Source organism: Sturnus vulgaris, chromosome 8 (genome assembly GCF_052056855.1).
Source record: "Sturnus vulgaris isolate bStuVul1 chromosome 8, bStuVul1.hap1, whole genome shotgun sequence".
Lineage (NCBI taxonomy): Eukaryota > Metazoa > Chordata > Aves > Passeriformes > Sturnidae > Sturnus > Sturnus vulgaris.
Genome location: NC_142250.1, coordinates 34,221,909 through 34,279,291, shown reverse-complemented (window position 1 = coordinate 34,279,291; position 57,383 = coordinate 34,221,909). Strand labels below are relative to the sequence as shown.

Genomic DNA, 57,383 nt, shown 5'->3' with positions numbered 1-57,383 from the left:
TCAGCAAACAATGCTGCACGTGGCTATTGGGCTGCAAGGCAACGCGTGCGTGGCCATCGAGGACCAAAGGGCTAATCAAGGATCAATAACCACAGTGATTGAGGTAACTGCTTTGGAATATTTAATCAGGGGCAACAATTAAGGCTCTTTTAGGTGTTGCCAATTCAGAGCCTTGAATCCAAGTCAAGTGTTTCCCCTTAAGGATTGCACAAGTTTCCCCAAATGATGCCTCCTCCTGTTCCTCAGCAGCCTGCAGAGCCAGCACAGAAACAAAGATCACATGAAATTGCAATGAACTTTTCTCCTCTGCCAGTTCCTCATCGCTTCTAAGTAATGCCCAGCTAAGGATAAAATTTATAATTTAACTGGCATGATAGCCAGGCATTAAGTGCTTCCCAAGGAAATGTTGGATTTTATAAAGCATAAAGATCTGCCAGAATTCCTCAGCTGAAGTGCTATTGAGCCTTTTGGCTTTATTTCTTTAAATGATATTCAGAGTTTGGAAGTGAAGAAGAGTATTTGCTTCCTGGTAGCCTGAATTCCACCAAGATACAAATCTCTGTCTCTTTGAGAATGATAAAAGAAGTCAGGCAGGGTATTGTATACCATCCTGCATTAAGAAAAACTCGGAGGTTTAAGGCCATCTGTATTTAGATCCAAGGACAGATGAGACATTTAAATTTTAGTAGCACTCAGTTATACACCTGACATAGAGAAATGGCTGCAATCCTTTTTATCAGGCTGGAGAATAGGCATTAAATGACAAAATATTAGTCAGGCCATAGATCCCCGAAATGTATAAGTTCTTCAGCAGCTTCATTAAATCTGTTTTTTATCAGAGAGGAGGGAAAGGTCTGGTACAGCATTGCCAGCATTTGAGGCATTGGGCTTTTAGAGAATCCCCACCAGATACTTCATCCATCTGTCTATTTTCATATTTATTGTTTTACCAATCACTTTATTCATCCATCTGTTCATCTGTGTAAACCCATTTTTTTAAATTTTAATTTTTATTTATGGACTGACCTTAATAAACTCCCCTCAAGTACCGCGTGTTTATCACTGTCACGGATGAAAACGTTATTAATGGCAGGAGGGCCGTGCAGGGAGGACGAGCGCCCTTTAAATTCCTTCCCAGCCGCCCGGGCTGCAGCCACTCAGCTGGGCGGGGGTGGCTGGATCGATAAGGTCGGAGTTCAGGCACGGCTCCCATCTCCTCCATCATCCCCATCCCTGCCAGCTGACCACGCCTGCAGGTGGAGCAGGGGCACCTCAGCAGCACAAGGCTTTCCCGCTGATGCTTTAAGTTTTTTCTCTTCTGCTTGGGGGTGCTTTTCTGTTGTGCTTGGGTGGTGAAGACAAAACGGTTTTATTCCAGCTGGGGACTCAAGGACAATTTCTTCAAACTTCAGGCCCTAAGCATAAACAACATGAAAAGAGGAGGGTGGGCAAGCAAGCAGTCAAGGAGGATAAAACTTCATGGTTTGAGGCTATTAATTGGACAGTTGACTCCTGCATGCAAATGGACCAAAACCTATAAAAATGTGAGATCTCATGACCAAGCCATCTTTTGTTTCCATCTTGGAGCCATCCAGGCACTGTGGCACTGGCACTGCCAGGGTGTGGCCTTTGAAGGCCTCTCAATAAATATCCATTTTATTCCTCTTAACTCTGTGTAGCCTCTGTTTCAGCTCCTCTAGGCATCCTCACCCCATAGGAAAAGCTGGGATGATTATTTTGGAATGTGTGCAAGGGAACATGTGGATGTCAACACAAAGGAGCAGCCCAGGGGTTCAGACCTTCCAGGGAAATTCTGGTTGAGCATAAATTAGGGATGCACTGGTGCTTAAATGCTCTCCACACCTCACTCAGGAAGGGGAGGTGAGTCGGTTTGCAGCACCAGGGCTGTACTTTTAATCCAACCACTCAAACTGCTTTAATTTTCTCAGACTCAGGGCTGGTCACCACAACACAGGCACCTGCAGCAGCCAGGGCTCCTGCAGCACACCTGGTCTGGGCAGCAAGCCATGTGCTGCTCTTCACAGGTGCACAGCTCACAGCACTGCTCAGAAAACGCTGTTTGTCACCACTAATCATGCCCATCCCTAATTTCCCCCAGCAAACATGGGAAATAATTACATGGAAGGTGGTGAGAGTGCCCGGAGTGCCTCGAAATTACGCACCTATGGATTAAGAGTGTCTCAAATTTATGACAAGCAATAGTCACGAGGTGGCCATAAATGCTTTACGGGTTCGCTTAGTTGACATAAAGCCTAACCTTGCCACAAAAATACATTTTTATTCCGCTGGCTTAAAGCAGGTTTGACAAATACTCTCCAGGATAACTCAACCCTCGCGTTTTATCTTTGCTTGGCCCAGGCGCCGGCTGCGACAGAGTTTTGTCATGAAAGATGGAGCTCTGAGGCTGGGGACATTCCCCTCATGGCTTCATCTCACCTCCCAGCTCATTAGAAACCTTGGGCTCCTGCCTAGCATTTTATTTTGACATCAGAGGTGTAAATCAAGTCATAAACATATTTAAACTAATGTTGTTGAAAATCCGTAATTCTGACAGCGAAATGAGCGGCAAAAAAAGTGCATATAATATTTGGTGACATGTAATTTTAACTTCATCCCGTCCCTTTGCTTTTGAGACATTGTTACCTGCAGGATAAGGCAATAAAATAAGGATGTACAAGAATGTGTCAAATGTAGGGCTTCCCTAAATTACACTCCCAGGCACAGATTAATACATTTAATACATTCCAGTCATGAGTGAAGTACTTATAGCAGAACAACTGCTCCTTCAGTGATATCATTCACTGGAATGAACTACAGCTAACAGTGACAAGCTGGAAAAATGCCCCCACTTTTCAAACTGTACAAATGGCATTTGGACACAGTAACTCAAAACTGGACACTTCATTTCAAGTTTAAAGCTAGTGGTCCAGTCAAAAGCTATTACTCCATCTTCTTTATTTGTAGTCCATGCTTTTGTGCTCTTTAAGAATCAAATAAATACTGGTGTAATGGTTAGCAACTGCCAGTTCAACGAAAAATACTGCTAAATTCGCCAATAAGTCTTTTTTCTACACACACAAATTTATGACATAAGAACTGAACCCATTCCTGTTACAATGTCTGGATAGTTTTTTAATGTAGAGGGAGACTCACTTTAGTGATAAGAGTTTAAACCTCAACTCCTTTTTCCTTCTCTCTGGATCATACATCTGGATAGAGAAGAGCCTGAGACAAACAGCCCCCGTGTGCCAGCCTGGGTGCACTGAGCTGGTCCATGCTCAGCTCCAGCACAGCTGAGGAAAGAGATTCCTGTGGCTCTGCACTGACTCTTTCCCTTTTGCATCCCTACTGGGATTATTTAAAAGCAAAGAGATTATTTGCGCTGGGATTATTTAAATGCAGACACAAGATCAGCCCCCTGCTCTGCATTATTTTAAGAACTGGATGGAGAAGGGAAGGAGACTGAGGTGGGTAAAACTTCAAACCTCACTCAAGCCTTCTCCTTTTCAGTTCTCTATCGTCCTCTTTGGTCCTATTTACTCCTCCCACTCTGCCCCACCACTGGCTAATAATAATTAGATCCCAGTTTGTGATCAGCACAAGGGTCCTGTTACTGTGCAAAGGGAGGGAGCAGGACCTCCCTCTGACCTCCCTACAGAAACCAGAGCTTGCCCAGGGACTGGGGCTGGAGCCTTTCCATTCACTGTAGCACCATGTGCAGGCTTCAGGGCCAGCGTTTTTAGTTTCTGGTTGATCTACTGATGCAAAATAAGCAACCCTCCACAGTAATCAGGTGCATCACACCCCCAGAGAAATCTCTGCTGCATCCCCACACAGCCCCTGCACGAGGGGCCACGGGGGTTTTGTGAATTAATGTTTATTCCAGACAATGGCTGTGTTTAAAAAATGCATTATTGCATGCTACATCACACCTAGAAAAACGCCTATGGGTTGCACCAGGAACTGTGCTAAACTTCTGCATTTGGCTGATGTGAGACCCAAGTGGGGACAGTGTGATGAAGGGATAGATATTCCAAGTGCCACTGGAATATTGCCAAGCTCCCCAGCCAGCTTTTTACAGTGTGCTGCAGCAAATGCTACATTAAAACAAGAGATGAACAATGGATTTGTCTCTGAAAGGAGAAAAATTCACACCCTGACAGAAAAATAAACAGAGGTGCTGCCCCAGACTTATGAGATTACTTTCAACTTATTTGAGGGGGACAAGGAACTAAACCACAGGTTATTCTGGATTTTGTGAATATATTGGTTTTGTTCTTCAGCTTCCCCAGGTAGTAATTATAGGCCTGCTCTGTTTTGTCACAGATATTTGCAGCCAGAAGCCTCAAAAACATGGGGCTGTTCTCATGGGGTTTTTTTCTTCAGTGCAGGCTCTGTGATGTCCCATCATCAGAAGACCCACAGCATCTGGAACACTCAAGAAAAACTGTCTGGAAACAGAATTTTTTTCATTTCTAAGAAATGTCTTACATTTTCTTTTATTCAGTTTTTCTTAAAGATAGTAAAGAAGGATTATATATTCCAAGTAATTTTATTTGGTGTCATAATTGCATCTTGATTAATTCTAGACACATTTAAAATTAGGAGGGGTTTTGTTTCTTCTATTTTTCTGATCTGCAGGGTAGATTTTAAAGATTTTTAATGACTACATACAAGTAATGTGAACTGGGAAGAACTGTGATAACCTGCACACAAAGCACCTTTTGGGACTGAGAGGGGTAAATGACAGGTGTGACAGGGGCAGGATTGTCCCTGGGATCTCTGCAGTGACATTTTGAAGACACAAAGGCTCTGGCAGAGAAAAGCAGGCTGCTATTTCACACACCTCTGCCACCTCCCTTTGCCACTGCTAGCACCAAAACCACCATGCCTACTATTATTTCCTTCTAGGAGAGAAGCTCACCAATTCTCCTTAAAAAAATAATCTAGACCCTAGTTTGTATTAGTTCACACCCAGCCCTAACCCAGCTTGTAAACACCTTGGAGCAGAATTCTTTATTTTTTTGGCTTTTACCCACCTGACTGTGGTTTATTTGCATCCTGTACCACAGCTAGGGATCCTGGATCAATATAAGTAGGGATGAAAAATAACACTGGTGTTCTAAACTGCTGTGACTAATTCCTTGAATTAGAAATACCAAAAAACAATTCAATCCATATTGCAGGATTTTATCCTAGGCCAAGTACTAATTCAAAATTTTACCTGCTTTCCATGGAATAATAACAAAATATATTTCCAAATCTGGTTTTGGCTCATTAAACCCTGTTGACAAAATGATTTGTTTTGAGAAATAAATGAAAGCCTTTTCAGAAGAACTCTCCTCAAATGGGAACAAGGAAATCAGCCCTCAAATGTGTCATCCTTGGAAAATCCAACAGGACATTGGGAGACCTGGTTCTTGTGCTGCAGCAGAGAGCACAGAGTAAACTGACAAAATAATTGGATTACACATGCACAATTCAGACTTTCAGTTACTGGGTGCTTTCTTGCTCCTGGTTTCCACAGAAAAGTCAGGTTTTTGTTCCTTAAGTCCTTGTACTGCTTATTTACATATGAAAAGGTAAGTTTATAAAAGAGCTTTCCTATTTTACTACACCTAATAGTTAATAATTTAAATCTGTAGCCATTATCATCATATAGATTGACACAAATGGCATATGGATCATTCTGGGGATGAGGGTTAGTTTCTTTTAAGAGAGAATTGTTTTAGTTTTTGCAGGAAATTAATCAGGGGAATGGGCTTTGTGGAGCATGGAGCAAATCTAATCTGTTCTTTGTTCAAATTTGCCTTGCTCCAATTCCTAGCAATTGTAGACAACATGCTCTTTTGTTCAGGAGCCACTTGTTACATGCATAATTAGAGACTGCAGTAGCTGTGTTTAAAGAAAAACTGTTTTCCAATGTAATGTGTGATCTTGATAATAGTATTTTCATCAAAGGTAGCAATTACATTCATTAAGCTGGGACTGGCAAGGCAGCAAGGAAATTAAGTGGAAGGTGAATAAAAAGCTCCCCATTTCTTTTTAAAATCTCTGCCTCTTTATAAGTTGAAATGCACCACGTTGAGCTGCAAACTGGAAAATACATACTGAATATAAGGGGGAAAAAAAGAAAGAAAGAAAGAAAGGAAAAAATAAAGTCCTCCTTAACCTTTCTGAATAATGATCCAGGAGATATCCTAGGGACACCTACTATAGATGCACTTTTCAAATTAAAGGGCTTTATTCTACATTAATTTCTTATGCAAGTTTTAAACGAGCTCAACATATGATTCAGGTCTTTAAAGGCTCCAGGGCTCTCTAGGATTAATTCACTGTTCTTTTCACACATGAATTAATTGTTTTGTGTTCTCAAAAACAGCAAACAGCACATAAATCAACCAGTTTGGAAAAGGCACAAGGCTGGTGCCTTTTGCAAATCACTGAAGTTTACTCTTTACACTCCTTTATTGTAAGATGCAACTTTTAAAGGAGAAGCTGGAAAAGTAGGACATATGTTCTTAATTCTAAGTGGATTTCTTGAATGCATAATTCATTTCAGCAGTCTGATTCTTTGAAAGATAAAAGTTGTGGAGCACTGAAAAGCCGTTCTTCCAGCACGTTAATTGTATTTTTCCCAATTAATAAATCAATTACACATCACTAATATATTTGCAAACATTCCCACATAAGAAGAGCTGGTTGTGAGGTTTTTTTTTACCCTCGTTTTGCCTTAAGCTTTGGAAGAGTGATGGAAAAATGCAAAAATCTAAAGATGTGAGCACAGAGCCCTGCAAGGGCTATGCCCAGCCCCTGGGCTTCCCCAGGCACTCCTGCTGAGCACACACAGAGAAAACTCATTTTTAAGAGTTTAGATCCTCCAACATCCAATCCTGATTTTATTCCAGGCACTGTATCCCAGGCTAAGTGGGGGAATTGTCTGTCCCCTCACAGCTTTGCCCTGTGCTGACAGCGAGGGCAGGACAGCACTGCTGACAAGTCACTGCTTGTTGGAACCCAGAAACTTTGGAATTTTGAACTTTCTGAGCTTTCTGACACTGATCCCCAAGAGAAGGGTCAGTGACTTTTGTAGAAGGCTTCCAAATTTGAGTGCTAAAGTCACGGGTGTTTAGTTAGGAGTGTGTGATTTCACATGGTGAAGGGTTTGGAATTTGGGGTTTTAGAATATAGTAATAGGTATGGGACAAGATGGAGGTTTTTGGGAGTTGTCTCTCTCCTTTTTGTTCCTTCTTCTTCCTTATTCTTCCTAGTTTCAGGTAGTAGTTTTTGGTTGTTGTATAGAAAATCCTGCAGTGTGGGTCACAAGTGTTTGGTTATTGGGTTAAAAGTATAAATAATATAGATGTTAGCTCTTTATTAGACTGTTTAGCTTTAAAAAACCGTGTAGCTAGCTAGATTCACTCTCCATTTTGCTCACTTTTAGCTGGTAGCTGAAAGTGCTTCAGAACTCTCTGTACTATAGACAAGATTTAATAAACAACCAAGTCCAAATGAGAAATTAGTCTCCTTCATGTTTTAATCCTGACTCTGAGTGAAGGCAGAAGAAAATGAAGACAAGCCACTAATTAAGTGGTGCAGTTAACCCGTTACAAGATCAGGGCTGAGGCACGATTTTGCAGGAAAATGCCCCAATTCAGGGTCTCAGCCAGCACCAAGCAAAGCAGGTGACACCTGCGGCAAGGGGGACAGGGTTAATTTGGCAGCACTCACAGCAGGACAGGTACTGAGGAGGGTGGTGGCAGGACCTGTGCTCCCTCCTCAGCAGGGATGTCCCCTCCCAACTCCCAGCTCAAGGGAAGAGAGAAAACTGCAGCCAGAACCCAGCTGCCCATGACTCCAAAAATAACTGTTTCTCCCTCTGCCCTTCCCAGAAATAGAATCTGAAACCACAGCATCTTGGCCAAATTGGAATTTGCATAGTTCTGCGAAGCATTTCCTTCAGTTAGGAATGATTTAATTATTCTTCACTTCCTCTTCTAGAAATCATTCCTGGATAATGAGGTTAGCATAGAGCAGATATGTTTCAGTCAAGGAATAGATGTAATTTAGTGCCAGAAGGCTTTTACAGTTGGAAAAAAAAAAGAAAAGAAAAAAAGATTTTTGGACACTTCTAAATAGAAGCAGCAGGATAGAGAAGGTTTGCTATTAAATTAGAACAGTCTGAGACACCAGACCATCGGGTGCTTGAACCCAGTGCTGTGTCAGCCCTGAAGAATCAGAGCACAACCAGCACTCCCCTGCAGCCCAGATTCTTACACGAAGGTAACAAGGCACATTTTGAATAATTATTAAATAATGGCAAGCTGCATTACTGCCAGAGAATTGTTTATCTCTGCAAATTGGATCACTGAAGTCAAAGTACAGTAGAGCTAAAATTCTTCCAGCATTAAATGGAAGATCTGTTGCTGCACCTTCCTTGGTCCTTGGAAACTGTGAATCCTTCATGGCACTCAAATTTATTTAATGACAAATATTCTGATGAATCCAGCTTTTATTATTCAAGCAACAGTCCAAATAACCTGCCTTATCAAATGTAGGCACTGCTGCAATTAAACCCAGAAAATTATTTTCCTTCTAAAGCTTGGTAGGACAGAAACTGAGAGGACCAACTCTATCTTCAGCAGCTCCATTGACCAAACAAGCTCTTTGGAGCTTTTCACTATTTAACTATGCTTCCAGAAGCATTAACTTTTATTTTTTTAACTATTCCTGGATTATTTTTGCCTCAGTTTAGCAAATTTCTTCTACAGAGAACCAAAAAAGAGTCCAGAGAAGTTAATGTAACACATGTAATTATCACATCTTTGGTTGTGATCTAAACAAAAGCAGAAAACCTCAGCAACACAGTTTTAAATTAAACCTGCTCTGCTTATACTGAAAAAATTGCATTTAATTTGCATATTTAAGATGCAAATTAGGGAACAGAAGAATTTTACAGGGTGTCCTTGAAAACAATTCAGCCCAAAAACATCCAAGACACTTGTGGCAAACTTAATGTGATAAGAAGGATGATCAGAAAATGATTCTGTTCTGAGGGCTGGGTCATTGCTTGAGACTTGGCTGAATGTTCCTGACTGAAGGCAGCAAACTTCAGCCTCACTAAAAAAGAATCACTAAAAATTAGTATTTTTTTAGTTTGTCTAAGTCCTGCAGTGTTAGCAGCTCTACAGTTATTGAGAGAGAGAATAGCTTCAGAAAGATGTAAATCCAAATGATCTTGAAAGACAAAATATATAAAAATGCTATTACTGTCTAGTGAGACTGCACATATTTTTGATTTATATTTCTAAATATTTCACCAGAAAAAAGTGTTATAGTGTACACTGCATGTTCCTTTGAACATTAACAAGCTATTAGGGAACACACTGGTTATTTCTAGTTACCCTGAATACATTCTGGGGCTGAGGAAAAGCATTTATTCAGCTTTTGTGTATCCAGTACCAGCTCAGGGAAGTCAGACAGCTGCTTTCAAAGCAGACTGGGCTTCCAATCAAGCTTTGCCTGGTAGAAGAACTTGAAATGTGCCTCTCACCTAAAGATTTTCAAGTGAAAATGCAATAACATGTTAATTATAAAGGTCTTTACATAGCAAAAGGCTCCCAAAGAACAATAACTCTGTTCATGTAAGCCTTTTCTAACACAATCTTTACACGGGGAAAAGAAAATATGAGAGAAAGAACAACAGCATAGAAAAGATGATATAAAATGTTGTATTTGAGAATTTTCCAAGCAGTGATTAAACCTGTGGAAATCTGCCTTGATCACCAACCAGAAGAGAACTAGAGAAACCTGACAAGACACAGTCATTTTCTCCTGGTACAAAACCTGCAAGACCTGGTAACAATCTTAAATGACACATTATTAGAGAACCATGAACTGATACACAAGGTTAGCATTGTATCAAATCAAAACCAAAATCCAGGCACTTTTTAATACATTCTCAATACAGGTCTTCTAACCAGTGAAGCTCACATGCAACATTTGATACTGAAGCTGCTGTTCCAGGACAACAAACTGGATGGACTAAGGGTATAAAAAGGGGAAAGCCACTAATAAAATGCACATTGAGTATATAAAGCAGCTTAAAAGCTCAGAAAGCCTCCCAGCATTGCCCACCCACTCTGCAGCCTGTGCCCACAGTGCCAAATGCAGAACTGCCATTTATTGTCACCCAAAGATGCCCATCCCAAACCAGAACAAGGGCTGGGGAGCACAGGCAGCTCTGAACAGCTCCTGGACAACAGCACAGCACTTCTCATTCCTAACCAAATACCCGAGTTCAGAGCAGCAATGGAATCAGGCTTGAGGGGAGGAAATAACACCAGGCTGGACAGGGCTTGGAGCAAGCTGGGATAGTGGAAGGTGGCCCTGGCATGGCAGGGGTGGGATCTAAGCTCCTTCCAACCCAAACCATTCTGTCACTCTCTAAGTTAACTCTCCCCAGAACCAGTGACCAGAGTAGCCAATGCCCTCCACACATGTACCTGTCCTCTTAAAACAAGGAAAGTTACTCAGGGGTTGTAATTGATTTGTGCACATATTCCTCCACAGAATTTTGTATACAAATACAATACATTATTTATTTCTTTCAAAACTGTGTACAAAATACAACATACATAACAAAGACATGAAATATTTACAGCTGTAACATTAGTTAAAGGCTTGACCTTGCTTTATTGAGAAAAAAAGCTCATCAGCTACTGTTGAATAGCTGAGGATGCTCAGGTTGTTTCCTAGACTCAGGCATCCCATATCAGACTGTGAGGAATCACATTCATCTCATTTTTTTTCCTGGTTATTTTTTCACATGGATGCCTGACACAGTTCTACACAGTTCTTTTTACATAATCCTGGATATCCAGCCCTTAACAGTCCTTCAAAGAGCTCTGCACTTCCCTCCACAAAGGGTTTGCTTCTGGCACTGTATTGTATCAGTTAAGTATTGCCAGTCCTCATTCTCACACAAAACTGCAGATGCCAAGCTGAGAGTGTCTCAAACCAGGAAATCACAGCAAAAACCAAACCTTGTTTTCTGTGGACACTCACATGAGCAAAGCAGATTAAACCTCAGCAGCCAAGAGCTGCCTCACCTTGGCACTCAGCACGGTAATTAACATTAACTCAAGCATTTTGCAGTGAGGTTATGATTATTTTAGATTCACAGATAGACTGTGTTGAGTAGAATAACTGCAGTAAAATGTTGTGGTGTCTATAGTCTTAATTCTAATCTAAATTCCCCCAGCTGTTTCAACTGAACTGAAAGAAAGCCTGCAAGCAAATCTGAAATGTATTAATAATGATAATGATTAATAATAATATTGCTAGAAGAAAACTTCAGAAACCATCTAGTCTACCTTCCTACTCTTGTATTTTTGAAAATCTCTAAGCTCTTGATCAAACTGATATGGGAGGGGCTTTTTTATTGGCATAAGGATAATCACCACAATAATTCTTCACCCATTAACAGGCAAAGCGTGTATATAGAGGGATTAATTCACTAAAGCAGTTACTTCCCTTTGAAGTCAGAGAACTTTTTAATAGTGCTTTTCATCCTTGCTTGTTTCTTTGTCTAAGGCACTGCTTGTTTTACAAATCCCACTTGTTAAGTGTCACTTGCCCTGGTTTTACTAGGAAATCCTCTGGGAGTCTCAGCCTATAACGTTCTAAGCTCCACTCAGAGTGAATCATCAGTGAAAGGCAAGCTTTAAAAATGAGATTCTTCTAAGTCAGCCAAAACCAGAAAACCAATCCTTCCCTCCCCAAAACACTTGAAACAGATTGCCAATTACAGCAATTAGGATGATTTTTCATATATTAAGCTTCCTGTCTCTTGATTATTAGTTAATTAGCTCTCCAGCTCTGAAGAGGTTTCTGTTGTAAATAAAATGTCTAATTTTAGAGTAAACAGAGACAAATAAAAAAAGCGAATACTTCCCAACCCCCTGCCCTCTTTTCTCTCTTAAAAGAGGGAAAAACTGTGCTAGAGAATCACTAAATTCCAGGAGCAAGGAATTCTAGGCTGCAAATTAACAGTGCCTCCCTTTAAAGTTTGTAAAATGCATTGAATGTGGAAAGGCCACTGTGAGGTAGTATCACAGCACTCCCATTACCCAGCTTGTATCTGTCCTTTTGCAGAACTACTAGAGCTTTTTTAACCCCATTTCAGAAAGATTTCAACTCAACCTTTTATGAAAGGAGAACTATAAATAGGCTCTTAGATTAAAACCCTTAACAGCTGAGAAGGCTGGAAAGGGAGGTGGATATTATCCACCTTTCAGGAGTACAAATTGGGGCTGCAAGGGCTTAATTACGAAGATATCCTTAAAAACACACTGAGGGCTGCTGTAAAAATGACTCCAATTACAGCAGCTCCACGGACATCACTCCACCTGGGAGAGAGGAAACCACCACTTCCCTCTCTTTGCACCCCATGCTAATGCAGGCAGCACATCCCAACTGCAGCTCCACTCCACACACCAGCTCTGCTGCATGTGGAGAGTCCCTTCTCCCAGGTGGATTCACAGAAATGCCAGGGATTTGGATTCCTTTGTTTTCACTTTGAAATCTCCAAGTGGAGATGAACTGCTGGCATGACCTAAGGGAGCTAAATCCAGTGCTTGGAAGTCTCTCAGGCAGAAAGAAGTTTGGATTTGAATGTGGAATTCATGATTGCACATGAATTACTCACTCTCCTGAAATGGGGAATTCATGGTTTTCCCTATGATTTCACTGTGATGATGTATTCTTATTTATAGTGTCGCCAATGCCTTCTGTAATTACAAATAAATGGGTAATTCACAATTAGTGTTCAGGGAAATAATTTCTTATAGTATCAAGAAAGTCCTTATGGTTTCAGTACTCCTGTGCTAGGAATTTTGCAATTGTACTCAGCTGGATATTTGAAGTTCCTTCATATATGGTACCTGAAATCAGAAGAAAACAAATTACTAGACTCTAAATTCACAGTGAATCTATGAAGAGACCAAAATATCATCCAAAAGTCCAGTTAGAATCTTTACAATTATGAAATGAAGCTTTACTGTGCAAATACTAACACAGAATTACAATTATTTATATAATACTATAAACGTTAATATTTTATTATCTGTAACAATTAAAACACTTTTCTGGCTAGCACCACATAATGTAAAGACATTTTCCTGAAAAGCAATTCTTAAATAGCCAACAAAAATGAAAGAAGTTCCAGATGCTATTGTAATAAAAGTCAAAGGATAACGTTGTTAAAAATATCAAACTCTTGTGTCCAAGGATTATCCTGATAAGCAAGAAAGCCTTGAAAAGAAAACTCTACATGGATTCAGATCTTAAAGCCAATGAAGGTATTTTCAATTTTTTTTTTTACAGAGATTTTCTTATAGAATAGGACACAGTGTTTGTGTCTGTATTTTGTTGGTATCTAATGAAATGTTTTAACTAGCCTTGCATGTACATACATTTATACATAAAAGTTTTAAATCTGAGCCTTTGAATTAGTGTTGATACAGTCTCAAGGAAAAAATATCCTGAGGAAAAAAGCCATCCCTTCTTCCTCAGACTTTTAACAGCACTAAAGCCACAAGAGATACTTGGTAAGAAAGTGTCACTCACCTATCTTGCAGTCCCTGTAGTACTTTTCTATTGGGTAATTCCTGGTGAATCCAACACCTCCCATCCACTCAATGCATTTACTGGTTGTCAGTGTTGCAACCTATGAAGAGAATTTCAGAGTTACAGGATTCAACTTCACCACAGTGGTAGTAAAACTTATACTTTGTACCTAATTAATACCAAAGCAGGGAACAGGAGGGAAGAAGGATGGGTATTTTGGTATTCATCCCCAGCAAGACATTTTAGGATAAAAATGACATAAATCAGAGGACATCAGGAGTTCACTAATTGTTACAGCAATAGTTTCTATGCTGCTCAGTGCTAAAGACCAGCAGTGGTATGCAAGACAGCAATTGCAAAGAGAGAGAAGTCATCCAGTTTTGAGTCATTTTAAGAGTCACAGATGTGACCAGCAGAGCTGAAATGGTTACAAATGAACCCTTTACAGTGTCATTTCTCATGCCACAATAAGATTTCTGAGAAAATTAAATCTTTCTAGATAAGTGAAAGTATTAATTCACTTTCCTCTTTTAGTGTTGTTGGCTGGTTTTAAAAATTTTATTTAGGGGCATGAGCAGCTTATTCTTTGGTGACTTACTTCAGATTCTGTGCATGGACTGAGAAACACAGAATAGCTTGGGTTGGAAGGGATCTTAAAACTCATGTCATTCCAACCACCCTGCCATGGGCAGGGACACCTTCCACTAGCCCAGGCTGCTCCAAGCCCCATTTGACTTGGCCTTGGACACCTCCAGGGACGTGGCATCCGAGATAAAAGCACATCCAGAGATCTCACAGCAAAGATGAAACAGCAGTTACACACTGGGTAACAGAAGGAGTGGAATGAAGTTTAGCAGCAGTGGGATGAAGGCCTGGATGGAGTGAGGGAGCTGCAGGTACCTCAGCAGTGAAGAACTTGGCCATGCTGGCCTCCTTGATGGCCGGCCTGCCCGCCTCCGCCAGCCGCGCCGCGTTGTAGGTCAGCAGCCTGGCTGCCTCCAGCTGCGTGGCCACCTGGGCAATCTGGTGCTGCATCCCCTGCAACAGCACCACAGCACTCACACGGAGCCACAGCCCTGCTGCAGCTCCCAGCAACAACCATTCTGTTCATCATGGAATGTAGCTGCACTCTAAAATAAAAACATCAAATCCAGGTGGGAACTAGTTCCATGTTCCTTCTGTGTTTATAGATAGAGGGTGGGAAAACTCTTGGGCCACTGAAGTGCTTTCAGAACTGCAATTCTATTTTCCCCTTTCCTGTTCTTGGATTCAGAAGCACTGGGGTTCTTTTTGCCTGACTGGCTGGACAGAGGATTACCTATTTAAACCCAGGAATATAAAGGAAAATTTTATCCCAATCTTAACATCCTCTTCCAGATTACAAAGGCATGAGGAAGTCAGAGCTGCATTTTCATCCTGCAGCTGCTCATTGAGACCAAAACAGGTCTGGTTCCCTAGTGAGTATAGCCAAGGAAGACTTACAAACAAGTATTTCTTGAAAAAAGTGGAGAACTAGCAAGGTGACAACTTCTTTCCTTGTCCCAGAGGAACAAGAGAAGATTTAGAAGCAGCTTAAAAGTCCAGAGGACACGACTGAGGAATGGATTCAAGGGGAAGGAAAGAGGTGATGGAGCTCACATCTGAATGGTATTACAGGAGAATGGGTTTACTTAAGAACACCCAAATATTATGATCATTGAAAATGAACATTTAGTAGTCTAAAACACAATGAAATCTTTCATCTTATTAGAACATTAACACCGTTCCCTCAGATTTGCAGAAATATATAGGCAGGTCAAAATACCAAAATGATTTGGCAATTATAAATTCCATTTCCCATTCAAAAGACGCAGTTCCAATCATTTCCTAGGTATCTATGAGTGCTTCCTAAAATTTGCATAAATTATGAGTAGTGCTAATGTTCCTTCTCTTCAGCTGAGATGTAGGTTTCTTTTAACAAGAAAATTACTATAGTAATTACAATTATGTATCTTCCTTATTAAACTATACATCATTTTTGCAACAAAGGGTCTTTTTCGCTGTAAGAAATAGATATTATAATGAAAACTAAATGTCTTTGTACAACACAGGAAATCTAATAATTCAATCAGTTTTCCTCATCTTTTTATCATTTCTAGTGTCTCCAGAAAAAGCCCTTCCCCTACACCTCATGAAAGGGTATAAAAACTGGAGCACATTCAGTATAGTGTGATATTAAAATCAGAAGGGAGTTCTATGTGCATTGTTTTCAAAGAATGTCAATAACTTATCAAGCAAAAGGAACATGTGAATAATATTTTTAATTTTTAAATTATTTGTGTGGCACTTGCAAAGGCTGAACTGATGAATTTTAGGTGGCAGATGAACATTCATCCAGAATTTTTTTTGAAAAGTTCTTCTCAAATATTGAGGAGGAGGAGAGACAAGACGTGAAGTGGAACATGAATTATGCAAATCAGAATACTAATTTTACTGTTTTACTGTTTATTGTGATCACTATTCTTTCTTGGAGGAAACAACCCATGTGTCCATCAAGAAGTACCTGGAAATCAAAGATGCTTTTCCCAAACTGGACTCTCTCCTTTGTGTAGGGAACTGTACGGTCAAAACACCCCTGGGCCAGTCCTAACATCTGTAAGAAAAAATAAGGATATGGTCAGAAAAAATTGATTAATTGAATGCACCCAATGGAAATTATAATAATTGGTCATCTTCTGGCCAGGCAGGTTGATATCCAGTGGAAAAGTTGTTTTCTTCCTACCTAGATATTGCTAAAACTTCTACAGAGAATCCTAGGAGCCAGAATTTTACAATTATCAGAAAAACTAAGGTGAGTTATAATAAAAAAAAGTTTAAGGAACAAATCTATTACATGCCCATTTCTTACCACAGGCAAGTATTTGTGAAAACACTACCACTCATTTTTTGAACAAAACTTATGGGCCAACTGTAATTGCAAAAATATTAGGTGTTTTTTTGGAAAATTCATAATTGCATAAGAAAATGACTATAAACTGAAGATCTATAGATTTACATTACCCTATTAAAGGAAAATAATCTGAATGATTAATCAAAACTATTTTCATAAGCAAAATAATTTCTCATTTTCTAGAGGACACCAGACTGCCAGGATCAGCAATTTGTTTCAGAAGTTAGAAACTTAGTGGAGTGGAAGGAGAGAGAACATTTCTTGCACTATCTTCCAGCTCTGCAGAACAATTGTAGAAGAATTTAGATCAATTTTGTCTTTCCACAAAGGCAGAAGCAGTAAAGTGTCACATCAGGCAGCTTAGAAAAACTGCCTTTAATGATGTACAACAGAAAAAAAATGGTACATAGGAAAACAATAAAAGAAAATATTGCAGTCTGCTGCTAATTAGCCCCATTATCAGATTTGTCATCTCCTTATATAAATTATAAGAACCAAGTACATCATCTTCAGCACCTCTAATAATATTGCTGCTGCCTTGCACTAAAACCATCTGAAACTGTTTTCAAAGCCACAATTACATTTTATAAGATCTTCATTATCTTTTAAACCTACTACTACTGCAAAAATAAACTCAATACCACAGGGCTTTAGAGCTGCTGTTCTTGTCAAGTCCATTTCTCTTAATTTGAAGGTGCCAAGAAAGCAGTAACTAAGATATAACAACTACCTGACCTTAACTTTTAATTAAGGTGTAACTTAGAGTAATTAAGAGTAAAATCCAGGCCATGTATTTTACTGCCAGAGCCTTTATATTATTTATATCTCTGGGAACAATGGGGCCCACAGCCCTTTTTAAATGCCATATCAGACAAAGTTTAATCACAGGTAATCTTTAGAAATTATGGAAAAGCCAGCCCAATTATCAACATAGTGTATTGCCATGTGGAAAAATCTCAGTTTCATAAAGATGATTTCTTCTGGTCTGTCTGCAAACCAGGGAAAGATAAAGGAGATTGGTAGTACAGAAATACTGCACAACAAAGTATAAACAAAGAAAAGATTACTTTCAAAAGTAAATTAAAATATAAAAACTTATCACAATTAATTTTATTCTGGGGCTGAAGCTGATTTCCACTGAGATCAGCAGCACTCTGAAGTCCAAGTTGACTTTACAGCAAAATACAACATTTTGAAATAACTCCAAGGTCAGTACATATTTTCCCCTAAGATGCCATACAGCACAAATTTCAAACACAACAATGAACTGGAGCAGTTCTGCTAGAGAAAATCACATTTATTTTTTAAAAAAATTAACTTTTAAAAATAAGTTGTTGGGAAAACATCAGTTAGCACTAGGTTACATTTGCCAGTCCCATACAATCCCAGCTGGGAGCTGGAATAATATTATACATTTCAGTGTTTTCCAGTTAGTTCTCTTTGCAAAATGAATTTTCATAGTGCAAGACAAGAATGTGGACATAATTCAGTGGCAGTAAGTTAACGACCAAACACAAGCTAATTGGAATTTAATGTTTTTTAAGTCTATTTCTTATGCCACCACAGGAGAATTTTCCTATTGGCAGCTGTTCCCATCTTTGCTGTAACTTTGCTACGGGAACAGTGACATCTAGTGGCAACTGAGCTTTTAATGAAGTATTTTCTAAACGGCTTTAAAGATTCCACAAATTTCAGTCCAAACTCAAATGATATCCTGGCTGTGCTCAGTAATAAATTAAATCACCCACCTGTGCAGCAATCCCTATCCTGCCAGTATTGAGCATTCCAATGGCATACTTATAGCCTTGTCCAACTTGTCCCAGGATACTGCTCTCAGGAACCTAAAAAATAAAACCACCCAATTATTCCTGTTCTATTCTGCTTTGCAACTACTAAAAGGGTTCACAAGTTTCATCAATTGTCCCTCATAAGTGAAGGCATAAAACATAAAGCACAATTTGATTCCTTGGATACCTGATTAGAGCATTCCCAGATTCACATGGCTATAAATTGATGACTAAGAAAAACTACATCAGAATTTAAGAAATTCAACCTCTCTCTAGACTTCTGTGGGAGGAAAATGCTATAATATGCCCAACAATCAGCGTGTCTAAGGGAAAAAAACAGGGAATTTAGTTAATATTCTTTCCTTATGTGTGGTCGGGGTCCAGTTGGACACAAATTATGCCTCAACAGCTGAACTTACAATACCTTCACGTTGTCAAATGTGACTGGGCAGGTGGAACATGCTCTGATTCCCAGCTTGTCCTCCTTTTTCCCCACGTGAAGCCCCTCTGTGTTACGATCCACTATGAAGCATGTAATTCCTCTGTATCCCTGGGGGGAATTCAAGATAATCAACAACTGTTTTTCATACTAATATCCCTCAAAATCTACTACCTACATCCAGACTGGGGACAAACCTGATACTTGCATACTCAGCTATGTAATTTTTATTGTACATACTTTACTACAGAATACTTTTTAGCTTTCCATTTTCCCTTTTAACAACGGGAACTTGCCAACTAAGTCAAAAAGGTTGGAAAAGCATAAGACTGTGAGTCCTGTTATTCAGAACACCATCAGGGTTGGGCTCTTCATCTAAGCAACCATGATTCTGACATTTTTATTTTCCCTGGTTGGAGGAATTTATTAAATTGCTCACCAAGTTCTCAAATTTTGTTGGGAAATATTTTTAAAGGTTTGCAATCAGCTAGGGAAAGATGCACAGAGTATTAACCTTGAACATCAGATTATTAATATAAAATCCACAGTTTCATATACCAGCAGCTGTCACTGAAATGCAAGAATTCTGTAACAACTTACTAAGGATGGGTCAGTATTTGCCATGACAAAGAAAACTCCAGCATCTTCTGCTAAGCTTATCCACATTTTTGAACCATTGATAATGTAGTAATCTCCTTTCTTTTCAGCTCGAGTCTTCAAGGAAAAAGCATCACTGCCAGACCCAGCCTCCGAAAGACAGAAACTCCCCAACTGGAAAGGGAAAGGTAAAAGCCAATTTAATTTTCACAGATATAAATAAATCCTACAAGAAAAATACTTACAAGCCAGCCAGTCTCTTAAATTCAAACATTTTAACCTATTGCATTAAAGTAACTGAGTTTCAGCTATGGAGATTAAGAATAGAAACACTGTGTAATTACACATCTCTCAAAGTCAACTGCTTTACAGTTCTTTTCCACAGTAAATTAAATTTTAATGAAACTAATAAGTGCCTTTCCACTTTTACCTCTCAGCTACTGATGACAGGATGTATCTATATCATCACAGCTCTCAGCTCTAACCGGTGTTTCAAAGTTCACACATATTTTCCAGAGCTGCAGACACACATTAGTCACTGAAAAAAAAATCCTACTAACACTACTTACCAATAATATAATTTTAATAGTTAAGTAAAGTAAGACTTTGACTCACTGTATCTTTAGACACCCTGGGCAGGTAAGTTCTCTTTTGTTCTTCTGTTCCATAGGTGGTAAACAATTTATTTGTTAGAGTGTTTTGGAGTTCACACACAAGAGACACAGCTGGATCAACTTTGGCCAATTCTTCCACTGCCAATATGATTGAAAAAAATGAAGCTCCAGTTCCTCCATACTCCTCCCCAAGCTCAATACTCATCAGCTGAAATGGAAAAGGTGCAAATATATAAATTTGTTGGTCCTGATAGCTGGAAAAATTGAATCCAGGAATGAACACCAGGATTTTGGCAATGTCAGTCCTCATGGCTGCCCAGTAAGGCCCAGAGGACTCCTGATTTTCTTCTCCATCAACACTTGGAGTCATGGCCTTTCCAGCATCCAATTATGCTTTTCCTGCTAAAAAAAAGTGAAGGAGGGAAGACAAGGAACTAAAAGATAAGGTGAAGTATGTGGTATGGAGGAGATGGAAAAAAAATTACAATAAAAGATGGAGACTGATAATGCTATAAAGAAAGTTGTCATGTGATTGACAACTCCAAAATTTTTAATGATTCATTAGCTCATTTGAATTATACCCTTCAATTCTTTCATCTTAAAATCTGACCGAGGCATAGTTAGAGATTCATAAAATGATGTTACTTTCCAAATAAAAGATTAGGTAAAAGTGTGCAGACCCCTTGTTCAAACAATCCCTGGACAATGGAATCTTCCATTTTCGCATTCTCGTCCATTTTTTGCACGAAGGGTGCGACTCGTTCCTGGGCAAATTTGGTCACTGTAATGAAGAGAAGAAAGAAAACGTGTAAATATTCCAACAGTCTCCTTGGGGACCAATATAACAGGAATGTGGTGCTTCTGACAGGTTATGCACGTGTTCTGCCTCTCCCAGAAAAGCAAGTAGCCCAAGCAACACATGGCATAAAGCACCCCCAAAAAAATCTCAACATTTGACTAGAAATAAATAATGAAAGCAAAATTTTAAGCTAAAATATTCCTTCTACTTAAAACATTTCTGAACATTAACTACAGAGATAATAGCTACCCATGTCTTTCAGCATGGCCTCCTCTTCAGTGAACATTTGAAGTGGAGCACAGACAAGTCCATCACTGGCTAGATTTGGCTTGAGTTCTGATTTGGAGGATCTAAAAACACGGGGACAAACCCTCCAAGGAGCCAAGTGTGCTGGCATGTGTCTTCTCAGCTGTTGGCAACAAATACAGAACATGCAAACAGTTAGATTTGTATGCAGACACCAATATATAACTTTACCCAGTGCTTTTATTCGGTGAATGATTAGGAAATATAACTTACATCTAATGTTCTGTTTGAAAGCTTTTGAGAAAATACAACCTCCCCCTCCCCTGTGCCCTAAAAGAAAATATCCTTTAATTACTTTTCTTTTAATATGACACATTTTTCTTTCTAGAAATTTACTAACACAAAGTTATTTTACAAAGTATGCACAAACATTTTTTCAGTCAATTTTAGTGTTTACAGCAAATAAACCCTGCTGATAGTATTTATTTTTATAGATGATTTTGCAAGTCTTCTGCAATATTCAGAGTAGTAAGTATATATTTCAATAGAATACTTTCATTAACAAATATGATGAGTAAATATAAAGCAAACGTACAATGACTTTTACAGGCCTGCCAACTTTAATGACTGCCTTTAGCTTTCTCCCTGCTTTTCTAGGGAACAGCAACTCTTGTTTCTAAAGCAATTAGACAGCCACTCATGGATTATTGGTATTTAGCTGTGAAAAGGCCTAACTTTTAACTGCACTGTGGATTTCTGTATTCACACTGAATTCTTATCCACCACTTAATGATTTTCAGAAAGAGCACACATTTTGTAGACAAAGCCCTGGCATTTGAATGCTTCTGTCCAGGTAATTTCTATACAGTCAAAATCCCACAGTTAGTATGTGGAGAGTGTAACTAATAATTAATATGTCTTATTTGGTTGATTTATTTTAAAAGCATGGGAAGGAACTAAACCAAAATGATTTATGCTTATGCTCCCCATTTGTCCACAATATACAACAATGATTTCAAGAGGCATCAGTTATCCAACCAAAAGAGCAGAGGCTAAGCATTTACTGTGGGGAATAGTACTATTTTGTGGCAAAAGTCACAAAAATGAACATTTACTGTGGGGAATAGTATTAATATGTGGCAAAAGTCACAAAAATGAACAGAGCAGTAGCTTTTGGAGGAAGCTACACACGGTGATTGTCAGGACATAGATAATGTGCCAGCTTTGTCCCTCAGAGACCTAAAACCTTTTGTGTTCAAAGACTTAATTAGAAAGTTTTAGGCTTTAGAAAGGTAAGTTTGGTATGAAGGCCAACATACTTTCCAAACACAGAATAATTTCTTAGAATTTTAAAGGAAGTTGGCATAAAGGATCTGGCTCAAGAAGTAATGGGCCAGCAGTAACTAAAATGTATTCCTGCAAAGCAGCACAGTTTGTGTCTCCAAATGCTCTGCTCTCACAGCTACCCAGTCTGGGGCTGATGTCCACAGATCTGATCTTTGCTGCAGGTTTCTGTCACTTTTGCTATGTCAATCTAAAGTGTGGAGACACAAACAACTGCAGACAGAAATCCCCAGGAGAGACACAGCTGTATATGAAAACACACGTCTGCCAACACACATTTTTGGCTGCACTCATTCTTAACCCCAGAGTGAGGAACAGACTGGCTGTGCCCTAAGCAGGCGCCTGTTTAACTCACAGAACACAGGGCAATTCCACAATGCACATTGTGCTAGCAGCATTCCTCAAAATACAGCAGAAACTTTGGGGTCAGGAAGTAAAAATTCCTTTGATCCTTTTAATAATTCCCCCTCTTTCATGTTGGCTTTCAACACTTGTCATCTCTCTGGCTGAAGAACTGATGTAAAACACATTGATGAACTTTTTTGGAGACAAGAAGCAAAAGTCTACTGTGATAAGGAAACTCTGATTTTGGTGCAAACAGCTGTGCATAAAATAAAACCCAACAACAATAAACAGTCAGAAGTGGTATAGAGAAAATAAATATTGCTGTGAACATTCAGTGTTTATTCACATTCAAACCCTCATGTTTTGGACATAAAACAACTACTGGTGAGCAGGGATAAATTATGAATATATTTGGATGGTCAGCAATAGCTGCAACACTTTCAAATTATGTTACTGGAATCATTGTGGGTGTTCACAAAAATAAAGAAAACATTGTTTTAATAGAGATTAAACCCCAGGCAACCATGTTCTGGAAGCAGTCAGCCAGGAATGGATTATTTGCAGAACATGCAGCTATGCTGGGGTCACCTGACACCCAGGTGTGCCAACCCCCACCTGTACAAGCTTGTCCTTGGCAAGGTCTGAGAAGGAAAAACCTGAGTACACACATGCACATTTCTATTTAACACCGTGCTGCTTCCTGAGCACTGACAGGGCTACAAACCACACACACTTCCTGCTCCTTCCACTACTTCATTTCCAAGCACAAAGAAAAGAGTGTTTTCCTCCATGGCAGCATACATAAGGTGAATCACTGGGAATATAAAGCATAAAACCATGGAGTAGTTTGGGCTGGATGGGACATTAAATCTCTGCCATGGGCAGACACACCTTCCACTGTCCCAGGTTGTTCCAAGCCATGCCCAAGCTGGTCTTGGACACTTCCAGGGATGGGGTGGCCAGAGATTGATTCTCTGGGCAAGCTGTGCCAGGGCCTCCCCACCCTCACAGCAATCTGGGATTACCTCTCCTGAAACCACCCCAGGCTTTCCCTCCTTCCTGAGAGTGGCAGGGAAAAGTGTCCTACCACAGCAGGGGGAGAAACAAAGGTTCAGACATTTATCAACCATGCTTTGGTAAGTACTTGTTTGAGACAGGAATGAAATGGTGCTGCAGGAGCAAAGGAATATTACTAAAAAGGTCACCTGAAAAAGTTTTAGAACCAGTGGGATGCATCCAAGGGACAGGATTAATGCTGGTAACAGCCACACAAAGAGCAGCAACACACAGCTGTACCAAAGGAATAACAGCCCAGTGTGGAAATGTTTTAGTTCAACATTTGGATTTAAAAACTAACTAAATAATCAAGTCACTACATTATTGTGTACCTTTCTTTTCTTAGAGGCCATGTAGCATCACTAATTTCAGGCAGTTATTTAAAGAGCATGTGCATTACTTAAATCCTTGGTTGCTGCTTCCCTGCCTTTTTTTCCTGCTCTTCTTCTGTAGGTAGTGATTTATGCTGCTCCAGGATTCAGGCTGCTTGCCCTACTAAACACATGCTTTTGCTGATAACATTGATTTTTCTATTTATCTCAATTCTTACCTCCACCTCAGCTCTTTAAAAGATCAGTTCTCCTGGTTTCCTTCTGTTTGTTTTACAATCTAAAACAAGATTTTAATGCTGGACCTGGCAGCAGCATTAAGATATAAAGAGAAAAAAACCCAAAGCAATGTTTTCCTCAGCTCACTTTGCTTGCTTGGTGACTTCCACTCCTGTATCCATCCCAGCTGGTTTCCACACAATTGATATTTCCCAGCAGAGAAGCTTGCATTCATTTCTGGGGTTGGTTTGCTTTATTTCAATTTATTTCCAGAACCACAACACACTCATGAGCTGCATGAGAAGATCCCAGGCAAGCACATCTCACTGTGCACAGCCAAGGCATGCGTGGCAAAAACACGGAGTCTCTGCAGGTCTCGATCACACCTCCAGTGCCACAAGTGGGTTTAGAAAAACAAAGAATATTCTGAATTGAAAGAGACCCACAGGGATCATCCAGTGCAGCTCCTGTTCCTGCACAGAACCCCAACAACCCCACCTGGGCATCCCTGGCAGTGCTGTCCAAACTCCTGGAGCTCTGGGGCTGTGCCCATTTCCTTGGGAGCCTGGGCAGTGCCAGCACCCTCTGGGGATGAACCTTTCCCTAAAATCCAACCAAAGGAGACCTCAAAGCGCCTCCGCTGCTGGACGGTGCTGGGCACAACCTCACAACCATTTCAAGACTTATAAGAACTTTCCTCAGCACGAAGTTACCCAACACCGTCCCCTCACACCCCCACACCCAAATCCACGGGGCAGAAGGAAAAAAGGACTTTCTCTCACCGCCCCCCAAGCCTCGCAGAGCTGTCCCTGTATCCCCTGCACCCGACAGCTCCCGGCCCCGCGGCCAGAGACCCCCACTCAACACCAGCAGGCTCGGGAGCTGCAACAGCCCAGCAGGACGCGGTTGTAGCTTTCCGTTGTAGCTTTCCCTTGTCCCCTTTCCCTTGTCCCGCCCTGAGGCGTCACCTTCGCACAGCCCCTCAGCCAAGCTCCCGCCGCCGCCGCCATGTTGGCGCCTGCCCCGTGACGTCAGAGCCACCGCCCCCGTGACGTCAGAGCCACCGCCCCCGTGACGTCAGAGCCAACACCCCCCTCCGCTCCCGCCGGCGCGTGCGGGTCTCGCGAGACTGCAGTGGGCGGGGCCGCGCCGGGCCGGGCCGGGCTGGGCCGGGGGGAGGCACAACAAACATGGCGGCGGCGGGAGGTGGGAGCGGCGCGGGGCGGCGGCGGTGAGTGAAGCCTGTTCTCCCTTTCCCTCTTCTTTTCTGCCGTTCCATCTCTCTCCCTCTCCCTTTCCCTCCCTCCTTCCCCTTCCGGGGCCTCCCTGTGCCGTGACGGAGCCGGACGGCGGGGGCGGGGGGCAGAGCTTGGGGAGGGCCGCGCTGCCCCGCCGGCAGCGGGGCCGGGTCAGCGGCGCAGCCCCGAGGCTGCTCCCCTGATGTGAAACCGGGGAACACAGAAATGAGAGGAATCACAGAAATTACAGAATCAGAGATATCACAGAACTAGTGAAATCGCAGGATCACTGTAATCACAGAGCGGGTGAGGTTGGAAGGAATCAATCCGCTCCCACCTCCCCGCTCAGGCAGGGCCATCCCAGAAGACATGGCACAGGTTCTGGGATATCTCCAGTGAGGGAGACCCCACACCCTCTCTGGGCAGTCTATTCCAGCGCTGTCACCCTCACAATAACGAAGTTCAGATGGAACTTGCTGTGCATCAGTCCCTGCCCGCTGCTCTGGTGCCATTGCTGGGCCCCGGAGCAGAACGTGGGACACAGGGACAAACAGAGACAGACAGAAACACCTAGGGAAACACAGGGACACCCAGGGCTGAGGGCCCCTCTCAGCTGGGGCCCCTCTCCGGGCTGAGCAGCCTCAGCTCCTTCAGCCTTTCCTGGGCAGGTAGGTGCACCAGTCCCTTCAGCATCTTTGCTGCCCTTCACTGCATCCTCTCCAGAAGCTCCGTCCCTCTTGTCCCGAGGAGCCCAGAACGGGACACGCGGGTTTCTGGGAGGTTTCCCGTGGCCGTGTCTCTTCTCACTCTCGCTGGGGCGGAGGAGGAGGCGCGGGATGGACCAGAGATGTTCGGGGTTTATGACAGGTCACGGCTGGTATCGATGCTCTGCTTCACTCCTCCTTCCCACGGTCAAAACTCCTGCAGGAGGACCGGGAAGGGCTTGGATGAAGTTTGGAATCCCTCCTGCTTTCATTTTTTTGCTGTGGAAAAGATGGAACAGAGAACACCCCCCTTTTTTCCCCCTGGATTCCTTAGAAGAAGGTGGGATGCATACATATGCTCACAGTAATTTTATTCTCTTATTATATACCTGTCCTCATAGATATTTTATTCACTTATAATTACTGCAGGATTAGTTCTGACTGTGTGTGTGAAACTATCAACTGCTTTCTTTAGCAGCATTATTTAGGCAGAATATTTCATCCTGGCACGTTCTTTGACAGCAAACTTAGCTCACCTCAGTGCTGTGACCACTGCTCAGTGCAGCAGTTGTGCCTGGATAGAAAATGAGTAACCAGTGCTCTGCTCCTGGTTGTGTGAAGCTGGAGGAGGTGTGGTTGTGTCAGCAGAGCTCGGGTAACACCCGATGTGATCAGCCCATCCCTGGTGTGTGAAACTCGAGCTGGGCTGCTCAGTTTCTGATAATTAGAATTGCATTTTCTGGTTTGCAGGAGTGACACAGCAGGGATCAGATGTGCGTCATTCTCCCCTGAGAAGGCGATCTGCTGGCTGTGTAGCTCTAAAAAATATCACGGAAGTGTTTGAGCACACAAATGGGAGCTTCAGGTCATGTTTAAATTGTGATGACTTCCCTACACTGCTGTAAAGAAAAGGATGAGTGTTTTTATGATAAATCAATGAGATAGAGAAAGGAAGTTTCATGCAGTTTATCCCTAACCTGTTTATGAAGTTTTATGTAATTTTCTTTCAAAATTAAAAGCTTTTTAAAAGCAATCAGTGCAATCACGTAAGGCTGAGAGAATTCGGATTGTTCAGCCTGGAGTAGAAAAGGCTTTGAGATGACCTAATTGTGGCCATTCAGTTCATGAAAGGACACAAAAGAAAGATGGAGAGAGACTATTTACAAGAGCCTGGAGTGGCAGGACAAGGGGAAATGGCTTTAAAGTGACAGAGAGCAGAACCAGATGGGATATTAGGAAAGAATTGTTCATTGTGAGGGTGGGCAGACCTGGCACAGGGTGCCCAGATTTGCTGTGGATCCCCTGGATCCCTGGCAGTGCCCAAGGCCAGGTTGGACATTGGGGTTGGAGCAGCCTGGGACAGTGGGAGGTGTCCCTGCCATGGCAGGAGTGGCACTGGATGGGATTTAAGGTCCCTTCCAATCCAAACTATTCCATAACTCTGTGAAATAAGTTTTAGCACCTTACCCAAAGCTACACACAGATTATTCTCTGGTAACACAAACCTTTGATGTTGTTTCAATTGGCTTAATTTTAAATTGTTATTTTTTATTATAATTCATGGAAAGTTGGCCTGGTCAGGACTCTGTGTTACCTTGTCCTGTTTTTATTTTCATATCTTCAATATTAGAGATATCTTTAATATTTTAATTCATATCCTGATGTCTTTGTTCTGTTGCAGGAGACACCAACAAATGGAACACAAATTAACTTAAGCCTACAGGAGGCTGGCGACACCTGGAAGAGGGTAGGTAGATAGATACTTAACTTAATGGTGGTAATTAATGCTGGGAATTGAGCACACTCAGGTAAGGTGTGAAAGAACATCTTCCTGTGGATGCCAAAAATGAACAAACATCTGTCAGTAGCTTTGGATACACAGGAGAAGATATTTAAATGTGGTCTGGAACTCAGAACTTGAGTTTCTATTGGTCACCTAAGTACCTATTGAAAATAAAGAATATTCTTATTGAAATGTAAATTATTGTAAATTATTTCTGATTATAATCTGCAGGAATAACGTGACAGACTTGTTCTTCTCCTTCCAAATGTATTCCAAGCTCTGTCTCCCCAAATTCATTGTGAATTGAGACTTTATAGAGATTTTTTATTTATGCTCCCCAGCACAAGCCTGACCACTGATTTCTGGGGCATATTTTAATAATTTCAGTGCAAAGTAATGGACTGGATTAAGACTTTTACTCGGGATAGGAAAGTCAAATTTTGAGAGAACTGTGAAACTGTGCTTTGTCTAAGGCTTCTTTCCAGCTTTGCTAATCACCAACATTCAGTTGTTTCCCAGCATTGCAGTTCCTACAATTGACTGACCCAAATCTGGGGTTTTTTGGAGCCAGATATTTATTGGAAAACAGTCAGTGAGTCAGAAATGTCTTTCAGGTGACATCCAGGAAGCAGAGAATGCAGTCTTTGAAAAAATTTTACTGGAAGTGTGATTGTTTTAATAAAATGTAGAGCAGCAGAGTATTAGAGCCCTGTCTGGCAAACACAAGTATTTTTCAAGTTTCTTTTTTGTAACTCATGGGGGGTTGGGAAGAGTAATGGACTCACATTTCCTCTTTATTCCTTCTAGGGAAAGTGGAAAAGCTGTGCTCTGTGTTTTTTATCTGATGTGTTGGGGTACATTTTGGAGCATGTTTGCTACTTAACAGGGAACTAAAATTCAGGTATGATCCATTTTATTAAAAGACAGGTTGGTTTTGTTTTGTTGTTTTAAATTTTACTTATTATTTTATTATTATGTCATTTACCTGTTGCTGAAAGTGGTTTTTCCATAAATTGTATTTGGTGATCTTTAATGAGTTAAAAGTTAAAAATCCAAAAAACAATATTCTTATGGTAGTCAATTTGTTCTTTGACTCACGCTGTGTGATAAAAGTAATTCTTCACTTTAAAAAATCTATGCCAAAACCTGATCTTGTTTTTCTGAATGCAGCCAAATTCAATGACACTTGTTTTCTGAAAACATTTTCTCTTCTAGGCACGAGAGGTTGTAAATGAAAGAGTCAATATGGGGGAAAAGAAGGCAGAGCCGTTGGATTTTGTGAAAGATTTTCAGGAATATCTGACCCAGCAGACTCACCATGTGAATATGATTTCTGGATCAGTTACTGGTGACAAGGAAGTAGAGACTCTCCAGGGAGGTGAGCTGATTCCACTACACTAAATTTGATTTTTTTGAGAGTGGCTTCAGTGTTCACAGTCCAGGTAATGCTGCAGCTGTATAGAAGCATTTCTGATAGTCATTTCTATGTCACAAAGGATGTGTATGTACCTTTGTTTCAATCAGAGCCTGTTTTTATAATTCTCTATGTTTAAAGAACAAGGGCAGAGAGAAGCAAAAGCTATTTAGCATTTGCTCACAGTGTGACATGATGTCCTGCAGATTGTTCATTAAAATCTCTGTTGCATTGTTCACAGCTGGGACAGAAGGTGATCAGAATGGCCTGGATCATCCTTCTGTTGAAGTTTCCCTGGATGAAAACTCAGGAATGTTGGTGGATGGGTTTGAAAGGACTTTTGATGGAAAGTTAAAGTGTCGATACTGCAACTACGCCAGCAAAGGAACAGCACGGCTCATAGAGCACATCAGGATTCACACAGGTGGGGGATGTTCTGCTCTGCCTGGCTGGGAGGCCTTGGGGTGTTTACTCAACACTGGGATCTGCATGTCAGGAGTTGGCAAATTCAAGCAGTGTGATAGTTCTGAACAATAACTGGGTATTGATGGGGTTTTACAATCTTATTTTTGTAAAGGTGTGCCATGTACCTGTTTAAACTGTGCAAATTCCTACTGACATTTATTATTATGAGTAACTATATGGGAGTAAAGTTTAGCATGAAAGCTTCAATGTAAATTGAAGGGCCCTGAAAATAGCTTTTAGCTTTTCTGTGCTGATGAGAAAAGTGACAAATGTACATGTTCCTACACAGAGATTTATAGGGCCTTTTCTTCCTCTGTTGTTCAGCCATGAAAATATTCCTATTCTGCACAACATTCTAGATGTAGAAGTACAAAGCATAGTAACAAGAATAAAGTTTTTGGTAGAATATTCAAATGTGAGGACATACCATCACGTAAGTGACTGATTTCAGTAATGAACAGAAAAATTATCAACTGTGGCTTATTAAGGAGCATTTGTCACTGTCGGATGTATAAACATGAAAAGCAAAACTCTCATAAAGGTGACAATATTCTAAACTGTTCTGAAAGCTCCAACTTCATGCCAAATGAGAGAAAACAAAAAAATAGGTGCCTGTGAAGTCTGTCAATCACACCATTCCAGAAGACTTCAGGGTGTTAAACAGAGAAGAAAAAAAAAAAACCTGTGTCCTGCAAAGAATGAAAGTTTTTACAGCCTTCCAGTCTGGTATGGACTGTCCCAAAATTTCCAAGTGTTTCTTTTTAGTGGTCTTGGGCAGGTGGCGTTTTTGGGACTCACCTGTTGGAACTGGGATGTAATTATAGCTCTCTTCAGGTACAGTTAGTCAGGTTCTCACTTTGCTGGGACCCATTCCTTCCACACAGCTGCTCCCTGGGTGGATTTTGGTGCAGATAGGGCTCTTTGCATTGGCCCTGCAGTGTCATCTTGTTTCAACAGGACATAATGGGGTGAGAAATGGCAACCAACCAGAAATCAGAGAGTTCTGAGGTTCAGATTCTGAAGACCTGGTAAATTCTTCGCTTGTCTTCCAGAACAAGAAAAGAGTTATTTTAGTTTGGTTTTCCTGGTTTAGTTTGGTTTGTTTTTTCACTCAAGAGAAAAAGATCCAAAGCCTGAGTGTCCTTTTGCTTGGAAGGCTGGCAGAGGGCCAGGAGATGGATTGCTTGTTCTGTGAAGGCTCAGATGAGTCAGCATTAAAATAGGGCAATGGCACAGCTGACTCATCGCCTCAGAGCAGTGTAAATAAACAGGTACAGCATCCTGGACATCTGCCAAGGGAATTGTGACCCAGGCATGATCATACAACCATTATTATTATTATTAAGTGCAGCCTACTGCAGGATTGGCTTCATGCTGAGTCTGACAGCAGATAATGAGTAGTTCACAAGCTGTGTTGTGCTACATGTGATGCAAAACTTTTATCTCTGTGTAACCAGTTCAGAATGAAATCAGATTGATAAATTCTGTGTGAATGCAGGGAGTTTGTCAATCTTCTCATACCATTTTACCAAGTCTCCAGATCTTCATCCATCCTTGTGTGTATATATGTGAGTACAGAGAGAAATCATGGAGAAATCATGGTTTTACTTGGTGCAAAGGGGTACTTAGAGGTAGCACAAAAATTGATTTCTTTCCTCTTGGAGAGCCAGTGATGTAGGAGGAATAAAAGAAATCTATTTGGTATCCCAGACTGATTCCAAACTGTGGAAAGCTCATCAGTCAGATGACAAGGATTTAGAAATTGAGCGAGCACTCTAGATATGAAGAGTAAGATGCTCTTTTATTTCAGCACCTGAACACATACCAGATCCTTTAGGCACTTCTGACATTGCAGACCTAGATCTGTAGTTCCTAGATCAGTCTATCTAGGGAAAATCAGAAGTCGTAAAGTGCTGTGTTACAAATGTGCTGGCCTGTTACTATGTTACAAAGTTTTCTGAGTACTTTTTTTAATTAATGTGAGTATCTATAAATTTCATTTATTAGAAGAGTAAAATTCTGCATGTGCAAAGGAGATGATGGTCTCCCTGATCATCATCCCATCTTACATCTGGAAGAGCACACAGCTCTCCAGGGAATACCTGGCTTTTGTTTTCTGTTAAAACTCTTTAGCCACAGGATGTTTTTTCAAACCTCAGTTCTTGAGTGGCTGCCTGTGTGTGTGGGTTATTTAGGTGGTAGTTTCAGGATGTTTAGGAGTAGGGATGTTTGGAAGGTCCCAGAAGGATCCTCTCCCTCAGTGTTTTAACAGAGTTACCATGAAGAACAGTAACATTTTGGTGGTAGGGACATTCCTGTGAGGGAGAGGCTGGATCCAGTTAAGGGCGCCACACCATCACTGCATTCAGTCCTTGAATTTCTGCTGCAATTCCCAGGCAGGTTGTGTGTTGTTATGCTAATTCCAGTCAGGGTTTTTCCATGTGCTGATGATCCCTAGGGTGAGGCAGAGCTGTCCCAGTGTCCCCCACTCTCCCAGGATCCCCAGCTGGGCTCGAGGCTGGCAGTGACTGTTCTGACGAGCAGCTCACAGCGAGCCTCTCTGTGCTCCACACAAAGCCTTTTCCAGGCGCTCTGAGGTGCTGTGGGCTAATCTGTTGTGATTTTCCAGGGGAGAAGCCACACAGGTGCCACCTGTGTCCCTTTGCCTCGGCCTACGAGCGTCACCTGGAGGCTCACATGCGGTCCCACACCGGGGAGAAGCCCTACAAGTGTGAGCTGTGCTCCTTCCGCTGCAGCGACCGCAGCAACCTGTCCCACCACCGCCGGCGCAAGCACAAGATGGTGCCCATCAAGGGCACGAGGACTTCCCTGAGCAGCAAGAAGATGTGGGGGGTTCTGCAGAAGAAGACCAGCAATTTGGGGTACAGCAGAAGAGCATTAATTAATTTGAGTCCGCCTTCCATGGTGGTGCAGAAACCAGACTACCTTAATGATTTCACGCATGAAATCCCCAATATCCAGACTGAGGCGTATGAGAGCATGACAAAAACGACTCAGAGCGGTGGCTTGCCAAGAGATCCACAGGACCTCATGGTGGATAATCCTTTAAACCAGCTCTCCACGTTAGCAGGGCAGTTGTCCAGCTTGCCACCTGAAAACCAAAATCCAGCCTCTCCTGACGTCGTTTCTTGTCAAGACGAAAAGCCTTTCATGATACAGCAGCCTGCTGCACCTGCAGTAGTTTCAGCTGTGTCAGCAAATATTCCTCAGAGCTCCTCTCCAACCAGCCCTGATTCCCGGCCCACACACAATCAAAGGAACTACAGTCCCGTGGCAGGGCCCAGCAGTGACCGCAGTGCCCACACCAGTACCCCCAGTATCAGCAACAGCCAGCCGAGCACTCCAGCTCCGACCCTGCCAGTGCAGGACCCTCAGCTCCTGCACCACTGCCCACACTGTGACATGTACTTTGCAGACAATATCCTTTACACCATCCACATGGGATGCCATGGATTTGAAAATCCTTTCCAGTGTAACATTTGTGGGTGTAAGTGTAAAAACAAGTATGACTTCGCTTGCCACTTTGCAAGAGGCCAACATAATCAACATTGACTGAGAACATGCTTTCGTTTAGTTTTTTAACATATTACAGTCTATTTTTCATACTTGCTGATGGAAAGCTTGCACATTCCCTTAGGGAATCTTCACATTAATTAATCAATTCGACAAAGGAGGCAAATTGATTTCCGTGTTCTTGTAAAACTTGCCAGGAAAATTTCGTATCAGTTTCAGTTGCTGTTTTATATGTAGCCTTTCAAAAAAAGCCAAGAGTGCTGTAAGGGTTGGAATGCATTTACATGCTGTGGTTGCTAAATTTAAGTTGCTTGAACGTAATCCCAATAAACATTCTGCAAGGAGCAGAGCGTGTGTCCTGAACCATAAGATATAATTCCCAGATTGTTTACTAGGCAAGACAAGATATATTATCCATAAAACACAAAAGGTCAATGTGATGACACATTGTGTAGAGACAGGACAAGGAGGAATGGCTTCATGGTGGCAGAGGGCAGGGTTAGATGGATTTTGGGAGGGAATTGTTCCCTGTGAGAGTGGGGAGACCCTGGCACAGGGTGCCCAGAGAAGCTGTGGCTGCCCTGGATCCCTGGAAATGTCCAAGGCCAGGTTGGACACGGCTTGGAGCAACCTGGGATAGTGGGAGATGTCCCTCTTTGGTCCCTTCCAGCCCCAGATATTCAATGACTTTGGAGAAATCCTTAAAAACCTATCTATTCAAACAGAAGCATTTTTTACATATAAATCCCATTTGATGTAAAGGTTGCTTTCATCTGATGAAGTTTAGTAAGTTTTTGTTTAGTATAGTCTAAACTCTTCATCCTAGGACTTAAACACTAATTTAACTGTTAGCACAAAACTAGAAGATAACAGTTTTATTGTGAATAAAACTATGGTAGGGGAAAAAAAGTGAGCATGAAGCCTGGTATTCATGAGTTATAGAAACAAAAAAGTAAGATACCTTATTTTACCTACAGTCTACAAAATTTTACATTTCATTGTTTTTCAGAGGAGGCAATTTTTAGAGACAAGGAAGAGCCTGTAGAATTAGTATATATTCTGTGAGATTTCTAACTGCCTTAAACTGAGTTGTACAGAAATTTAAGATTTGCACAATTAGACTTCTGTCCTGCTGATAGAAGTTCTGATAGAAACAAACAAGAAGTTTACAAATTAAAACTCCTTTGTTCAGTTTTATGTTGGGCCAGGCTTCAACTGAGAGGTTGCCTGTATTTTTGAGAATTGTATAATCCAGTTTATTGTAAATTTCAACTGGCTTGGGGGCCTGGTTTGTCCCCTCTCCCAGGTCTGATGTCCTTTGGGTGTGCTGGGAATAAGGGGAAGAACCTTTGGCTTTTTCTGGGCTCCATGTAGGATGCAAAGGAAAACTGGCTGACTATACTGAAGTTGTTTTTAGGAATTGTAGATGGCAAATGGTAACTGAAGTTGTTTATTTTGTTTAATAGTGTACCCTCATCTTTAGAAGCCCTCAGGCTAAAGGACAGTCACTTTAACATAAACCTAAATAAAACATCTAATTAAAATTAATAGTATCTTTATGTGCTAGGTAAGAATTTGAGACATTAAAGGAAGAACTATTACTTTTCCCATATTTAGACATGCACTTTTACCTTGGTTTGTCCTACTTGAGACAAATTAAAGCTTTCCTTATATATTCCCCTTTTCCTATCAGCAAACTATGTTTTGTTAAAAGCAAGAAGACTTTATTAATGTTCCACAAGTCAGAAGTTGGAATCTGAATAGCAAATGTTTGGTTTATTCAAATTTATATTGTTATGGGAGCTAAAACTTCCTGAAACCAATGCAAAAACAGTGATCTGGATGAGATCAGTGCAGGAAAACCACCTATGGAAGAATTTTAGCTGAGCTGTAGAAGTAATTTTGACTTCAGTTAAATAGAAATTTGGATACCAGGCATGTTTCTGTCTACCTGACTGACCTACTGTTGAATTTCTGTGCTTGGGTTCTTGGTTGTGCAGTCTTGTAGTAATGAGGTCAGAAATTTGCCACTGAAGTGGTTCCAGTGTAGTGAAGATGAACATTAACACTGTCACTCCTAAAAATTGTTTTGTTTTCAGGCCTGGTTCAAAATTTGTTTTGCTGGATTTGTAAGACAGAATGTAATTTCCATTTTTCATCAGGACACTCTGTAATTCCAAAATCTTTCATTGTTGCTTTATACTTTTTAGATTTATTTTAGAAGTAAAACTGCAAGTCTGTGTGTGTAAACATCATTTATTTTAAGAGCTGCATCCTTTATTTTATTTAAAAGCTGATTGAACTGGAATCCAGTTAGAAGTTACTGCTGGACAGGTTTTGGAATAATTTTTTTTTTTTCGGTCAAAGAGGGCAGAAAGGGTGGCTGTCATTGGATCACACATTGAACAATCCTACAATTTACAGTGGCTCGAATACAGTGTTAGGATAAGAGACGTTCCTCTTGAAAACTTCACAATTAGTAATTTATGGAAGTAGTTTTCCTTGCCTTTTTGACAGATGGTGCAATCTCCTATTCCTAAGCTGTGGCATTTCCAAGGAAACTCGTGGAATGGTGCTGCTCCAGGGAGCACCTGACAGTACTGAATGATCACAGCAGCCAAGTTCTTCTTGGTTTGTGGTTTTTTCCTTCCTGGTCTCATAGGGAGAGTAATTTCCATGTGCAGAGATGTGGTTTCTGACTCACTGGGGCTTCTGTTGGCAGTGTTAACATTGTTAGAGGCTTTTCTTTGTCTGGGGATTTGGTGATTTAGAGAAATGACTCCTGAACCACGATGCTTGAACAAAACTAAGGATAGGTCACTAATGGAGGAGTTGGGAGCAAGAGGAAGCTTGCAGGATCTCATGGAAAAGGGGCCCTTGTTTAGGAGGGGATCCTATTGTGGGAATATATGTTCTTAAAAACAAAACTCAGTATGAAAAAATCTATCCCCAAGCCTTGCAAATTGTTGTTTGGATTTTTCCTGCTGCTGCCTGGATTCCATTGGTTCTGCTCTTGAGTAATTAAGGGAAAGATTAGTTGGGACATCCATGAAGGGTGGAGGAATGAAAAAACTCTTCCCTGTTTCCTTGGGCAAACTCCTCATTGCAGGGAGGTTCTTGGGCAGCAGCAGCTTTGGTGCTCATCCCAGACCCCTGGGGTGGATCCAGTGTCCTTCCCTGAACTAGGATTGTTCATGTTCCATGATCACCCCGTGTGTTCAGTTGTGCCAAACAATGCTCTGACATCATTGTCCCCTTCTGTCAACTGAGGAGCTTTGGAAGGTGTATTTTCCTGTTTTTCCTGATCTATACATACTATTGACTATAATTTAAAAAACAGAGTTGGTACTGGCAAATTCTTTCCAAGTATGAACCCTTGCACAGGCAGGCCTTACCCAGAGTCAGTGAGAGAGACTTGTCCAGGATTCTGGGATTGAATCCTTAGTAAAAAGAACTTTTCATATTGAGTCCTCCATGTGCTACACTGCATTTACTTTTTTTTTTTTTTTTAAACCCAAATCCTTATAAGGTAATGAATGATTAGCATTTTAACTGTTATCAATGGAAGTTTGGGAAGGAGATGGAATTTTTCCATAGCTCGGTTCTGTTAAGTTCTGTAGTTGTAAACATGAATTTTGTGGGAGTTTTGTTTTTATTGTCATAGCTTGTTTTATAGCCTTGTGGACATTTCTAACATGCACTATTTATAGCACTCTTAATACACATTCACTGTTTGGAGACTGAATATTCCAATGAACATTTGAAAATTTGAACGTATTCATTATCTCAGTTAATAGTTCATCTGTGAAGAAGGCAATAGGAAAAATTGTTTCTTCACAGACACATATTTAGATGAAGAGGATTTAGACATAAAATGTTGATTGGCATTTTAATATAAAACTCAGTGCTGGGAGACACGTTCAAGCAGTGTTTTCAAGCCAAATAATCTGTTACTGTTTGTTTTGTTCCAGAACGTTTTGAGGGTTTGCTTTTTGTTTCTTTTTGACGAAGGGAATGTAATTTAGAAGTCTTCACTGGCAAGTTTTCTACTAATTTTAAGCTTCTTAAAGCTACAGCAAATGGATGTTCTGCTGCAGGAAATCTCTCTCCTGCTAAAGCATTTTTCATTGAGCAATCTCTGTGTATGTGCTTCTAAGTACCTACTTTGTTAATAATATGTATTTCAGTGTAAAGAGCAGATTTTATGCAAAAACGAAACCTGTTAGAGTTGTAAAATAAATTTTAATGTTAGTGAACGTTTTTGAGATGACAAGGTTAATTCTGAAATAACTCTTATCTCGTGTAGTTCATGTTGTGAAGCTTTGCTTTTGTAAGATATGAATAAAATAACACTTTCTAATTAGGTCTCATGTCAATTCTTAATTGCAGATCCTTCCATGGGTGGAGCTGGTGATTTCCCAAGTGCTCCTCCTGGGTTAACTCTTTCTGATTCCATGAAATTTAAATCTCAGGATGGTTTGCTCTTGGCTTGATCACAGCCAAGAACAGCTTGGTTAGACTTGATTAAACTCTTCCATATCGTGGGGAGAGGAGGTACAGGGGCTCCAGGGAAGGAAGCTGCACCTCAGATCTCTCAGCAGAGTGCTCAGAGACTGCATTTGAAACTCCTAAATACCCAACATATTCTCTGTGTCATTATTTTAAAATGTATTTATTTACTACATTGGTTGTCTCATGTTGGAATGAAGAAATAACACTTGTAGCAGGGTCAGAATATTGGGTTTTCAAAGTCTTTCCTTGCCTTAAGTCTTCCAAAAATTGTGCTTTCAGTTTGTTGAGTTCTTCTGCCAGGCTCCTCATGTCACTTGGGAGAACGTTTTTACCTAAAAGAAAATTGAAACTGAACTTTTAACTTCATGCTTACAGAAAAAAATCACAGAACTACAGAATATCCTGAGTTGGAAGAGACCCACAGGATCATCCAGTGCAGCTCCTGTTCCTGCACAGAACCCCAACAACCCCACCCGGGTATCCCTGGCAGTGCTGTCCAAACTCCTGGAGCTCTGGGGCTGTGCCCATTCCCTGGGGAGCCTGGGCAGTGCCCAGCACCCTCTGGGGAAGAGCTTTTCCCTAAAATCCAGCCTAAACCTCCCCTGGCCAACAGCTCCAGCCATTCCCTCCTGTCCCTGGTCACAGAGAAGCCTGAACACAGGCACAGAGCTGAGCTTTTCAGTTAAGTTGCTTCTCATATAAATCCTAGGAGTAAAGCAGTGCAGACAGCAAAGCCCCTGTTCTTATTGACATGCATCCCAAAACAGTATTAACATCCTCTAAAATGCTGCTCTTTTATTAAAGCTGTATTTGATACAGGTAATAAATACTATGGTTTTTAAATCTACAAACTTTACAACTAACACTGACCAGAGGTGTGAAGGAGTTGCCCCAGGCACACCTGCTGGGATAGGATTCCTGAACAGCTTACCCCAAGGGAAGTTCAGGGACTGTTCTGCATTGCCAGTTAGCACCTAGGATAGGTAGGGCAGGTAGAAGAGGTACCTTTGGCATCCTGCATTGCCTGAGAGATGACTCTCCTGCACGCCTGGTCAGCCTGATGGACAGCACTGGCTGCACAGATGGCTCGAGCTGCCTCCTGGCCAGGGCCACCAGGAAGGAAAAATAAGCAAACATTTTGACTTTACTTGATTTTTGAAGTGCTATTGGAAAACAACACATTAGCAGCAAGTCAGGCAGCACCCAAAGCTGTGCCCTGAAGACCAGCAGTGCTACCTTTTGCTCTGTGTCCTCCTCGTTTGGCCTCTCTGGATTTTCCAAAGCAGTGGCCAGCAAGTTCATGATCTGCTCACTAAGAAAACAAATAACAGAGTAAACCATGGCAATCAAACAGATATACATTTTTTTCTTTTCTAATGATGCCACAGAAAAACAAAAAAAGAAAAAAAAAGGAAGTTTTCAGTTAATTTTTTAAGGCAATCAGTGAAATAATCTGAAATTTAAAACAATTACAACTCAAATTATTTCCAGACTTAGTGTTTCAGACAATTTACACAGATTTTCAGTGACAGGGTAGGAATGCTGTGAGTTTTGAGGTTAACTCTGCAGAGAATGGTGGCTGTGAGCTCCCAACAAGCCTAGATTCTGTGTAGCTGCCCAGCTTCCAAAAATCACCACTGGAAATACTTTTTACACGTTGTGTAGTTACAACAAGAAGTTTCTACCTCCGAAAATAGCACTTAAGGAAAACTCTAGGATCAATCTAGTAACATACTCATCCTCTGAGATGCAATCAGAACTATTCAGAATGAGGCTGTGCTGCTCCCAAGCGTTTTTCCTGAGATCTGGCATTTCTATTTTCCTTGCCATTAATTGTATTGTCTGCTCAGGCACAGGATCACTTCTGAGGCGATTCCTCTGCAGGCAGCGTTCCAGTGGACACTCTAAAAATAACTGGCAGAAGCCCAAGGAATCTAAAAGGAACAGAACCAGACAATTTTATCTTTACACAGTTCAAGTAACAATTTCTGAGAGCAACATGCAGGAGAGAGGCTCTACATGAATGAGGAGCTTCTGCAATGGTTCTGAGCCTGACGTGACATTTGTTTGAAAACAAATCTAGACAGGGAACATAATTTTACCTTCAGGGATACACAAGTAATGTCTGAGATCAACACACAGAACCATGGCATAGTTTGGATTGGGAAGCACCTTAAAGCCCATCTCATTCCACCCCTGCCAGGGGCAGGGACACCTTCCACTATCCCAGGCTGCTCCAAACCCTGTCCTGGCCTGGAACACTTTTAGGGATCCCGGTGCAGCCACAGCTTCTCTCTCACAGGGCAACCTGTGCCAGGGCCTCATCAACCTCACACGGAGGAATTTCTTCCCAATATCCCACCTAACGCTGCCCTCTGTCAGTGTGAAGCCACTGCCTGTGTCCTATCTCTCCAAGCCCTTGCCCAAAGTCTCTCTCCAGCTCTCTTGGAGCCTCCTTATGTACTGGAAGGTGTTTCAAGGCTGCTCTAGGAAGGAGTTTACATGGTCTACCAATTTATAATACGACAGTAACAAAATTACATTGATTGCTACTCTATTACAGGTATCCAGCAATCAGAACAACCAACGCTCCAAGAGAGCACTTGAAAGAAGGCAACTGAAGAGCACCGAATTTCCTACAAACATCCTCGTGCTGAAGATCAAGGAATAATTACATTTGCGGGCCAGCTGGTACAGCTCGTAGCGCATGCTCTGGTAATAGAAGTTGTCATCCAGCAGGAGGAGGAGCGGCTGGGAGGCGGCTCCGGGCTCACCCTCCGCGGCAGGCAGCAGCCCCTGCCGGCGGCAGCAGCCCAGGAAGCGCTCCCAGCCCGGCTGCGCGGGGCCGGGCAGCGGCGTCCCGGTGAGCAGCGCTCGCAGGAATCCCTCCAGACACTGCAGCAGCTCGCGGCGGCTCTGCTTCCAGCCAGGCAGCTGTGACAGAGAAAGAGAGAGAAAGAGAGAGATCACGGCCCCGCATGGCCGCTGCTGAGCGCTCCCGCCCTCCCAGGCCCCGCCGTGAGGGGACCCGGCCCGGCCCCGACCCCGGCCCGGCCCCGACCCCGGCCCGACCGCGTCCCGTTGCCTGGCAACTGCGGGCGCACGCAGTGACGTCACATGGGCGCGCCCAAGCGGCCAATGAGCGCAGCCGCACTGACCAATGGGGGCGGCTCGTGCGGGCCCGCCCCCGGCACGCGCGGGCGGAAGGCCTCCGGCGGGATCAGCTCGTCGTAGGTGAGCAGCGCGCAGGCCCAGCCCCGGCGCTGCGGTAACCGGCGGCTCAGGGCGCGGGCCAGGGTGGACTTGCCGGCCGCGGGCAGCCCGCACAGCAGGCACAGCCCCACCCGGGCGCCGCCGCCGCTGCCCCGCTGTTGCTGCCTCTGCTCCGCCAGCGCTGCCGCCGCCGCCGCTTCCGCCGGAGCTGGTGCGCATGCGTCAGGCCTGAGCCGTGGCGCGCCCCCTGGCGGACCTGGCGCAAACGACAGAGGCAGGAACGGGCGCTTTTAGCCTGTGCTGGTTTTTCCCAATTCTGATTTTTCACCCAATTCTGGTATCACAATGAGCTCGAGAATTCTCTTTAGTGACACCCGGTGCATCAAAGGCTGAGCTGTCCCCGCGTGCCCAGCGGCGCCTTTTGTGGTGATCACAAAACAAAGATACAACCAAGCGTGCTGCCCCTGAGGATTTATTTAAATTGTAATGTAATAAATAAAATCAATGTCATATTATACCTGAGGTTTAAATGATAGGGATATTTAATAAAAACAGTTTGAGATTCAGAGGGATCAAGGAAGAGGACACTTCTTTGGAAGACACAGACTTTTTGCCAGCAATCTCTTTTGGGTTCTTTTGTCCAGCTCTCAGTGATGTGCCCATCTGAAGGGTTGGAAATACTTTCTCGGTGCGGCAATCCTATAATTTATTCATTGTTTTTCCCAGTTTGTATTCCCAAACTTGCATGAACACAGCCAGGGTGTGCTTTAGTCCCCAAGGGCAGTGGATCCATGTCCACAGCTTTGTTCTCGGCAGTGAGTTGGGCTCTGCACTGCAGCTGCTTCTCCCTTCTGCTGGAGACTTCCCTGGATTTCCTGGATCCATCTCCTACACGGAGACATTTGATGGAGGCCTATTTGGACAAACTATGTCACTCCATACGTCCTCTTTTAAATCAATGCTGGTTTCTAATTGTCCCATTTACAATGAAAAAAGTTAATTGTTGCTTTTGTAGTGGAATCAATTTCTAGGGAAAATGCCAAGCTGCAAAACCCAGTAAACACTGAACCACTGTGGAGCTGTAGAGATATTTCCCAATATCCCATATTTTCTGTAACAACAGAGGTGGATGGGTTCTTTCAGACCTGGGGACATGACCTGCAGAGTTTCTGGAGTCCCCAAGTGAGGTCACTTTATAAACTACCTGAAATGGAAGCTGACACGGCTGGTGGGTTGTGAGAGGTGGGCTCTGGTAGGGCTGATGGCAGGCAGGTGTCAGAGCAGGGCACAAAACCTGGTTCCTCAGGCCCCCAGAGTTCATCGTGAGGAGAGGACAGCCCAGGAGGTAAAGTGCAGATCTCCCATCTTTGAATTATGTCTGTGAATAACTGAATTCACTTCTCTGTGGCCTGGGAGTGAGGCAGCAGCATGGACCAGTCCTGTTCTCTGACACTCTCACAGGTTCAATCCTGTGCAAGTTGAACTTCAGGTTCTGATTTATAAAACCAGGAGGTGAGGTAGAGGAGGCACAAACACAGCCAGCAGCAAGGAGCAAAACATTGGGGTCTCACCAAATCTGTGTTCAGTGCCTCTTGGCACCAGTCCTTCCAGGAGGGACGTGCTTTCCAAAGGCGTTTTGGCTGCACAAGGAGAACATTGGAGCATTGAAATCCTTTAATTTGTTTTTCAGGCCAGTTACTTTGCAGAATTGGTTGAGGGCTCCCAAGAAACATTTCAGACAACTGGTCTAGGTGGGACTGGGGGTCGCTGAGGTCCTGAGGAAGCTGCAGGATGCTGGGTTTGGACTGGCTGCCTGAAGTGTGGAAAACACATTGTCTTCAGTATTTCATGACTTGAGACACCTGACATTTCTAAACTGGTTCTTTACCATTTTTAAACAGTTTCTAGCATTTACACCTAACTGTCTCTGCCCTTCCCCTCCCTTGCAGCATTTACCTGTGTTTATGACAATATTTTTCTTTCAAGCCTTTAATCTATTACAGCTCATGATGCTGCATGAAAAATCCCCCTAAGCAGGACATAGGACATCAGTAACTTCACTTACAGCAACATACACATAGGAAAGAGAAGTGAAGAAGATTTTAAATATTACAAACCTTGTACCAGGAAAATGCAATATGGTAAAAATATTGTGACTTGATGCAGCAGGCTGGAAAAAACATGGCAGAAAATCAGGTTAGCAGAAAGCACAAAGCGTAGATAATTATTCAGTCTTAAGCTGACATCCTTTTAGAACTAGTTCTCATTTGCTGTGGCTTTCTTCATATTCTCTTGCAACATTTTGTTTTGATAATTTTTATTCAGTTTTATCAGACCCACAGCCTGGCTAAGCAGCACCTCCAGTGCTTGGCCTAAGAAATAATACAGATGGTTTCAGTGTATCAAAAAGTCAGAAAGTCATGATTAATTGTGTTGGGGAAAAGGCACTGTGCAGTTTGGGTTACCCAACATTAAATAATCCAAGTGTGCATCTATTTTACCTGATTATTTCCTGTTTCATGACTTGCTCTATTGCCTTGCTTTGGTTCCTGCCCATTGTTATCCCTGAAACAGAAATCACATCATCAGGAAATCCTTCAGGGATGCAACATTTTCCAAGGACAAACCTACAGCTCACAGGTCTGGATTCTGCTCTAAGTCCATCCTGTTCTGGACTGGACAAGCAATTATCAACAAAAATTAGGAAAGTTCAATGGATTTGGGAAAAATGTTTGAGAACAGACAACTGGAGTGTCTGGATTGCACTTCCAAGGAGCTGGGGATGGGCTGTTAAACTCCCTGCTACTGCTTTTAGCAGTCTGGTATTTTAGGAGGTGTGGAATTTTTTCTGTAGATAAGGCATCCACCTGCCTTGCTGCACTGACCTGGAGCACACTCTCATGTTGGAATAGCACCTGTAAAGAAGGGAAATACCTGTACTGTCCTCTGCTTTTCCTGCAAAGTTTTCTCTTTATTGCATCACGTTTCAGTACTGCTACTGCAGTGAGGATGGCTACAGGCAGCACAAGCAAGAAGAAAATCAGCAGCCCATCTCGAAGTGATGTATCTAGGGAAAAAGGATTGAAATCCTGGAATTTAAAATATTAAAGCTTTTTTGTTTGTTTTAAAAAGTACAATCTTCAAATTGTTGTAGAATAAAATTAATAACTTCACTGAAATTTATAACATGTTACAATCAGAAAAGTAGGATTTGGCCTTATGGTATTAGAAGTTCTTTCTGCCTTATCCACCCTGTGTATTTGCAACGTTTTTCCATAAATTTTTTTCAGTCATTCTGAAGCAGACAAATTCATTTTGTATTTGCTTACCACATCTGCTCTACATGTTTGCTTTGCCTTCTTAAACTTTTATTAAATACAAACCAACTTTTCCCTTTCCCAAAATACAAATTTAGTAACATTTAATCATTTAAATAAAACATGAATTGTTTCTGCCCTCAGAAAGATCACAGATTTTCCTCAGAAAACTACGAATTGTGAACTTTGATTTTAGACAAAGAGAGGGAAAACATTTCATGTGTAAAGGGCAGTAAAGCTACTTCAATATCAAATAATAATTTTTGTTCTTCATGTCAGTCCATGATTTGTGTCTCATGCCATACAGTTGAAAAGAAGCTGTTATTAGTAGATTATTTTCTCAGTCCCTGGAGCAGAATGAGGGCCAGTTTCAGTGTCCTACCTGTGTGAGCTGGACCACTGTCAACACTGCCACCATAGCCAGACTGGTTACAGAATGGAGGGGCCCATCCTGGATTGCAGTGGCAATTCCCATTGTTGTTACACACCTACAGCCCAAACAAGAGGGAGTCATGAGTCAGGCAGGGACAGTTCCCATTGCTGTCACACCCCTACAGCCCAAACACAGCGATTAGTCAAACAACACCTCCCTGAGAGTGGCCACTCAAACCTTTGGTATGGATTTGGAGTTCCACACGTGGAATTGCATGTGGAAACAAGCAATACTGCATAGTATTGCATAGGAATACATGAAATATTAACTGGGAATCAGCTCTGCCCTTCTATAACACCCCAAAGCACTGAGGGATTCTGATACCCCGTGGTAATTCTCTCTAAGTTAACATTCGTGTTATTTGCCTGCAATAAATCACAGTCCAGAAACCTTAGTTTTACAGCCTTTGGACTCCATTTTGATTTTTCACAGAGACATATATAAATCAGGAATTACCAGACTCTCATCCTCAAAGGAATATTTTCCTTTTACAATTCACCAGCTCAGTAATATTAAAAAAATTCCCTTGGGAAATTCAGACTAAATGCCTCTCAGTGCTAAGGGGTTTGCAGTGTTCTGGCAACATGAATTACAGGTAAAATAAGTGGATTTAACTTCTAATACAGATCAGGAAAAATCAAAGCCATCTGCTTGGTTGTTGCTTAAATGCAGGGAATTTGCACAGTCTAGAAGCAGGACACAAAACACCATCTACTCACCCCATTATTATTACACTTCTGCTTCACATCACAGCTGTAGCCCAGATAACTTGCATCAAGACATTCAAAACCTAAACAGGCCTGGAACAAGTAATTAGTGCCTTGCAAACACAAAACTTTAAAAAATCCCATTCTTTAATAAAAATACTATAAGTGTATGTGTTTATAAGTGTGCAGCTTTCACTTATATGTTAAGAAAAAGGACGGATAAAATATTCAGTATTTCAGAATTTTATAACTTTATTTGCCTCAGGTGTGCTTGACTCTGTGGATGCACTTTGATGGAGTAATTTGAATGACTGATAATGTAGCACCCCAGTTTCTGAAGAGCTAATTTATTATTTCTATGTATTGAGCTCAAAAGATTCTTACTGTGTGATGGCATATGAACAAGAGAGCCAAGTAATGTTTTTGGAAGTTCAGAACTTTCCACCTGGAATATATTCTGTCATGCTGCTGTGATTCCACTTACCTTGTTCTCTCCACAGGCTGTCCCATCATGAACTTGAGCAGGATCAGGGATATCTGACCCTAAGTCAAAGTCAGAGGACCAGCACAAAACCCCGGACGCGTTATTGACAACGCTCCAGGCTGGAAGGTTTTGAAGACTGACAGATGTGCACTGGAGCTTCCCACACAGACTGTGCCTGTATGGAATAAAGGACACTCAGAGACAAGGTAAACAGATAAAAATCAGTATCACTTCATTCCATTCCAACCTTTTAGTTTGCATTTAAAAAATATATTCTTTTAAATCTTTCACTTTAAGACTTTGTAACAAATATATTTTTTTTACATTGAAGATTTTAAGGTTGGCTTTTATTTGGTGGTGACTTACTGGACAGGGCATTTCTTGTACACTCCACCTTTCATTCCACAGTTTCCAAACCTATCTCCTTTAATATTTGCTTTTTCAAAGCATATATCAGGTGCTTTTCGTGCCCCTGTACAAAAAATAGTGAATCTCAGTAAGGTGTCTGAAAAATACCAGAAAGAAAAATTGGAAATGTCTACCAGGAGCCTGCAAATGGGTTTGTATTAATTAAATGCTAACCATACCTTTGCCATAGATGGATTCACACTGTGAATCAAAGCTCTGGCACACTCCATAGTAGCAGTAAGCCTTGCTGTTGCTGCATGGGTGACCGTTCATGATGTAAACATCATCTGGGCAATAGGCAGTGCTTCCATTGCAGTACTCAGGGAGATCACAGACATCTTGTTTTGCTCTGCACTCTGCTCCTGCCACTTTGAACTAGGACCAGAGAGGGAGAACACTTTTAATATTGCAACACAGGAAATTCTAGAGTGAAACAAAGACAACTAGGAATATTCAGTGTTTTTAAGGAAGACAAATTCTCTTCTTACATGCTCTCTTACTGGTGAATGACATTTGAAAATACGTCAAGAGGACTAGAATAGCTCTTTTCAAACATTAAAATATCTCAGTGAACAGTAACAATTTAGTTTAATAAAGCACTGCCTACCTTGCAGTTTTTGCAGCACAATCCTTGAGCACACTGTGAGCCAGGTGTGAGTTTGCAGGTCGCAGCATTGCAGCAGGGATTGGAGCATTCCTGAGAACATTGAAAGGGGATTCTGTTTTATTTATATAGCCAGGAAAATACTCATCAGTCCAGTGGATGGACAGGCCAAACTTTAAATAACTGTCTGTGTCAGAGTCTCACATTCTCCTGCTTTAAAAAGAACCAGCAGATACTGTTGCTGTTTGATTGTACAAGTCAGCAGAAAAACTCCTGTTTTGTTGTGGCACAGGGATGCCAATGGAACCAGGGTTTGCTGGCAGCCTTTTGATTTACTGGTGCCTTTTTTGAGACACTTTTACCTTCTGAAGAATGAGCCAATACATCCCATTCTTGGGGGGACATTCTGACAATGCAAATGTGACTCTTAAAAGTCATTTTGTGTAGGCAAAATTTAAGGGTTACAGTTAACAATGTTCTATAGATAAACAGTCTGTCATGGAACAGAAATATCCATGATGCTAAAACCAGCACAAAACCCAGTGGTGTTCCCATACACTCTGTTCTGAATTTCACTTCTTTCTCAGCAGTGCCTCAATGTTCTGTGAAGCCCAATAGCCCTTAACTGAGTCCATATCAAAACCAAAGCATAATTTAAACTTTCACTAAAATTTATTTTGATATTGCTTGCAAAAATGCAAAATTACAAGAATAGAATAGAATAGAATAGAATAGAATAGAATAGAATAGAATAGAATAGACAACAAGTACCCAGCTCAATTTCATTAATTACCTGAGGTTTGCCACAGTCACATTCTTCATTGTTATCCACCACATTATTTCCACAGACAGGTTCTTTGTACACATTACTTGTTTTGGGAGGATTTCTAAGGCAGTTTCCTCCTCCATTTAGAATAAAGGCCTCAAAATCATCAGCGCTACAGGTGCTGAAATTCCTGGATCCACTGGCAAAGATAATATTTTATTATTATAAATATTTTACTTACAGGAGAACATACAATTCAAGCTCTTAAAATATTGTTGTTTCATAATAAATATTGTATTTCATAATGCTAGGAGATCATGAAACAGTTAGTTTTAATTTTGGTTTGCACTAAAGTGCAGTACCAGAAGTTTAAATTACTATTATAATGTGAATGCTTTTAGAAGCCAGAGACCATCAGATTATCTATTCTGGTGTCCTGTATGAAACAGGCCTTAAACATTCTATACTGACTCTAAAAATGTTTGATTAAAAAAATATTCTCAGGAAAATATTTATCTTAACTTGGAGTCTCTAAGAACTGAGGAATGCTACTTTCTAGAGAAGTTTTGTGCAATGTTCAGTTACCCTGATTTATAAATACAGCTGGGGATAAATAAAATATTATGATCTTTTTGTCTTAAGGGGAAGCCAAGGAACAAATGAACTGAAGGAAACATAAGCCAAGGAGTTGGGTTTTTTTAAATTAACTGTTAAATAATTTGTTGCATATTTGCACAAATCCATTGAGTACATGCAAAGTGTTTTTAACAGGTTGAAAAAAACCCCAACAACACATTATTATAAAAAAAATTAAGTCTAAACATGTTTTTACAAATAAAGAATGCTAGGGTAAGAAAACAGATAAAATTGCATATAAATTAAAATTATATAAAATCCTAAGTCAATTAATCCACCTCTGTGATTAACTTTTTCAAACAATTCCCCATCCACTAAAGTTCTTCCAGATTCATAGGACTTTCACAGCTTATAAGGCATAGTCACTGCAAACAAAATTAATTCTTAAAATAAAATAACTGGAAATCTTACTTATCTGTGCTGTGCATGATATAGGATGCAGGACACCTCTTATCATCATGTTTCATTCCCAGATTGTGGCCCAGTTCATGTGCAACTACTGTGGCATGACGTAACATTTTGTTATGATTCAGCTAAAAAAGAGAATCAAGTTTAAAAAAGTGAAACTAAGGAAAATGCTGTTTGTAATTGTATGTACTGTTTGTACCCAGTGATTTACTCTCACCAAAAGCTCTCAGGGACCAGGAAGGCAGAATACCAAACTGTATTGTAAGGGGAAAGCAGCAAGGACTGACAGTTTGTCACTTTATTTTCAGGTAGGCAATAAGTTGGCAGCTGGTCTGGATCATCATTGCAGGTTTTATTCTGTGTGATTCTATTCTATTCTAACACTGTTAGACACTGATTTCAAATAAGTCTTCAACAACAAATAAATACTGTTATACAAATACTGTAATAAACAAATAAATACTGTTATACAAATAACAATATATATATACAAATAAATACTGTTATACAAATAACTATATATGCAAATAAATACTGTTATAAACAAATAAATACTGTTATACAAATACTGTTATAAACAAATAAATACTGTTAAAGAACAGAATCTGCTTCTGAGATTGCCCACAGTGTTGTGGCATCCATACTTTGAGGACAGGAACCTCTGGAGTTACTGGTTCTGCTCCAAGGGTAGAGAAAAAAAAGTTTTGTACTATTTCTTAAAAAAAATTTGCTTGTTTACAGACCTATTGTGAGGAATTCCAGACACTTGAGACTACAGTGTATTATGTGCACTTTCTATTTATTTAAAGAGTAAAAAACCTCACCATTATTTTGTAGCTGCATTCCCATCCCAAAACCTCTGTAGTTATGAACTTTAATGGTATAAGGATGAGTTTACACCACACTGAGTTTGATGAATCACAAAAAATGACCAAAAGATTTCGTTGAAGATTAAATGAGTTAAGTGGGCTGGAATTTGATGAAGAAATTGGGAAGTACTTAAAAAAAGAAAAGGTGTAAAATATACACAAGTGTTTACATAAGAAACCCCATGAAAGAAATCAGACAACTCCAAGACCAGGGTGATTTGACCAAGTAGGTCAAGGACCAGTTTCTTCCATCCCCAAATGATGATGTACTTACAGTGCTGATTGACCCTCCCTGCACATGTGAGCACACAGTACCCACAAAAGCCATTCCAATGGATCCACTGAAAGAGCTTCTGCCTCTGCAACAAAAGCAGTTTGGAGGTGGTGTTAAAGATGGGTTCAAAGTTCATGATTTCTGCTAAAAGACACTGATGACTTGGAAAGAAATATTACAAGGCAAAATTTGGTCTTCCTGAAGTCAAGAAGGAATTTATCACCAAAGCAGGGTCTCATTCTAATTAATAATGAATATCTGTATAACAGCTTGAAAATAATGATCAATCACCTAAGTCTGCTGTGTCAGTGCACTCAATTACAAATGGCTAAGGTGGGAAGGGACCTCTGAAGGTCACCCTGTCCCTGGAGTTGATTAATTCTTAAGAATCCATTATAGTTTCTTGTCATTTTTCCAGGTTAAACCATTTTAGAAGTGCAGGTATATTTTAATTACTATACAAGCCCCAAATCATATACATTAACAGTGGCAGCATGGCTGGTTTTCCCACTGAATGCAAACTTACATTATGAGGTGACCAACATCATTCCTTGAGCGCTTCAGAAGATCTTTCTGTCTCCAAGAAACAAATCTACTCAGCACATCTCCAGCTGAACCATCCATTACAGATATGTGGTTGGCATCTGTCCAAACCTCTAATCCAACCAAAACAATCTGAATGTTTAATGCTGTATACATCTGGGGAAAAAAATTATAATTAATGTCCCTCAGCTGTTCTGATGGAATTTTGAAAGATGACTTCATTACTCTGAGTATGCAATAAGCTGAACACAGTGACCAAGACATAACTTCAGTTTCTTTGAAACTCAATATATGATGTTTGTAATTATAAGAGAAATATAAAATATTTGTAAATTGTAAACGAAATAAAAATATTTAGAATATAAAACAAAGTATAACTGAAAACAATCTACTTTATGAAAGTACCTAAACATATCTTTTGGAAAGAAAGCTGCTCTTCTGAACACTATGGTAAAACAGAAACTACTGAATCCAGGCAACTTATCTGACCTACCCCATCAACATAATTAATCAGCTCCACTGTTTCCTTTTGCACTGCAGCAGGATCAGAATTCTTCAGCAAAAACTGTAAAATACCATAACAATGTTAGAGGAGAAAAATTAGCAAAACATGAAAATGTATTTAGTGTTGGATGATATAATTACCCTGTTGTGATCCACAACCACAAATAATTCTACATAGCTCTTCTGGGGCAGGACAGCTCGCTTCTCCTGCAAAGGAGAAAGCACAGGAAGTTAAGAGAATGAGTTTGCAAGTCTGTAATGTGGCCTCAATTTGTGTCAGATTACCACATAAACATCTCTGTGCCAGTAATTCACACCAGGTCAGACACTAGGCTGCATGAGCTGAATGGCAGCTTGTGCATTTCACTCCTACCCACAGCTGTCCTGGCCACACTCTGCTCTTCCACTACTGGGTTGCTTCAAGCTAAGTGAGATCCCCATTGTGCTGATCTGTTTTCCAGGATTTCCTCAGCAGGGCTCCCACCAGCTTAGTATCCATGAAAATGAAGGCCACACGGAAATGTTCTGCCAGGTTAATCCCACCTGCAGTGATGCTGTGCCAGAGCAAGAGCCCTGGAGATGCCTTGGACTGCAGCTCAAGGAAGAAACAGAAATATATTTACCCTGAGGAGCCTGTCCCTGCTGGAGGTACTGTTTGATGAAAATGTGTGTTTCACAGACTGCTTCACAAACATCTCATGCTCCAGGCTGCCATTCAGCACCCCACAGTGGAAGGGGATACCCTGAACATCTTCCAGTTCATAAAGCACATGTTCAAATGTGCTGGATGTGTTGAGGGGCTCCATTCCGTACCACTTGCCTCCAATGTAGAGAATTCCCCTAACAATCAGAATAGAATGAAACATTATTTCATCATTTTTCTCTCGTGGTGATGACTAGATGAATGAATAACAGCTGGATACTTAGACACTATGTTGAAATAAATTATTATTTTAAATTATATTAATATGGGAGTACGTTCAAATGCCCAATAAAAGACAAAACAGAACTTATTTAAAATACTCAACAAGTGTGGGCTTCTTGAATCAATTAGAAAAGGAAGAAAAAACCAGAATTAAGCCAAATTGTTAATAAATGAATCTGGATTGTGGGTACAGAGCTGATGCAGAGAGTCCCTTTCAGCCCTTATCTCTATTCATTTAAAGGACTCCCAGGATATGTCCTGATTTATTGTGAGTGACATTTCTCTGCGAAGTTTCACCTGACAAGTACATGGATGAATTTTATCCCATTTGTGATTTTATTGTATTTGAAACACAAAAAGTCAGTTCAAATTTGGACACAATTTTTTCATGGAAATGGTTGGTCTTTTCAAATGTGCCCATTCATAAGACAAAGTTGTTTGCAGGGGTGTTTTAAGTCAACAATAGCTTCATCAAGGTAAGATTTCATTTTCTACAAAGGCATCTCTGGTCATGACATTCACATCAAGTACTGGAAGCCTCAGTTCATGCTCAGGTTGTGCCTATATTTATTATGGTTTCTCTCATATTATCTTTTCTTCTGTGAAGGAATTTTGGAAAAGGGAAAAGTGGGCGTTGAGGAAAACTATAAACGAATTTCAACATCATCAAAAGGTGAAATATTTAAAAAAGAAGAGGAAATACCTAAGGCCATCACATGTGCTAAGAGCAAGTGTGGAGTCAGCAATTCCTTCAACAGTGCCATGATAATAACAGTGTGTCTGAAATGAACAAACCCACATAATTAGTGACACAACAAGGTGGTTGCCTTGAACTGCAAACTTATTTTCTAGCAAACCATATTATTTGCATGGCATCAGGGTTAGCTGTTTGAAGTTTACAGAGCTCCCTACTTGGAAAGTAATCCTGAGCATCGTGGAGGAGAATGTTCCTTGCCATGAGTACCTAAAGTAGCCTTTGGTCCCTTGGTTCTAGAGCACAAACAGCTTTTTAGTTTAACCCATCACCATCTTTTATAAAAATATTTTAAGCTCCATTGCTCATCCTGTTCTTAGAGTCCTCTCAAAGGCTGCTCTGAGAAGATTTTTCATGCACAAACCACACAATTCTCACTGAGCTCACATGCAGTTTGAAGTTGAAATTAAATTCAGAAGTATTTATAAGGTTTGCTTGATACAGGATTTTAAAACTATAGACCTTTGATGCTGCTATTGTACTTTAAATTGCATATTATGCAAAGGTGGCTCAAATTCAGGCTTGGCATAATCTCCTGGCAATTCCTTTCACACCTTGTGGAACAGGGGTGCTGCACCCCACAAACAGCCCAGTCCCTCATGAACCCCATGTTTAGATCACTGGGAACTGTTAAACAGAAATACTCCACTGTGAAGAATCACAAAGTCTCATTCCCAGCAAATACATTTTTTCTTGGCTTCCCTGTTTTTTCAGAGAAAGTTCTGACACAAAGAGGAAGTTTTATTATGTACAATACCTCATTTTTGGATGGTGTTGCCTGCAGTTTCCCATTTTCCCCATATGTGTACAGCTTAAAGTCGTCACTAAGAAGTTTTCTGGAAACAAAAATAAACTACTGTTCTTTTAATGGTCTAGAAACAAGTCAAGAGTCCTGGTAAGTGCTACATTCTGGTAGCAGCAACTCAATGCTAAATTGTTATTAAAATCCAAGCACATGAAACAAAATGAGCTGGAGTTTTTTGAAAATAAGTTATTTTGGAGCTTATTATTCTTTATTTTAACTAAAATATCCATAGAGAGGAATCTAAGCAGACTCAGTTGCATAAAGACCTGGCCTATTACAGGCTCAGGAATGAGGAACAAGAGAAACAGAAAAATTTCTTCAAATACAAACCCCAAAACTCCTCTGCCCTGCTGATAAAACGAATATTGAACTGAATTCTCATTTTCCCTAAGGATTTTCTGAAATGTTCTAATACTATTTGGAGTGCTAATAAAAAAACAAACTATTTTTTTTCACAGCTAGAAAAACAATTATTCCCTTCTATTTGCAAGATATTACCATAACAGAGACACTGTATTTAACACTATTTAATAGAGTTGTTTTGTTGTTGCTACAGTCTGTCATTCAAATGGTTTCTTCTGAATTTTTTGAGTATAAAAATGCTTGTCTGTATGCAACTAACCCTGAAACAAGACAATTCCTTAGAACACTCTATCACATACTTATTTTTCTTCAGCTTCAGGAGGAATGTTCCATTTCTGGTTTTAACTGAGTAAGAAAGATTGTCATCTGAATGCTCCTGGAAATGGAACAAAAGATATCAATTAGGTGATTTTTCTGTTCAGTTTTGTCAATTCCATGTTTTGCTTGACAAGAGAGGCCCAACTACTGTGTATGTTTTAAGTAAAAAAACACAGATTCCTCACCCTCAGGCTTCAGTATTTCAAACTCTCAGCAGTAAAGTGAACATTCTTTTCTGTATAAAGTTTCAATATTTTCATTTAGACAGGAGGGCACAGTCCATGAATGCACTCTTTGCTAAGTACCACATCGTGCTCTGTGACACTCCTTATGTAAATCAGATAAATGACTCCCAGCCTTTATCCCCTAATTGGTTTGCTCAAAGATGACTAATGCTGTTTCATTAACAGTTACTTCAGTAAATGAACTCAGTACGTGGCACAAAGGTAAATTACCTCACAACTGAAGAACTAAGGCTCAGGTTTCTCTTTTAACTCATCTTTTAACCTGTCCCATTCTGTGGAACCATTTTTATCCTTTGGGTGTTACATGGCTGAAATCCTCTGGATGTTATCCAAAGACCAGAATACGGACAGCATGCATGTTAGCTCAAGTTCAACATCTAATCTGACTCAGAAGAAATAAAAATATTCTTTATGTCCCTTCTCCCTTCTTTCTTACAAGGTCATTGTCAGGATTAGAAGTTTGGAAGGCACTCAGAGTACAATCACAGGCTTTTGTGGGAACAAATTTAGTTAAAACTAGTTGAAAACACTAAGAATCAGAAGAGAGACTGTGGGGCACATCTCATTACAAAAATCTCTATATACCATCCATTGTGTGTGTGTGTAATGTAGGACACTGTTTTGAAAAACAGCAACAATCAGAAAAAAGAAAATCAGATAGAGTAACAAACCTCATGAGAAAATGGGGGATGTTTCTCTCTGCCTGTCAGACTTCGAGGAATGATTATTTCTAATGTAGAAAGTTTGGATGTGTATGCAGAGGATACACCTGAAAATAAAATTTGAAAGAATCAGAAAGGATAAGGCATTATGTTGGTACCTGCACAGTGGTGACAGACAAAAGCCTACTCTGATCCAGCCAGAAATGGAGAAAGAGTGAAATAGTTCAAGAATGATCAAACTGACTTTTAAAAAAAAGTTACTGCAGATTAAAGCTGGGGTCTTCTGGAGCACACAAAGAAAAACTCTTAAAGCTTTTAAACAAAATCTTAATTCTCTCATATTCTGGATTATTAACTTTGTGCCTTTGTCTTTTTTTTTTTCCATGACTGACACTTTTAACCTGAGGTACCACAGAAAATTGGTGCAGCTGGCCTTCTCCTTTCTCCATTGTCCCGAATAAGGAATGCTTTCAGTCGTCCTCTGGATACAATTTCTCCCACCTCCTGTGTGGGTGAAAACACGGCTCACCACGCTGCCTCCTGCCATTGCCTAATCTTGCATTTTGTTTGTTCTAGCAACAGTCAGATCTTTGCAAAAGGTTTGTAGCCTTTTACATGATATCAGAATTATCTCCACAACATCATGCTAATGCAGGAAACTAAAGATAAGAAGCCTGCCAAGTATCTGGTTTCGGGTAAATGGTTTCATAAAGCCAAAAACAATCTCCATTTACTTTTTTTAAAACTGTGTGGAGTTGAATTAATCTTCCTTTTTCTTGTCTGCTCATCAACTGGTTTGATCCGCAGAGACACAACCATTGCTTTTAAACAGAATCAACAATAACATGAGTTTTAACAATGCAAGTGGTTTCTTCCTTATTAAATTGTTCTTTTATAAGGAAACAAAGAGATTTCTTCACACTTATAGTAGTACAAAGTCACCCTCAGCCTCCCTCCCACATTCCTGTGAAAGGAATTCATAATTGCAAAAAAGTCACACAACCAGCCATTCAAAGTGAGGAGGGTTCTCCAGTGTAATGATGATCTCTATCTGTTAGATAGCATCAGGATTTTTAAAAGCTAAGTGCAGTAGCATATGCTTAACAGTACAGGCTGTAATTGCAATTACAATCAAAATGTGGAAGCTGATATTAGCAAACTGGTCTGAAAACAATATCAGGGCTTGATATTGTGATTTTGCTCTCAATCTTCAATAATTTTATTATCTAAAGTACAAAATCCATTCTGCTACATGAGTCAAGCTTATGTTGATCTAAGCATGGAGATGCTCTTTTAACAATTCAAATTTTGACACCTGAAAGCAGGAAACCATCTTTGATGCATATCATAAAAATACCACTTTCTATGAAACATTTCAGGTGCTATGCTTAAATCTAAAATGTGAAGCCAAATCATAAATGGAGATGAGTTAAGGAAAAATTACAATGAAATTGTAGGAATTTCCCTCACATTAGAAATGTTTTTCTACAATCTCTACTATTGATAAGAGTGAAGCAACTGCAGTTGTCACAATCAGTGTCCTGCACAGAAAATTATGTCTTTGCATACCTACGACATCCAGCAGGTAAAAAACCCCACAAAGAGCTCAACTATAAAAAGTTTCAACCTGTAATATTTTCCAAGATTCTCTCAATGAGCCATGGTTCAATGTCAAAGGTATGCATCGTTACAATCAGGGTCCAAACAGACTTGGAAAAACTTCCTGAATATGTAAAAAAAGAAAGCTTACCTTTTATCCAAAAAGGGTTTCCAGTAGAAATTAGTCCAAAAGTGAACAAAAATAGGCTGTGCATTAACATGACTACTCCAGCATCCGAGCTGGCTCTGGCTGCTCTGCAGGGAACCAGAAGAACGAGAACCGTCTGCTCTAAAGGTAAACAACAGAAAAAGCTCTCTGATACTGCATCTCTGCTGAGGAAATGGGAAGTAAAATTTAATCCACTAGGCTGGTGAGAAAACTGGTCAGACAGCCTAATGCAAATAAAAAGCAGCACATTCTTAAACGGTGATTGGAGAAAGAACATGTCCCGTGTCGGGATCAAACTGGTTTATTCTAAAGGACTTTAATCCCACGGTGAGATCATATGAGATTAGAAACACAAAATACAATGCTTGGGATG

General features: G+C 40.8%; 4 protein-coding genes across 6 annotated transcripts; 1 reads left to right on the top strand and 3 right to left on the bottom strand.

Annotated features, from left to right (window-relative positions):
- Positions 1-9,736: 9,736 nt before the first annotated feature.
- Positions 9,737-25,449, bottom strand: ACADSB (acyl-CoA dehydrogenase short/branched chain). Its single transcript, XM_014879620.2, has 11 exons — positions 25,323-25,449; positions 21,065-21,224; positions 20,697-20,797; positions 20,018-20,224; positions 19,406-19,576; positions 18,791-18,916; positions 18,328-18,420; positions 16,193-16,282; positions 14,551-14,688; positions 13,651-13,750; positions 9,737-12,965 (listed from the first exon to the last, which is right to left on the bottom strand). The coding sequence occupies exons 1-11, from the start codon at positions 25,362-25,364 to the stop codon at positions 12,895-12,897; spliced, it is 1,299 nt and encodes a 432-aa protein (XP_014735106.2). The 5' UTR covers positions 25,365-25,449; the 3' UTR covers positions 9,737-12,894.
- A 29-nt stretch (positions 25,450-25,478) lies between these two features.
- IKZF5 (IKAROS family zinc finger 5) lies at positions 25,479-33,839 on the top strand. Of its 2 annotated transcripts, none has more exons than XM_014879621.2 (6): positions 25,479-25,585; positions 27,978-28,043; positions 28,887-28,980; positions 29,295-29,457; positions 29,735-29,917; positions 32,588-33,839. In XM_014879621.2, the coding sequence occupies exons 4-6, from the start codon at positions 29,325-29,327 to the stop codon at positions 33,529-33,531; spliced, it is 1,260 nt and encodes a 419-aa protein (XP_014735107.1). In that variant the 5' UTR covers positions 25,479-25,585; positions 27,978-28,043; positions 28,887-28,980; positions 29,295-29,324; the 3' UTR covers positions 33,532-33,839. The 2 variants fall into 2 exon arrangements, with proteins under 2 accessions (XP_014735107.1, XP_088025547.1); XM_088169421.1 differs by lacking the exon at positions 25,479-25,585 and adding an exon at positions 27,014-27,161.
- Positions 33,840-37,714: 3,875 nt separating this feature from the next.
- PSTK (phosphoseryl-tRNA kinase) lies at positions 37,715-41,488 on the bottom strand. Its single transcript, XM_014879590.2, has 6 exons — positions 41,163-41,488; positions 40,680-40,938; positions 39,740-39,938; positions 39,241-39,316; positions 39,010-39,103; positions 37,715-38,336 (listed from the first exon to the last, which is right to left on the bottom strand). Exons 2-6 carry the CDS (start codon positions 40,711-40,713, stop codon positions 38,149-38,151), a joined length of 591 nt encoding a protein of 196 aa, XP_014735076.2. The 5' UTR covers positions 40,714-40,938; positions 41,163-41,488; the 3' UTR covers positions 37,715-38,148.
- A 199-nt stretch (positions 41,489-41,687) lies between these two features.
- Positions 41,688-57,062, bottom strand: LOC106855178 (disintegrin and metalloproteinase domain-containing protein 9-like). Of its 2 annotated transcripts, XM_014879622.2 has the most exons (22): positions 56,993-57,062; positions 55,252-55,349; positions 54,317-54,393; positions 53,607-53,685; positions 52,799-52,875; positions 51,794-52,010; positions 51,312-51,377; positions 51,160-51,231; positions 50,650-50,822; positions 50,124-50,208; positions 48,984-49,105; positions 47,964-48,135; positions 47,174-47,263; positions 46,746-46,941; positions 46,525-46,630; positions 46,159-46,333; positions 45,687-45,767; positions 44,917-45,022; positions 44,152-44,284; positions 43,719-43,782; positions 43,335-43,387; positions 41,688-43,030 (listed from the first exon to the last, which is right to left on the bottom strand). In XM_014879622.2, exons 1-22 carry the CDS (start codon positions 57,060-57,062, stop codon positions 42,952-42,954), a joined length of 2,391 nt encoding a protein of 796 aa, XP_014735108.2. In that variant the 3' UTR covers positions 41,688-42,951. The 2 variants fall into 2 exon arrangements, with proteins under 2 accessions (XP_014735108.2, XP_088025546.1); XM_088169420.1 differs by lacking the exon at positions 41,688-43,030 and having other exon boundaries at positions 43,165-43,387.
- Positions 57,063-57,383: the final 321 nt, after the last annotated feature.

Bases quoted from the DNA above. Each gene is read 5' to 3' on its own strand.
- ACADSB (XM_014879620.2), bottom strand. From the start codon at position 25,364: ATGGCGGCGGCGGCGGGAGCTTGGCTGAGGGGCTGTGCGAAG. The intron at 20,798-21,064 runs GTAGCTATTATC...TCTTCATTACAG, and splicing joins GGCCATGCTGAAAGACATGG to TGACCAAATTTGCCCAGGAA. The intron at 18,421-18,790 runs GTATTGTAAGTT...TTTATTTTTTAG, and splicing joins TCACATTTGACAACGTGAAG to GTTCCTGAGAGCAGTATCCT.
- IKZF5 (XM_014879621.2), top strand. From the start codon at position 29,325: ATGGGGGAAAAGAAGGCAGAGCCGTTGGATTTTGTGAAAGATTTTCAG. The intron at 29,458-29,734 runs GTGAGCTGATTC...CATTGTTCACAG, and splicing joins AGTAGAGACTCTCCAGGGAG to CTGGGACAGAAGGTGATCAG. The intron at 29,918-32,587 runs GTGGGGGATGTT...GTGATTTTCCAG, and splicing joins GCACATCAGGATTCACACAG to GGGAGAAGCCACACAGGTGC.
- PSTK (XM_014879590.2), bottom strand. From the start codon at position 40,713: ATGCGCTACGAGCTGTACCAGCTGGCCCGCAAAT. The intron at 39,939-40,679 runs GTAATTATTCCT...TGTTCCTTTTAG, and splicing joins GTACCAGCTGGCCCGCAAAT to ATTCCTTGGGCTTCTGCCAG. The intron at 39,317-39,739 runs GTATGTTACTAG...TTGTTTTCTTAG, and splicing joins GATTGCATCTCAGAGGATGA to TGAGCAGATCATGAACTTGC.
- LOC106855178 (XM_088169420.1), bottom strand. From the start codon at position 57,062: ATGTTAATGCACAGCCTATTTTTGTTCACTTTTGGACTAATTTCTACT. The intron at 47,264-47,963 runs GTAATTAATGAA...CAATGTTCTCAG, and splicing joins GTGACTGTGGCAAACCTCAG to GAATGCTCCAATCCCTGCTG. The intron at 44,285-44,916 runs GTAGGACACTGA...CTTTTTCCCTAG, and splicing joins CAGTGGTCCAGCTCACACAG to ATACATCACTTCGAGATGGG.